This window comes from Bos taurus, chromosome 8 (assembly GCF_002263795.3).
Source record: "Bos taurus isolate L1 Dominette 01449 registration number 42190680 breed Hereford chromosome 8, ARS-UCD2.0, whole genome shotgun sequence".
NCBI classification, from domain to species: Eukaryota; Metazoa; Chordata; class Mammalia; order Artiodactyla; family Bovidae; genus Bos; species Bos taurus.
In genome coordinates this window covers 62534447-62597071 of record NC_037335.1, presented here as the reverse complement: position 1 = coordinate 62597071, position 62625 = coordinate 62534447, and the positions used below count along the sequence as shown (strand labels likewise).

The 62625-nt window shown below is 49.0% G+C and overlaps 1 protein-coding gene across 9 annotated transcripts; it reads right to left on the bottom strand.

The window, feature by feature from the left end:
* Positions 1–3883: 3883 nt before the first annotated feature.
* CCDC180 (coiled-coil domain containing 180) lies at positions 3884–60869 on the bottom strand. 9 transcript variants are annotated; one of them, XM_015472549.3, is made up of 39 exons: positions 60340–60629; positions 60034–60109; positions 59682–59772; positions 58288–58478; positions 55288–55376; positions 52763–52872; positions 51615–51743; positions 51397–51507; positions 51182–51277; positions 49088–49251; positions 47213–47332; positions 42302–42381; positions 39979–40067; positions 38173–38295; positions 36904–37077; positions 35972–36087; positions 34791–34917; positions 33120–33159; positions 32534–32991; positions 30795–31021; positions 27921–28096; positions 26352–26532; positions 25304–25450; positions 24538–24682; positions 24232–24348; positions 22897–22995; positions 21591–21710; positions 19822–19994; positions 19511–19566; positions 19316–19394; positions 17522–17596; positions 14289–14355; positions 13493–13634; positions 10008–10168; positions 9326–9463; positions 8729–8840; positions 6179–6284; positions 5233–5368; positions 3884–4066 (listed from the first exon to the last, which is right to left on the bottom strand). In XM_015472549.3, the coding sequence occupies exons 3-39, from the start codon at positions 59748–59750 to the stop codon at positions 3935–3937; spliced, it is 4875 nt and encodes a 1624-aa protein (XP_015328035.2). In that variant the 5' UTR covers positions 59751–59772; positions 60034–60109; positions 60340–60629; the 3' UTR covers positions 3884–3934. The 9 variants fall into 9 exon arrangements, 8 of the variants coding, with proteins under 8 accessions (XP_015328035.2, XP_024851988.1, XP_015328040.2 ...); XM_024996220.2 differs by lacking the exon at positions 60034–60109 and having other exon boundaries at positions 58288–58446; XM_015472554.3 differs by lacking the exons at positions 19316–19394; positions 19511–19566 and having other exon boundaries at positions 60340–60630.
* Positions 60870–62625: the final 1756 nt, after the last annotated feature.

Below are 62625 nucleotides of genomic sequence, written 5' to 3'. Positions count from 1 at the left end.
GTAGTTGGGACAGCTGGAGTGAGCCCAGGGAGGAGGAGGAGGTCACGGGGAGGAGGGTGGGACTGGATCCTGGAGCCTGTAGACTGTGTTAGCTGTCGGTTCCTCATTGCTCCAAAATTTAACACCTTACAACTACAAATATTTAATATCTAACCCAGTGTGGTCTGGGTATCTGTTCATGGCTTAGCTAGGTTGCTCTGCTTCTGGGTGTCTCACAGGCAGGTGCTGTGGCTTCAGTTCAGCTCAACTTGGGGAGGATTTGCTCCCAAGTTCATCCACAGGCTGCAGGACTGTGTTTGGACTGAGAGTCTGAGTTCCTGTCTGTTGACCTGAGTGCTCCCTTGGTTCTCTCCTTGTGACAGCTACTCAGGGCAGCTCGTAACATGGGTGCCTACTTCCCCAGATCCAAAGATAGAACAGAGAGAGAGAGAGAGAAGTGGGAAGGGAGGCAGTGAGCAGGAAGGAGGGTCGGAGAGGGAACCCAGGAGAGAGCAGGTAAGAGGGAAGGGACAGATTTTTTGTCATTACATTTTGGAAGTGACCTCTCATCATTCTTGCTGTATCTTGTGGGTCAAAAGCCAGTCACTAACCACTTAGCAGTTGCACTGAAGAGGAAAAGTTAAAATTTTACATAACTTCTGCCTCTGTAACTCAGCTTGCTCCTTGCAAAGTCCGGATCACGTAGGTCACGTAGTCTCAGAAAGCGGGGACTTACAATGCTAGAAACTGGAGCTTATCTCACTCACCCTTGTCCTGCTCTTTGCAATCGCCCAGCCCCTGCAAACCCGCAAACCCACTTAATCATGCCTGTCCGTGTATAAAAACTCTGTAACCCCTTTGTTTGGGGCTCAGAGCTTGGAGTGTTAACTCCTCTGGGCCCACCGATGTAATAAACCTGAGTTCTCCAACTCTCCGAGTGTGGTGCTTGGTTTCTCGATTACTGGTTTCTGCAACAGCACAAGGAGTGGAGCTTCTTAGCTGGACATGGAACATGAACTGTGCCCCCTGGAGATGCCCAGGTGGTCGTGTTCAGGAGGCTCACCCCAGGACTGGGAAAAGTGGCCACATTTTGGAAATGACTCGGTGATGAAAAGTGTACCTTCACTCATCATTAGAAAAGTAAAAATAAGACTATGAATTAGATGTCATTCGTCATCTGCTGAGTCAGCCAAAAAAGAAAAAAGAAAAAGATTTTCCCCAAAGCTGCTGTAACTACAATGCTTGGTGTGGACGAGGGAAGCAGGCACTGAGTCATCAGTGGTGGGAGGGACCCCAAGTCTTCTCCTGGAGGGTGATTTGTGCCGGGTCCCCAGATGCCCTCCCCTTTGACTCAGGGAGTCAGCTTCCAGAAGCCAGAGGCAAGGGCTAGAGATGTGCACAGAGTCCATGTGGGTGGATGGATGCCTTGTATCTAAGAGCCTCACAATGGACACCCCACCTTGTCCGGGAGGGGACCTGGTTCCTCTGGCAGTGGGACACTGCAGACAAGACCCCTTAGTGGGCCATGAACTGAGTTAGTGGATTATGTTAGGGTCCAGAAAAAACAAAACTATTGGAGAGCAGTCTCCCCTGTAAGGATGGGTGTTGCTTCCTGACTCGGTCTCAGCTATGGGGGTGTGAGGACACTGACACACGTGAGGCCCACTCCACATGGTGGGTAGAGGCAGAGAGTATGAAAACCAGGGTGTAAGTGGCTACTCAAAGATACGGCGACCGTGTACCCAGCTGAAATCTGAAAACCAATTTATACAACAGAACTCACTTTATGATTCCATTTGGCAAATATCACACACACACACACACATGAAAAATGGTGTAGGAAACAGCTATCTCTGGATGCCAGGGTTTTTATAGTCTTCTTTTTTCTCCTTTGGTCTTTTATTTCCTATAACGAATGTCTTTTCCTTTCGGAATCATAAGGAAAACAATGAAAGGCGGCACACTAGGTAGGGAATAAGAAGTGGAATGGGCATGGCTTTTGCCTTGACCCCTCAGCTTTGTGGCCTCAGGTCCCAAAGGCTGGCCCAGCTAGGCAAGCTGGGATTCACTGGGTGCAGTGGGCTGGAAGAGTGGAGCCTGTGTCCCCATTGGAGAGGTGAGCAAACTGGACTCAGAGGGGCACACAGCGCTGAGGGGTCGGCCCAGGCCTCCCAGTTCTGCACCCCTTCTGCTCCCTGGCTCCACCACTGTTTGCAGGCTCTGTCTGGGCTGTGGTGGGCCCCCAATACCCGCCCTAGTCCTCGTGTCCCCCTCCCAGTACTCCTGCCACAGCAGGCGTACTTCCTCGAGCCTTCTCTGCCAACTGGGACCTCACCAACATGAAAGTGGAGAGTGACTGACCACAGGCTGTCCTGTACCCACACCTACACCCTGTTCTCCATGCACGCTGCCCTGTGGCTGGCAGGAGGGGGTGGTGGTGCAGAGACTCCAAGGCTGGCAGACGGGAGAGGGAGCACCCCTCATTTTTCTGGGTCCTTTCTTACTTACAAAGCACCCAGGTGTATTCACTCCTGGCTGAGTTTCAGGGACAGCCAGAGCCAGGCTGGAACACTGGAGATATATTCTTTTCTCCAAGTTTCAGCTTCTTTATTTACAAAATAGGGGTTACATGGTGACTGCCACCCTGTCCATGGTAGGACTGAATTAGAACATGTACCTGCAGAGCATGCCACAAGCTGGAAGGGGCTGTGCAGACATCATTTGCTACTTTGAGGAGAGAGGGTGCCATGGCAGAGTGGTGCATAGGGGCCTGGCTTCAGGTTTGGAAAACCGGAGGCGGTGATGCTGCACTCACATCCCCTTGGCTTACCTGAGTCTATCTGCAGCTGGGGAGCTTGCTCCAGCCAATATAACCCAAGACTCCCCTGCCTGAGGACTCTTTCTGGTACCACAGGAGATTCCTGTCCTGCAAGCTGGCATGAGGGCAGTGCTAATGCCCGGGCAACTCTCCACCCACATGGACAGAGTCAGGTCAGGTGGGAGGTTGTTTTCCAGGGAGACAGAGCCTAGTCACCCACAGCAGGGGCCACTCCTGAAAGCCCCTTCCAGTGACTTTTCTGCTTTCAGGCTCCTTTTTCCCATGTCCACACTCATGCTTCTTGGAATCATCCCCAAAACAATGTGCCTCAAAGTCCTTGGCTTTGACCTTCTGGACTTGAGTCTCCACAACTGTAAATGCAGGCGATGCTTATCTCATCAAGTCGAGACAAAGCGCGTGGAACCTCAAACTGAAGCACCAACAACATACAAACCATACTGGCACAGCAGGAGCTCAGGAAGTAGAGGAAGGACCATGAGCCGCCTGCCCACAAGGCGCAGACAGCTGCTGACAACTGCCACTGGTCATAGTGAGGCTGCGGGGCAATCAAGGAAGAGAAAGGCGACAAGGAAGATGGTGGGAAGCAAACTTCCAAAGACAGTGATCTGAGTGTCACAGGACTAAAGAGACTGTTAGTCAAGTTAAGGAGGCCTAGAAGACTTCTGCCAAAAGGTTATCATCGGTCATACAAATAACCAGATACCCAGTCAACAGCAGATGAAGTCTTTGTTGTGTCTAGGAATCAGTGCACAGTTGCAATTAAAACTCGCATTTTGTTAAATGTGCAATATACTCTTTCCTGTAAGTTTTAAGTTTCAATTGTTTCATTTTCCAAGATGAAGTGCCCATCATGCCTTGTGGAAGTTATTTCCCCTCAACTATGGGTCTCTATTTAAGTTAGCCATCCCTGTTATCTACCATCCTAGCTGACCAGGTGGAATACCCCCTTTCACCTGTCTTCCTCATTGGAAGTAATCTCCATGTGGGCAGGAACCATGCCATATCCTCATCTGTGAGGCTACAGCACTGGGCAGAGACAGATGGATGGAAGGGTGGGTACAGGGATGAAGGAATTCTACACAAAATAAGCCGTTTATTTAGGGAGGGTTGAGAGTGTCACAAGTACAGGCCCTGGATGATGTTCACGGAGTGTTTCCAGCTGTCCTTCCAGCGCTGAGCCTCTTTCACCTGCAGTGCGGTGTGCTCCTGGACCTTCTTCAGCTCCTCTTCAAATGATGCCAAATATTTCTGGGAGCAAGCAGCAGAAAGAGGCCACATGAGGAAGGACTTCTGGACTGTGCCCCCTAGAGGACACTCAGTGCTCTAGAGGGATGCTGCAACCTGCTGGCGGGTGGCTTGGAACCCATTCCAGGCACTGGCAAGAGTTCCACAAGTCATTTCTCATGTACTATGTCCAATAAAGCTCAGGCAGGCCTTGCTGTTTTCCACATTTTATGGATTGGAAAACTGAGGCTCACAGCCTTGCCTGAGGTTATTTAATTGAGAAGAGACTGAGCAGTGACTAGGCTCCTGGTCCACCTGATTATGGACTCTGCCCTCCTTCCTAACCACCACACTATAGTCTCCTTGAAGCTCAGGGGTCCTGGCTTCCTCGAGAGGCTGAGCCCACTAGGCCTTAAGTCCTCACTGAACTCAGCAGTGGAATTGTGCCCACTGTCTGGGGCTTAGCTTGGTGGCTGGGGAAGGGCCTGCCTAGGCACTAAGGGGTCTCCAAATACCAGGGTCAGCATATCTCTGGGCAGTACAAGGTTCCTCTCTGGGGCACCAGAACCATAGGTCCAGACATCCTTGGAGTTGCAAGGTCCAGCAGGCACCCTCGGGTGCAGCTTCCTCTTTGGGCAGCCCTACGGGACTAATAGGCCTGGGTCCAATCCTGGCTGTCATTCTTGGTGGCATAGAGGGGACACACTTCTTTATGACTCGGTATCTTCTGCAGTAACATTGGGACCATTCTACCTTCCTCGTGGGCTTGCTACAAGGATCCAGTGGAAGCCCTGTGTTGAGAACAGAAGCTGCAGCAGCTGCTCAGTAATTATTCCACCCATCATCACTCACTGCTCCCATGGCCTCCAAGCCTCTGACTACTCTGTCCCCTCACACTGTCTTGACTGTTCACTGGAGAGCCTTCCTTTGCCCTCCAGTCTGGGCTCCTGTGGCTCTGGGGCTCACGCCATGAGACCTGAGCTACTGCTGGAACTGGACAGGAGCTGTGGCCTGTGTCCTGGTGCCTGAGAATGTTGGCTGTCACCAGTGCTGTGCCCTGGGGTACTCTGATGCGTGTCACCTGCTCCATCTGACCAGATGCCAGGGTGCCTGGTGACGACAAGCTCCCCCCTCCTTCCCAAGGCAGCACTCCCCGGGGTGCACCCCCTCCACCTCGTCTCGTCACTCACCAGGTAGACAGCATCTCGGGCTTCCACAGATGCCAGGTGGCCCAGTGTTGTTTTGGTGGTTGTGATACATGGTGTTTTCCGGAGGAGAATCTTGTTTTGGATGGTGACTTCAGTAGGTTTGATTCCTGGCCACTTTCTACAAATAAACATGCATGAAAAGTCCTGAAGGCTTAGCTTCGTCATTTACTGTGCACCCTCCATCTCTGGTGGAAATGGTTAACATTTCTTTAAAAAAAAATTATCATACTTTAATGCATTAAAAGAAAAACTCTTGAGCATTTAAGATTAAGCTTCTTCAAGTTCTTTTCGGCATTTTCATACAGCTTATATCCATGTGTATAGACAGTTGGGTTCTGCATGGGGAAGGGGAATCCCATGCCTCTAGGGCTTTCCCTTTTCTGGATCTCGGTTTCCTTATCACTCGCCCAGCCAGGTGCCAGTCACCAGTTCCTGGCTTGCTTTTCCTACCATGATAAAAAACCACTGCTGACAATTTAGCTGGGTAAATCACTGCCTTACTTCTTTGAGTCACATTCCTGGGGTACAGGGGATAAGCACTTCTATAGCTCTTGTCATACATGACAGACAGCTGTAGTGAATCCCAGTACTGACTGCAATCTGAGAAGGTACCCCACACTAGGACAGGCCTCTCTTTATTTCGGGGTCCCCTCATGGGTCCTTATCACACAAACTAACAGCTGCTGAGCTCTTAGTAGGTGCCACGGGCACTTCAAGCACAATCTCATTGAGCTTTCTCTTGATAATATCATGTAAGGGAGGCTGCCATGCCCATTTCACAGATAAGGAAATTGAGGCTTAGGACACAAAGCCTTTCCAAAGTCATCAGGTCTGTCCGACTTCAGAGCTCGTGCCCCTCACCATTGCACCACACCACCCCCAGCAAACACAGCCATGTGTGGTATTCACCCCTGCTCTCAGCTCTTACCTGCTCCCCCGTTCAATCAGGGGCTTCTCACTCTCTTCCTCCAGGGACAGCCCGGTGAGTTTCCTCCGTATTAGGATTGAAGTTTTCTGTTTGGGGGGCTCCATCTCTGGCAAGCAAGAGATGGGTTACTGATGGGGGCCTCATCCACAGCCTGATATTAAGGGGACCCCTGACCTTACATTTACAGAAATGAAACCCTGCTCCCCTCTTCCACACTTAAAGAGTCTCAGGCAGGAGGGTTAAAGCTGGAATATGTGAGATGTGGTTTGGATGTGCATCCCAGCTCCAAAATCCTACGTATGATGCTCTGACCTTCTCGCAGCTTCTATGAGCTCCTGAATATGCTCTTTGGAGACTTCTTTGGCTTATACTAGCTCAAAGGGGTCCTAAACTAAGAATTTCTCCTGGAATGAACACATTCAAGGTTGTCTCTCTCATGTCTGGCTCACTGACCTGCCGTTTGACATGGAGAGAAAGGGGCTCTGTTCCTGGAGTGAGACCAGCAGGCCAGAGCAGCTCTCTGCACCCTGGTCTGCAGGCATGGCGGGGCCAGGCCACTTGGCTCAGAAGCCCTATTTACAGAGCAGGTGAGGACCCCATGGGCCTGATGCAGGGGGTCTTCCTGGCCCAGGGGTTCCCCTCCAAGGTGCCGAGGCTGCCTCCCTGCTGGCTCCACTGCCTGTTCCTTCTCTAGTCTGAACTCTGGTATCTCTGCAGGCTCCACTTTCCCAAACCAGGCTCACACTTGCCAAAGAGGCCTCCACTACTAGACAGTGGCCAGCACCCCAGCATGCACATACATTTTGACCTAGAAAATCCACTTCTAGGAAGTTGTTGCCCCCAAATAGAGAAATATCGATGCAGATGTTCCTTCCAGTACAATTAGAGGAGTGAAAAGCTAGACATGGCCTGTATGCACCAGTAGGGGATTAACTAATAAAATAAGATGCACAGCAACTGGAAGTGCTCACGGAAATGGTGACTGGCTTGGCCTTGCATCCGCCCAAGGGGAAATTAGGTTACAAAGGAGCACACACCTGTGATCTACCCTCCCATCTCCCCACTGATATACACACAGGCCTGTGACCAAAGGGAAATGACCAGGAGGAGGACAGCCAATGTTACCAGCACCTATTTCTGGGAGGAAGGACCATATTCTTCTCTTTCTTTGTAACTCATATTGCATTTCTTATTTTACTATAAAAATAGTCATTGTCTTTGCAATCCAAACTTAAAAAATAAAAATAATATATTTTAATTACTTAATAGATGAGAGATAAATGGACAATATTTAATATATGATTTGAGTCTTTGCATAGTTATAAAAAGCAATTCACATAGTATAAAAAATTTAAACATCATCTAATGGGGAAAAAGACTTTAGAAATCTCTCACAATGCCACTCACCAGAGGTGGTCATCAACAGTCGGGTACCTGTTTCTCAGGCTCTGCTTTTCTCATTTTGTCCCTCTTTGCCTCTGTTTCTCTCTCACACAGATTCATTTATATACAAGTGAGGGTGCATGTTTATGTCACCTATGTGTTTTTTAAAATAGTATTACAGGTAAGTATAATTGTCACCTTGCTTTTTCCTGTGACAGTATTCCTTCAGGTGTTTCCAGCTGGCACATAGAGACCTACCACACCCACCTGAACAGCTGCATAGAATTCCCTCCTATATCTGGACCATAATTTATCCAATCCTTTATACGTGGATATTAACACTGTTTCCAATTCTTTGCAATTTCAAGCATTGCTGTGAAGAATATGCTTGAAAATGTATCTTTGGAAAAGCATGCAAGTATTTCTGCCAGATAAGTTCCCAGGGTTAGAACAGCTAGGTCAAAGCACACACGTTCAGGACTTTGAAGTCACCGACAGAGGGTTCTCCAAGAGAAGGGGTGGAGGTACACTTTTCCGAGAGGCTCTGCGGTGCTGGGGCTTCCTGCCTCACCAGTGCTGAATTTAAAAGCTTTGCCAGGCTTTTGGTGAGAAATGGTATCTTAACAATGTTTATATTTGCACTTTTCATCATTGGTGAAGTCAAGCATCTTTCAACATTTATTGACCTTTTGAATTGCATGTGTTTGCCCTGTTTACAAACTAGACCTGTTAAGAATTCTTCATACCACAGGAATATCAGGCCATTCTGTGACCTATTAGTTATTAGAAATATTTTTCCAGTTTGTGGTTTGTCCTTCCATCTTTTGACATTTTCCCTTACTTTTGTTTTGGCCACAGGGAGGTACACACCATTCCTTTACAGCTTCTAGCTCTCAAACTTAGGAAAGTTGTCCTTACCCCAAGATTATGAAAATATTTAGTATTAGGATTTCATTTTTTATATGTAATCTGACTCATTGGGGATTTGCTTTTTTAGTTACAAAAATATAATTTTAATTAAAAAAAGAAACAAAAAATTCATCAGTCCCCTCAATAGAGTATCTATTTTCATACTGGTGGAGTTGGGGGAAAGCAGACTCCTCCAGATCCATGACCTATGTCACCAACCCCCTGGGGCCAGGGCACAAAGGCCAGTGGGGCGCATACTTGCAACCTGGACATCGTCAATGGTGACCACCTCATCCAACTGCAGCAGGAACTTCTCGGTGAAGGTGGCCAAGGTGGCTATGAAAAACCGGGCGTACTTCCTTGTGCATTCCTGGAGGAAACACAGGGAGCATGGTGCTATGAGAGGGCCCTGTCTCCAAAGGCAGGCTGAAGATGGGTTTGGAGAGCAGTGCATGAGACAAAACCAGGGCCATGAGTCAACTGTGTCAAAGTTAACAGGCATCTGGTCTTTCTCCAGGAGGCTTCTCCTAAGAGTGACTTGAAGATAGGAAATGATTCTGCAATGGCCAAGGGACACACACAGACAATTTACCAAAGAGGAAAGAAAACTTGACATGGATCTTGGGAGAAAAAATTTCTCATTACTAATTAATTTAGAAAATTTTAAATGCAAGTTAAAACAGCCAATAAAGACCATCTCCACCTATAAAACCTGCCCACTTTCATGCCCTGCTTTGGCCAGGGTGCCAGCATAGGGCTGGGCTAAGTGCTGCCGGTGGGCTGTCAGATGGGGTGACCTCGGGAGGACAGGGCAGCCCTCAGCACCTAGACATGGGAGTAGAAGGCACTACTGACCTCCAGCTTCTCCTTGGTTACCACAATCAAGGCGTCCAAATCTCCCTGCCTCTTCTCTTCCACTTGACATAGAGACTCCATATCTTGGAGCTGTGCAGGGTGTCCGAGATTTGGGTGGAGCTTCTGGGCATTTTCATCCTTCAGACAATCCAGAAATCAGTGGGTTTTTTGACCTGGTCTTGAGGTCAGGACTAAGAAGTCACTGGCCTATGTCCTCTGCCAATTATGGCCATGATGTGTGCGTTGACCTGGGTGTGTGTGAAGGGCTGTGGATATGCAGAGGAGTGGCAGATACACAAGACTGAGGCATGGCTGGAGCCAACTCCAAGGGTTAGCAAGTGAGAGAGCTGAGCATCTTCCCCGGAACAATCAGGGATTCAGTCCAATACAATCAATACCATGAACGTCCCCTGGTTCCAAGGACCAAGTGGACAATCATTGTTGATCTCAAGGTCCACAGCCCCACAGAACCAGCCAACCTACCTGTTATATCCAACAAGGAACATGCTGAATCCTTTCCATAAAGGAGCTGTTGGCTCGGCTCTTACCCCTCCAGGGCCTATTGTCCCTCCCTCACCCCCACCCAATAATCCCAGGCCTGGCCCAACTCCTTCCTGGGACTCAGTTCTGCTGATGCCCCGCCTCTATGTCTGAACTCCCAGGGTGATCCCGGGGGCCCCACCTTCCTTTTCTCCAGCTCTTCCTGGTAATTCAAGAACTGTTCTCTGATCTCTTTGGTGGAAGCACAACATTTTTTCCAATGGTGCTCCTTGAAATTCTCCATCACCAGCCAACACACCTGGGGCAGAAGCTCCTCAAATCTCCTCATCTGGGCCCGTAATTCTGTAGGAATTGGGGGTGGGGGCCAGGGGAGAGGACTGAGCAGAGCCAAGTTGCTGGGGCCATCTCTCCAACAAAGGCTCGATGCAGTTTCCCACAGAGAAAGGCCTGGTCTACAGTGCGGCAATAGCTATTCCATCAAAAGGGGTCCTGTGGGCAAACCGGTATTAAAGATACTGGATTAAGCAAGTTCAAAGGACTTCTCACATTGCAGGACTTGCCAGCACTTTATAAACTGCACTGCACCTTTCAGCAGTTCTATTTCATCCATTCTCTCTTCAAATATTACCTTGACCCAAGTCTCCTCCTCCCCTCTGGACCTCTAAGTAGCTGCATGCCAGACCTACTCTTTCCTTCATCTCTCTTCACCTCTTTCCTTTATTTCTAGTCCTTTGTTTTTCTGTGTTACATTTTTGGTTATTTTCTTTGGCACTAAAGCCATTCATAATTTTAAAATGTCAACGATTTATTTTTCCAATATACATAAGCTTTATTTGGTTCTCTTTATTTGGTTCTCTTTACTTGGTGGACTTCCTTGGTGGCTCAGATGGTAAAGTGTCTGCCTACAATGTGTAAGACCCGGGTTCAATCCCTGGGTCGGGAAGGTCCTCTGGAGAAGGAAATGGCAACCTACTCCAGTATTCTTGCCTGAAAAATCCCATGGATAGAGGAGCCTGGTAGGCTACAGTCCATGGGGTCACAAAGAGTCAGGCACGACTGAGCGACTTCACTTTACTTGGTTCATATTTACTTGCTCATTTTAATAGGCTTTTGCTCCTTACTCATATTTCTAATTTCCTCTTTTATTTAACTAGAAATAATTATTTATTTTATATTCTGTGTCTTGATACATTCAATATGTGAAGTCCTTACTGATCTCATTCTGTTGCCTCATGCTGAAGGTACTTTTTGCTGTGGTGTGTGTGTGTGTGTGTGTGTGTGTGTGTGTGTGTTTTGTTTTACAGTGAGCTCTTATTTGGGGCATTTTATGTGTGGGAATCCCTGGAGGCCTGAATTGAAAGTAGGCTTCTCTGGAGAGGATCTGTAGTATCTCTACTAAAGAAGCATCCGGGCATGACACACTCAAAATCACTTTAAGCTATCATCTAGAAATCTTTCGGATGACCCACAAACACAAAGTTGAATTCAGGTTTATCTAAGTGCAACTTCAGTTTAAACACCACAAAAGAGCTGACTTATAGATTCTCATTAGAGTTTTTCCCCTTTGTCCAGTGCCATGGTTTATAACAAGACACTTTCCTTCTAGTCAGTGGGGGAGGAGGTTTTGGTTTCTGTCTCATTCCCTTGACTCTGCAGATGGAGCCCTGTGGAGTCCCAGTTTTCTGTGGCTTGTGCCCTTTCAGGCTGCACACCTTGGGTGGTCTGGGGCTTGGTCTCTGTTCCCAGCGACCTGGAGGCCATGAAAACAGAGGCTCAAGTGGACCTGAGAGTCAGCCAAGCCCTCAAGGCAATAGCCAGAGTTACTGCTCAGTTTATCTGTGTTCCTATTCTCACTTAATCTTGAGGCCTTAAGTATTTCTTACTTTACAGCTAGCTCATCCATGCATTTAAAGGTTTATCACAAAACAGTTATATCCAGGATTTTTACATGTTTTCAGTGGGAGAGTTGCTCAGGATACTTGACTCCCTGTAGGAAATGGAAGTCTTCATTTCATGTGAACTGTCAGCCTTCCTGGGAGGGACATGATCTGCAGCATTTCCCAAACCCATGTGACCATGGAACCTTTCTTTTGAGGAAGATCACATAGGATGGAACCCCACAGAGTTTAAGTGGGGAAGCTCTGAGCTAGAGAAACCAAATGCTGCCTGTGGTTTCAATTCCAGTCATTCTACAACTACAGGAATGAGAGCCATTGTTGATTTCCCCTGTATACAGCAAGGCTGTGAGAGGTTTAGTCCTCAAAAAAGCCTTGCATGGTGGATGTTATCCTTGTCTCCATTTACAGGCAAGGGGAGGTGACTTGGTCAATGTCATACATCTGGGGAATGGCAGTTCTGGGTCTTGATCTCAGGTCTGGCTACCCCCTAATCCTCTCCCTCTTCTACCCCTGCTGCCCCTCAACCCATAGCAGGCCTGTAATGGGCCCTTAGGTTTCTTGCCTTACAAGTAGAGATAATTAGGACTTAACCACTGCAAAAACACAAGCGGCTGTGGACGTGGAGAATTGGGCAAGGAGATGGGCAGCTATGGGTGTATTTTCACAGCTCCTTTTATGTTGTTATAATCAACATAAATGGCAAGATACATCCTGCCTGCCTGTTTTCATGTCCCTGCTCTCTAGGAGGCTGTGTCTATCAAGTTCATCTCAGCCCACGCACACAGTAGACACGGTGGAAGGATTCTTCAAACGATTAAACACAGAGGCACCGTATGACCCAGCAATTCTACTCCTAGTTATACACCCAAGAGAAATGAAATCATACATCCACACACAACATGCATGTGAATGTTTAGAGCAGCGCCATGCATAACTGCCAAACGCTGGACACAGCCAAATGTCTATCACTGAACAAATAAACAAACTATGGTATATGCACACTATGGAATATGATTCAGCCATAAAAAGGCTACATGACACTAACACTGGATGAACAGAGAGGAGGTCAGTGGCTGCTGAGGGCTGGGAACATGATAGAGGGACAGAGGTTCTGCAATTCACAGTGGCGATGGTTGCACAACTCTGTGAATATATTAGAATCCACTGAATTGCAGAGTATCTTCCCACTAGCTATCTTACTTACATTTGTGTGCGTGTTCAGTTGCTTGGTCATGTCCGATTCTTTGCGACCCTTTAAATTGTAGCCTGAATTGTAGCAGGCTTCTCTGTCCACAGGATTTCCCAGGCAAGAACACTGGAGTGGGTTGTCATTTCTTCCTCCAGGGCATCTCCCTGACCCAGGGACTGAACCCGCATCTCCTGCACTGCAGGCAGATTCTCACATGGTAGTGTATATATGTCAATCCTAATCTCCCAGTTCATCCCACCCTCCCTTTCCTCCCTATTTCGTTGAGTGAATATCTCAATAAAGCTGTAAAAAATTTTCAAAGAATGAAACATTTTTAGTGATACAAATCACTATATTTCTCAAGAAAAATCGACTTTTGGGGGGGAGGGCATTGTTTTTTCCCCAGTTAAATCTGATCAAGGTTTTTACCTAATTCTAAGATGTCAGTTTTTCACAGGGAGGCTCTTCTGCCTCATGTGACCTCCAGGTCAGGAGGGCATCATTCTGGCTGTGAGTGGCCACCCCCTTTCTGTAGCCCCACCTGCCACCTGCCTATGGTGGTCACCTGGCCACACCTACCTATGAGGCAGGAGTTGTAGTAATCGTCTGTCTGGCTGTGGTACTCCAGGATCTTTTTGCAGATGTTCTCCGCGCACTGGTCGAAGGTTTCGTACATGCAGTCGGGCCTGGTGACTGAGCGTTTCTCTTTGCGGTAAAACTCCTACGGGAGAGGGTTGACAGTGTGGGCGCCAGACCCCTCTCCAGGGGGCTCTGGCCCAAGATCCTGGCATCCTCCTCTGTGCTCTCCTCACCCCTTGGTCTTCTCAACTGCTGTCCCCCACACTGGGGTCTCTCCTCCTCCCTGTCTGTCCTTGTCACCACTGTCAGTGTCCTAGGGCTACGCGAGGCACAAGCAAGTCAATGGTAAAAGTCTATGCATCCTTCACGACTAAGATGGGTCTTCACCCATGAGACCAAGAGCTTTCTATGGAGTGCCAAGCTGGGCCACTAACACAGATGACCCAGAGCTCTGCTCCAAAGACTCACACCCAGGGGTGCCATCACATGTCATTCTTGGCTGGGTGCTGGCCACTCAGGGACAGAGACCAGGCTTGTCCCTGGTATTGGGTATGTTAAATATCTGACACACAGGACCCAAGAAAGGTTTGGTGGCTGAATACATGGGTAATGGACGAGCTTTAATTCTAGGATGGAAAACACCACACAAGGTGACAGAAGCTGGGTAGCTATGGTCACGGGGGCTGTAGTCCCCTTTATTCAGTTTCACCCAAAGGTCATTACTGGCAGAAGAGGGGGGAGAGCCCACTGGGGGCATGTGGCCAGCAGATGGCAGAAGGGCAGGCAGGGCCCTCACCTCCGCGACCGCCAGCAGGTGCTCGTTGCTCTCCCAGAGCAGGCTCAGGACGATGCCTTTAAAATCCCTGCAACACACAGGAGGCAGATCCCTGAGAGGGCTTGTTTAATCACACTAAATGGTGTGGACAAGACCATATGGACACAACATTCCGAGTACTCAGCAGCCCAGCCAGAACTGGACTTGGACAACTTGGGATGCCCAAGCATGCTCCCACCTCGTATTTCTACTTGTCTAGTTGAATGCCTCTTGCTTGCGCCAAGCTGTGTTTGGCCCCTTCCAAGTGTCTCTGTTCTCTTTTGTTCCTCATTACTCCTTGGAATTACTCACTCTTGCCCCAGGGCCACTGCTCACACTGATTCCTCTCCAGGGAACACAAATAACTTTCTTCTTGGTTACATTTGCTTTTCCTCTGGCCCTGGCTCAGTGGCAATCCCTGACTGCCTCGTTCTAATGCCCTGAGCAGCTCTCAGCTTTATAGCCTCCCCATTGGGGCTCTGGGGATTGACATGTGTGACTGGCTGATTGATTAACCCCATCTCTCCTACAGTGTGTCTGTTTTCGTTCACCACAGAATCCCCTGTCCAGTGCCTGCACCTGTCAGTGTCTCTGTCTTGGTTGAGAGAAGAAAGAATGATTTCTTATAAATATTAATCAAATGAGCAGGACTGCCTGTAGGACCAAACATCCTCTTTCTGATACATCTGGCCACCAAACTAAAAAAAGGGACTTCTCTGGTGGTCCAGTGGTTAAGACCCTGTTCTTCCACTGCAGGGGGCACAGGTCCAATTCCCTGTTGGGGAACTAAGATCCTGCATGCCTCTTGGCCAAAAAACGTGTGTGTGTGTGTGTGTGTGTGATGTGCTCTTTCATTTACAAATTCACTCATCATAATTAAAGAAAATTAGAAATAAGCTGAAAAGCAAGATGGAAAAATTAATGCTAACATTTACTATATTTCCTTCTGCTGATGTTTAAATTGGTTTGGAATTAGGTTCTTGTGCTTTTTACATTCCGCGCCCTTTAAAGTGTTCCCCCTACATTATGCTATCATTTTAAATGGCTGTGTAACACCACTGGGTATGTATGTACTGTGTTTACAATCCCCTATTTTTGGACTTTAGGTTTCCCCGCCATTTTTAGCTAGGATAAAAAGCATTGCATGGTACATCTTCATGCAAATGTTTCCTTCCTGAGAGATGGTTTCTTTGGGAGAGGGACCCATGGAGCTGCACAAAAGGTATAATTCATGGCTTTCACCACTACTTTTCCCAACCCTTTCTAGGAAGAGAGTTTGCTCTCTGTTGACTTTGACAAAAGTTATCAAAGAACCTGAGAAGAATATCAGGTTCTTCTATATGCGTTCACTATACTTTTCCCAATTTCTGTTGCATGACTCATGCTTCTGGCATGGCTTTATTAAGGATAATGTGGAACTTTATTGGCTTCTTGGGAAAACAAGATCTCCCTAAACTGGCTCCTCTAAGACCTCTCCCTCCCCGCCCACACCGCCCCACCCCGCCATCAACACCTCTGCTCTTTCTTCCCCATTTTGCCACCTCCCACCTTCCCTTCAGTTGCCTGGTTTCCTCTGATATGTCCCCCTCTAAAGCGCTACCTCCTCCATCTCTCTGTTCTTCCTGTCAGACCTCTCCCTTCCCACTCCAGCCCTCAACTCCCTACAGCTGGCTGAACTAACTTTAGGCCCCTGACCCTATCAAGGCTCTCAAGGGACTGAGGCACTCCTGAAAGCAACTGCCTGAGGCTAAAGGGGAAAACAGGCTAGTGAGAAGCATGCTGGACATTTCACCCACTCATATGTGCTCTAGAATTCAAAAACTCTTAAAACTATTTATGTGAGTTCAACAAAAAATTGTCCTTCTTGCGATGGGACATAATTGGAAACACTGATAGATAAAAGAGGCTTTGACTGAAATGTCATATGGACAGCAATGTATAAGATCGGACATGATCAAACATTTTAAAGAAACTAAGGTTGACTTGATGGGGACGATGCTTTTAAGCCCTCTTTGGAAAATCAACCTGGCACCTGGTTTATGGGGTTCCCAACTTCAAAGGTGGGTAAGGAAAACCTTACAGTATGGTGGGGACCTTAAGAAGAGAGGATTTCATCCAAATCTATAGGTACTCTGGGTGAAATCTGACTTGTCTTCCTAGTCTCAAGAGGCTTTTAAGAGTCTAATCTGAGATTCTTTATGAAAAGTTCCAGCAATGCAAACATAAAAGTTTTGGTGATCAGTTACCACTCTTGCTGCATTTATGTAAATAATCAGGCCAAATCTAAAGAGACCAGACTTGTTTCATAAACAAGAATCAAAAAGAAGGGCAACAGAAATTTTACATTTCAATAACTATAGCACTCTCTCGTGATTAGTAAATCCTAACCCTATTTGTTAGCTTTGAGGATTCATGACTTCCCTGGAAACTGGACCAGATCTTGCCATCACGCATATTTTGTCAATTCTTATCAAATCTCAACTCTTCTGCTGTTGTTTAGTCACTGAGTCACGTCTGAGTCTTTTGTGACCTCATTTGAGGACTGTAGCCCACCAGGCATCTCTGTCCACGGGATTTCCCAGGCAAGAATATTGGAGTGGGCTGCCATTCCCTTCTCCAGGCTCAATTCTTCTAGCCTCCTTTATATCTGGCTACAACTCCTCATATTAATATTTCTAATTTTTCTCCCACCCTCCTGACTTTATGTCACTGAGAACTGAACCCTAAATGTCTAGGTCCCTGTTGGGACTTGCAATTGTTCTATAGCTGGCTTTTCCTCCAGGATCCAAAGAAGCACTGCCAGGTGGAACTGGGTGATGGGCAACTGGAATGCCAGGAGCTGCTCCCAAGTGGGCCACTCTGGGGCTTCAGGCCCCATGTCTATAAAGCTCCTTGACTGGCTGCCCTACGACCAAGCTGCAAGAGATGGAGCAGGTGCCCTTTGATAAACAAAAGGTGACTGAACAGAAATAAACAGATTGTTCAAAGGAAAGAAGAATGTCTTCTTGATGAATGCCTAAATTTGGTGAAAATGTCTCTCAATAAATTTATGTGAAATAGGCTGAGACAAACAGACCTTGGCCCTTACCAGTCCCCTCGCAGACCTGCTTTGTCCCTCTCCAGCTTATTTTCCCCTCAGTGGAGTCAGATTTAGCTGCCAAGTGACAAAGATGACAGGTTAAAATGGAGTTAAAGGAAATGGCATTGACACTTACTCTGCTGGAGGAGGCTTGTCACCGAGCACCTGGTACTTTCTATCCAGTCGGTTGGGCTTGGTGTACCGCGTGACGCTGTGGGGCAAAGGTGGGTTAATGCTCTGCAAGCTGGAGACAGACACAAGCAGATCTGAGTCTGTGGGAGCCCTACCCAGACCTGCCTGTGCAGCCCAGCCCTTCAAGCTGCTGCCCCACCCCTTGACAGCTCTGCACGCAGCCTTATAGTAGGGATGGAGCCCTACCCGCTGAAACCCACACAAGGCCGGGGGGAGGGACAGAGGGGCTCCAGCCCCGAAAGTAGAATCCTTGCTTCCCTGTGGTGAGGACCCAAAGAAACACAGGTTGAGAGGTGCAGGTAGGGATGCCAAATTTTCAAATAAAAGCACATATTAAATTTGAATTTCTTAACACATTATAAACCAACTATACTTCAATAACATAAATTTTTAAATAAACTTGAATTTCATATAAGCAATAAGCAATTTTTCACATACAAATCATGTATTATTTGGGACATACTCATATTAAAAAATGTGTTGTTTTTCTGAAATTCAAATGTAACTGGACATCCTGAATTTTCATCTGGCAGCCTGAGCAGCATGTATATTTCACTGGTAACCACTGAGAGATTGATTATACAAATGGACAATGGCTATACCATATATAAATAGAGAACCCTGGCTGATAAGCTGTAACAACCGGCCTAGGACACCAAGCCCTTAGCTACAATAAACAATTCAGGAAGCCGGCCTGCTGGAAGTCAGACTTGGAGGAAGACAATTGTTACTTTTAGTAACAATCCAGGAAGCCAATAATACCCCCTGTAACAATCAACCCCACAGGGCCAGGACCTGCTCAGTACCTGACAGCTCCCTTAGATTCTGTCCCTGCTTCCGATTCAGAACGAACAAGTCAAATACATACCCCTAACCATCACACAGGATGCCCACCGCTCTTGGGCCTCCTCCAGCCTTCCCAGGGCAGCCACCACCAACAGGGCACATCTGAAGCCTTCCCTTTTCTCCACTACACCCCTTTCCCACTCCCTTGCCTGCCTTTGTGTCTCTGCTAAAACGGAAGTGAGAGTGGCTGATTCCCTGGTTGTAGCAAGCTCTGCATAGTCTTTGCTTTTCCCATTTGGTTGGTCTTTATTTCCACACTGCAGATGGCAGGCCTGTTCAAAAAGACTTTCTGGATGTACGCAAAGCAGGAATCTCTTCAGTGTCACTTCTTCAAAACCAATAATTAAACTAGGTCAATAATGGCTCATCAAAGACTCAGAAAGTCAGGTCAGCCCTGTGGCTTCTGTCATCCACCTTCTATAAAATCGGTGTCAGGGGCCATCCAGGGCCCATACTCACTGAGCCATGAGTCTAACGACCCTGACAGGGCATAGTGGGCAGAACACAGGGCCAGGATGCAGAGACCCAGAGCTCCCAAGACTCCGTGATGTCATCCAAGGAATGCCACCTCCAAGGTCATGCCCTCTGACAGACACAGTGTGTATGGGATGTAGCTGTCACTGTGGCTAACCACCCAACGCCCTACAGGTTCTTAGGGTGGAGGGCTGTGAGAGTCAAGCCACTGGGCAGGGATGAGAATAGACCTGTCTAAAGCTGGCTTTGGATTTGGCCCCTTGCAGGGTCCCAACTTGGAAGGTCCCTATTTGGAGAGTCTGTGAGCACAGGAGACACATTCTGAGGACATGGGCTGGCAAAGGGTAGCCTCTGGCCTCCATCTGGGGTCGGGGTTGAGTCTGGGGAGGGGAGACTGCAGGCAGCCTGGCCTCTCTACCTTGCTACCGAGGTGGCACTGGCGATGGACAAGTCCTTCTTCAAGGAGTGCTCTGCTCGGTTCCGGAGTCGCCTCAAGGCTTTGGGTGATGGGTACCCAGGAGAACAACAGAGGATCCAAGGTGAGGAGGGACCAGGTGGCACCCCCAGCTACCCCACTGTCAGCACCTGAATCCACAGGCCTGTCTGCCCCTACCTGTCTGGGAGCGTTCTTTGTCACACTGAAGGGTTGAGGACTTTGAGTCAGGAAACCTGAAGCCAAAGGAAAGGATGTGAGCTTTTCCCCAATGACCAAGAGGATGGCTCAGGCCAGGCACTGGGCACCATCCTGGTTAGCCCACAATGCCACATGAATCTGCCCAATCGTGAGCTCCACTTCAGAGGAGGAAGCTGAGGCTCTGAGGGGAGAAAGAAGCCCCTGCACAAGGTCACAGCTGTTAGGGTGGGCTCACATGGGGACTGGCCCCTGAAGGCTTGGGCCCCACTGTTCACACCCGGGCCACTCACTGCAGGATCCTCTTGACCACCTCCACAGCTGGGTCTTCAATCATGGACTTCCCCATGCGGCTTGGCTGGGCAAAGGACTCAGGGGTGACCATGTCTACCTTAGCCTCTTCTTCATAGACTTCTGAAGATAACAAGATGTCACTATCTACCTCCAGGTCAGTCAAGACGTTGTCCTGCAGGCCAAAGAGCAGGGCCTGAGTGTGGGTGTCAGGGAGGCAGGCAGGCTGGGTTCCCATCCCAGGTGCTGCAGGCTGACCACGTTGAGCCTCTCTCGCCCCTTCTGTGAAGCAGCAGGGATCATATATACCTTAGACGGCCATTCATTCATTCATTCATGTGTGCATGCCGAGACCTTCAGAAGTATTTCTTGAGTGCCTGCTTTCTGCAAGGCTCTCCCTGGGCCTGGGACACAGGGTAAAGGGGCCACATGTGACTCTTATCCTCATGGAGCTTACAGTCTGGTCAGAGAGACAAGACATTTAATATGGACTTCTACAAATAAATGGTCAAGTTGGGGCTAGTGCAATGAAAACAAAGTTACAGCATCTTCCCTGAGGCTGAGAGTCATGAACTGGGCTACTCGCCAATGTGCCCCGGTGGTGTTTTTGAGCAAAGGACAAGTAAACAAATGAGTGCATGGATAAGTGCGTGGCCACCTCCACCTTGAGTTGGAGAAACAGTGAGTGAGGGACCCACCATGAGCCCCACCATGAGCACTTAGTTGAGCTATGCCCTGTTTTATTTTGTGTCTTGGCTGCACTGTAAACCCTGGAGGGAAGGACCCCAGCAGGACTCCTGAGTTCCGTCTCGTGGGGCTCAGTACTGTTGGTGTGATGAAAGCTTAGTGCTGGCAGCACAGCAGGAAGATCCTCCCCACAGAAGGAAGGGCTGGTCCAAAGCATGGCAGTGAGAGGCGGGGCCTGAGGGTGGTCAGAGCACAACTCGAGGGGCATCCACTTATGCTGCCATCGGCTCTATGACAGGTCCTCCTGGAAGCTGGTTGAGACCTCTCATGAAAGCTTGGTGAGAGAGGTTGAGTGTGGGGTGAGGGTGACAGGCTCTGTCCTCTTGGAGCACACAGTCTAGGGGAGACAGCTCCTAAAAGGGGGACCTCACTGAATGGTCTATGGGTTCACGAAGAAGTAGAACATGCCACAGGGGTCAGGAGATGCTGGCCCAAACTAGTGGGTGAGTGAAGGCCTGGGGGCAAGTGAGCTCGTAGAGGGACCAGAGAAATGAAGGGGTCAAGGAAGGCCTGGTGAGGATCTGGATCTTATCCTGAGGACAGGAGAGGGACACGGGCAGACTGGCCTTCTCCAAGAGGCCTGGCTGCAGCTCAGGGAACGGATCATAGGGGGAAGTAAGAGGATCAGGACAGGATCAGGATCTTTTGCACAGATGGGGGGCTTGGACAAGGTAGTGGGGGTGGAATGGGGAGAAGCCGGTGGCTGCTAATAGGAGCGGGTGGGAAGGAAGAGGCTGAGAGGTGAGACTTCCCTGAGAGCTGAGGGCCCTGATGGGGTGGGGAGGTGCTGCCAGGAGGTGATGGATCTCCAAAGGGACCAGTGCCGGGAAGTGGCCCATCTGGGATGTGAACCCAGATCTGACTCCACAGTCTGTGGCCTTTCTAAGGCATCCCTGCAGGCCTGATGTCCAGCAGGGGCCTGGGAGGTCTCTCCCTGGGATCTGCTGAACCCTGTGGGATACCTGTGAGCCCAGCCCCCCAGCTCAGATGCTCTTCACCATGGCTGCCCCATCCCATTCCTTACAGGAAAGGCCAGGTGAGTCATGGATAACATGTCCAGCTTGCAGTTGAGATACTCAATCCTTTGGCTCAGTTTTTCTTTCCAAGTTCGAATAAGGCCAAGGAGGTCTTCTGTGCTCACTACCTAGTGAGAAAATGGAGGGAAAAAGCCACAGGAAGCAGGCTGCAGGTGGGCAGGCTGACTCCATGTGGACTGCGGGAACCGGCTGGCTGGTGAGGACACCTCTTGGATCCAGGGAGGCCCCCCTCTTGCAGGGAGGGCCCTGGAGGAATGAGGAGCCCTGGGCCAGCTCTCTTGGGTGACTCTACTGGGCCGCGGGTCCTTCCTCGATGGGGCATCAGGAGTACTATTCCTGGTTCTATGGGTTTGTTCTGAGCCAATGGTTTAAACTTACTTGACTTCCTTGGTGGCTCAGAGTATAGGTAAAGAATCTGCCTGCAGTGCAGGAGACCCGGGTTTCGTCCCTGGGTCAGGAAGATCCCCTGGGGAAGGGCAGGGCAACCCACTCCAATTTTCTTGCCTGGAGAATTCCATGGACAGAGGAGCCATGGCCTCAGAGGCCATGAGGTTGCAAAAGAGTCGGACACAACTGAGCAACTGAACAACAACAAACAATGATAAAACTTCAACTCAGTTACTGAAACAAAAGAGAAAAGATCTTCTGGCCAGGACACCAGGTTTACAAGTGCCTGGCTGGGCTGGGGAGAAAAGTACTCAGGGTGGCCAGGACACGCTGGCCACAGGGGTGTCACGGGGGACAGAGACATGCACTAGAGGCAGGAGAACAAGCAAGTCAACGAGGTAAACATGCAGAGACCTGCTTTGCTGATCGGGGCCTGGCAGGCACTTAGAACCTCACTTCTCTCAGACTTCATTCCAATTTGGACTTATTACCATTTATATATAGAAAATGGAAGTAACCAGTTTATGCACACTGGTCAAAACAAAGGGAAAATCAAACAAAAGATGGTTGTTCAGAGGGCAGAGTCCTGATTCCGTTACTCATCCAGGGCTGCATTCTAATTATAAGGAGGGAGGCCTTGCGACATCAGAGTGGGAGGGAGGCCAGACTCAAGCCCCCATGCTCACTGGCCTCAACATGCCTGCCAGGGAGGTGCTGGGGGCCAGGGGCAATGGCTGGTTTCTCTTCTCTTCCTTAATTTCATTGAATAAAACAGAGATGAAGTAGGAAGACTCAGAGGCCCTGCTGGTGGTAGAGAAATCTAGACCACAGATGTGAGTTTATTCCAGTTAACAATTCTAGCATGCATCTTTACTATCCACAGCTTAGCATCTACTGAACACTTACTTGTTTATTCCTTTTTAAGCTTCGGCACATTTCTACCTTGCTTTGAAGCTGTTCTAGAGAAGAATTTAATCCCTCTGTCTGCAAATTGGATTTTGCCACCTAGAAAAACCAGAGGTTCAGAGATTTACTTCCAGAATACTTATTTAGATCAAGAAAAAGCTTAGCAAATCATTATCTCAGAGATGGATTAAATATGAGAAAAATGAAATCGGAGGGAAAATACAAAGCTGTATTAGAAACTAGTCCAATGCAAATTTAAAGGATTTTTTTTTCCTGCCAAATAAATAAGTTTCAAAAATAAAACTGGTGATCCCCATTACTGGTTGAGGGTGTTGGGAGGACACACTCAGGCCCTGTTGATGAGGGGGTATCTGTACAAGCTACCTGGAAAGCACAAAGAGCCTGAAAACACTCCTGCTCTAGCCCAGAAATTCTAGCTCTGGGAGGCACCCTATGGACATCATCAGGGCTTCCAGTGAAGGCATGTCTATCACACCACTGCGTGTAATAACGTGAAACCCACTAAGAATTCCTCCAAAAAGGAATGGTTAAATAAAAATGGCAACACATTTGGGAGACAGAAGCCATCAAAGTGATGTTTTTGAAGAAACTTTTCAGCTTAAACAAAGTTTTTACTGCAGCTTAAAAAACTGTAATCAATAGCACCCTTATCCCCACTGCCCTGACCCTCACTCCAGTGCCACCGAGCCCAGCTCATGGGACCCTGCTGAACCAGCCACGGCTCCAGCCTCATTGCACCCCCGCGTTTTCTTCTTTGAGCTCTCTCTCTCTCCTTGGCTCCACCTCCCCCAGGATTTTTTTGATGATGTCTCCAGGACACTGCTCCACACCCTCCTGCCTGGCTGGCTCCTCCTTCTCCATCAAGCCTTGGGAAGCACTACTTCCCCAGTCCAGAGGAAATCCTCTCCTCTATGTCCCCACGCACCTTATGCGGCCCTCTTGTCCTCTGTAGCCCAAATGGCCTGGCACTGCCTGAATTTCCGGTGTCACAGACATGGGTTCACATTTTGGCCCCACAATTTAGGAACATTGTGTTCTTAATGTCTCTCTGCCTCAATTTCTTTGTTTCTAAAACGGGCTAAGAACAGCTCTTGTGAGGACTCATATAATTCATCAAAATAAGCCCACTAAGATGCGTGCTGCATGATAACTCAGTGGATGTTAGAAGCTATTATGGTTTAATCTCTGACTTCCTGGCCGGAGTGCAAGTCCCAGAGGGGCAGAGACCACACTGGTATCCCCAGCATCTGGGACAGTGCCTGGGGTGCAAGTGTGTGATAAACATCCAGCAGATGAAGAACGTATCTGTCCTACCTCGCACTTGAGGTTTACTTGCAAATTTGTCAGCAAGCGCTGGATTTTCTCTATGAAAATAAGGTCCACAGACAGGTTATGGAATTTACTTTCAAACTTGCTGATGAACTCATTAGCCTTAAAGAAAGAGAAAAAAGTAAAGGAATGGGGCTTAATTTGGAACTTTTGGACTGTGGAAGCAGAGGGGGACAGGCCCACCTAATGGGTGGAAAGGGGGCTTGACCGGCCTATTAGGCAGTGAGCAAGGCAACTATGTAACCGGGTGTCACAGGAGTCTGGCTAGAGGTCAGGGTGTGGCCTACTCACCTGGTCCAGGTAATCACTCTCCATCTTTTCCATGTTGATCATGATTAAATTTTCAACAAACTCTATCCGGGCAGCTTCCTTCTCTAGTCGATGACACAGTGAGTCAATTTCTTCAGAAGAGAAGTTGCCTCCCTCTGAAAACAATCTGAAAATAATTTGGGAGAAATAAAAGCCATTGATCAGCCCATTCCACCCATCCCAACTACTGTGGTAGACAAGGCTTTAGATTAAAAGTACAAGATCATGGAAGAAGTTCAAGGACACAAGCAGGGAAACAACCCAAATGTCCATCAAGGGATGAATGATAAATGCATCATACACAATGGAATATTATTGAGCTTTAAGAAGGAATGAAATTCTGACCCACGGATAAGCACTGAAGATGTTATGCTAAGCGAAAAAGTCAAGCACACAGAACAAATGTGCTGTGATTTCACTTCTATGAGGCCCCTAGAGTAGTCAAATTCATAGAGACCGAAAATACTAATAGCATAGTGGTTCCCAGTGGCTGAAGAAAGGCTAAACAGGCAGTTAGTGTTTAGAGCTTCAGTTGTGAGGGTGAAAATGTTCTGGAGATGAATGGTGGTGATGGTTGTACAATAACATGAACATACTTAATGCCACTGAACTACACATACAATGGTTAAAATGGACAGATTTACGTTATGGATATTTTGTCATAATTGAAAAATGAAGAGGCAAACAAGACCACCTCTCAACAGAGAGAGCCCAGAGGCCCACAGGGGGCCCGGATGCTGGCTCCCACCTGCAGTGCTTGATGAACTCAATGTTGGTGTAGCGCAGCTTGCCCATGCTCTCCTCCAGGTACTGGCGGAAGCTGCGCAGGGACACCTGGATGACGTCGACGTAGCTGAGCAGCTCCCGCTGCAGAGTGCTGCTGAGAGTCGCCAGCCTGGGGGACACAGGAGGGCGGGGTGGTGACCTGGGCACGGGAGGGCAGCCTGGGAGATGACTTGAGCACCGTGCCCAGCTGTGCAGTCACCAGAACCATGCCTCTCTTCACTGGGTAGACAAAGAGGCCTTAGAAGGAGGTTCAGAATGCCAGTGTGTGCAGACACAGTGCGGGACTCTCAGTGAGCCGGGTCAGAGGGCACCTCTCTTCAGTCTGGCTCCCGCCACCAAATTGCTAAGAGAATCCCCAGGTCCTCCCCTTAGCACCACCCCCTCTTAACTCCCAGAAATGTGGCTCCTGTGCCCTGGGACTTCCGGAAAGAGCAGCCTGCGGGTTTCCTCTTTACATCCCAGTCTACCCTAACCAGCTGCCTCTTGGGTACCTGACCCTGTACAGACGCCTGTGAAGTTTCCTTACCTGTGACCAGATGGAGGCCTTCCGGGGCCTCACCTCAAACCCCTGAATGGCCTTCCAGGAAACCCTGGTTCTACCCTGAGCACATCCCCACCTGGAGCTGGGCCAGTGCTCCTCTCTGGTGGGAGAATTCTGCCTCCTCCTCACCTCCCTCCATTCCATGCACTAGGGCCTCCTGCAGGAAGCTCGTCCTGATTTCCCTGGGTCTTTCCCACCATGGATATGTCAGGGCCCATCATTTGCATCCCTGCACTCTGACATTTGCACCCTTTTCTCTCTCTGGCTGCTCCCCCACCCCCAGAACCAAGCCCCTGGCCAGATGCGTCACCGTAGCTGGACTCCTACTCTCAGGAAGAGATGAAAATCCTTCTGGAAACCCCGACTCTTCTGCTGTCCACAGCAGATGGGAGGACTGCTTCTCTGAGCACAAGCATCTGGCCAGGGTTCTAGGACTGCCAGGCCATGACTGAGTCCCCAAGACCCTTACTTCTGGCTCTTGGTGGCGTTCAAGAAGATGTGCTCCATGTCAGAAATCTTGCGGCGGAAGTGTTTGCTCTTCAAGTTTTGCTCTTCTTGGAACTGGCAGAACATCATCCTCTCCTTCCTCAGTGTCTCCATCACCCCTGCACAGTGGCTGTTCAGCCGTTCTTGATGAAGCAAGAGCTCAGCTGAAAGAGGACACGGGGTGGGAGGGCTGAGGTCCTCTGGGACCCTGGGTCAGCTCAGGACAGTGTTCTCCTGGATAGTGACATGCCTCTCCCAGGCTAGCTACAGAGAAGGGACTTTTTAGGCCAAGGCCCAGTCCCCCCCTGCCCTCCCTAGGGCTCAGCCTGGGAGTGGACTCAGATCTCAGGGGAAGCAATCTGAGACAGTCCCAGTGTCCTTAATTGGAAAGGAGGCTCTGGTTGGCTGTGAGTGGTAGAAATACCCTGCCTGTAGCAGAAGGGAACAAGGCCTGGGAGCTAGGAGAGCATCTCCCACCCTGGGAGCAGGTGGGATGTTGGGGAGGGCAGGGATTTTGGTGAGAGAGTCTGGGAGCAAAAGGCCAACACAAAGTTTGGCAGTTGGCATCTGACCCTTTATATCAGTGGTTACTCATTTCCAATAAGCCTGGATTATGGCAGACTTTAAGAGCTCCATCATAGGCCTTAAGAGCCAGCAGAGAGCCTTGGGTTACCTCATCTGACCTCCTACTGCGTGGAAGTGGAGGATGTGCTGTGGGCTCAGCTCTGCCAAAAACAAATGGCGGGACTCTGGGGCTTCGCTTCTCTGGCCTCCATTTTCACATTGTACATTGCGCCAGGAGCCAGGGAAGAGGAAGGAAACCAGACTTCAGGGAGCATCTTTGTTTATATTTATATTTAATGCACACATTTCCAAGATGAGGACAACGAGGTCCCAAAAAGTCAAGCAGGTCTCCTAAGGTGACAGGAAGCTCTGAGGATCTATGATGAAGTTTAAAGTATGACCCAAGTGAAAACCTGATGGGCACCATTGAAGCTTTCAAATAAAAGTGCCCTCCCCCCAAATGATGGAGCCTTCTGCCTTAGAAATGGCATGTCTTTTTAAGTATTAAGAATTATAAGCTGAAAATAATGGCTACCACTTTTGGAGACTCTGGCTTATACCAGTTGTTCATGATTCCGCACTGTACCACTTCAAGGAGAGTTAATTACAACCACCAAAATGCCCTCAGGAGGTTAGGAATAGATCAGAGAGGTCACGTAACCTGCTCAGAGTCATAAAGCTAGAGAGGTTGAACCTATTAGCTCCGATTCCTGAGCTACAGGCCTGCCTCTAGGGCATCCGTCATGAAAGTGTGAGTGACAGTTATGGGAATGTATCTGGGACCCTTAAAGCTCAAATAAGACAATACTCTTCATCTCAGCATCTAACACCCTCTTTAAAAAGTCTTAGATGAGGATTCAGGGTACAACCTTCTCCGCCAGCCTGGGAGGTGTGAACCCTCACACACATCTTCCAGTGTGTGATGACAACACGCTAAGCACTGCTTGTTGCACACCAGGGCTGCCTAACAAATGCAGAGCCACAGTACCTGCTCTGACATTGTGGATGTCCTTCTCAACGTGCTGGGCTCTTGGCTGGTGCAGGTGCAGACGCAGCTCCAGTTCTGAATCCAGCTCATCAATCTTGCTGGCCACGATGACCCGAGCATTGAGGGCACATTGGTCAAACCATTTCTCCAAGTGCTCAAAAAAGCCAGTTCGAAGCCTGAGGGAGAGACCAGAGAGGGTCAGCAACTGTGACCAGGGAGTGATCTCTCCAGGTTGATATATAAAGTGCTTCCCTCTTCCACTCCTTCTTTCTTATTTAATTTCCCACTTCATTGTATTTCTTTGTCTGGACGGACCATCATTCATTTAGCCAGATCCCCTGGCTGGTGGTGGACATAGCGTGGTTTCCATTCATTTGTTCTTACCAAGAAGACTGTAACGTGTAACCTCATATATATGTCAAGTGCAGAATAATTTCTATAGGATAAATTCCCTGAAAGGGAATTGTTGAATCAAAACCTGAAATACATTTGTGGATCTGGTAGATATTGCCAAACTGCTTCTGTTGCAAGACAATGAATAAAAGTTCCTATTTCTCCATTTCTCACTATGGACAGTGACTGCAGCAATGAAAATAAAAGATGCCTGCTCCTTGGAAGAAAATCTATGACAAACTCAGACAGTGTATTAAAAAGCAGAGATATCACTGGGCTGACAAAGGTCCGTATAGTCAAAGATTTTTCCAGTAGTCATGTACAGGTGTGAGTTGGACCATAAATAAGGCTGGGTGCTAAAGAATTGATGCTTTCAAATTATGGTGCTGGAAAAGACTCTTAAGAGTCCCTTGGACAGCAAGGAGATCAAACCAGTCAATCCTAAAGGAAATCAACCCTGAATACTCATTGGAAGGACTGGTGCTGAAGCTGAAGCTCCAATACTTTGGCCCCCTGGTGCAAATAGCAACTCATCAAAAAGACCCGATGCTGGGAAAGACTGAAGGTAAAAGAAGGGGAGGAAGAGGCTGAGATGGTTAGATAGCATCACTGACTCACTGGACATGAATTTTAGTAGATTCTGGGAGATAGTGGAGGACAGAGGAGCCTGGCATGCTGCAGTCCATGGGTTAGTAGTCAGACACGATATAGTGACTGAACAACAATTTCTCCATAGCTTCAGATTGTATTGTCAAACTCTTGAATCTGACAATTTTGTCATATTATGACTGAGATTGAGCATATTTTTATGAATTCAAGACTATTAAATTTATTTTCCTGTCTACCATCCACTAATATTTTTGCCCATCATTCTAGTATGTAGTTGCACTTTTTCTTATTAATTTCTGGGAGCACTTTATATATTGGGAACACAAGGTCCTCTGACTGAGATGTGAACTGCAAATATTTTTGCCAGTTGATTATTTCATCCTGTTAGAAATGCAGCATGATTTTCTTGGCCATGTATTGTCAAGATGTTGGTTCTCTCCAAATGTATCTATAGATTCAATACAATAACAATTAAAAACTCAGCAGATGTTTTCTTACAGAAACTGATGAGTTGATTTCAAATTTATACAGAAATACAAAGGGCCAAGGATAGTCAAGACAATTCTGGAGAAATCAAGTCTGGAGGACTTACACAACCAGATAATAAGACTTAGTATTAAGCTATGGTAATCAGTTGGGGTCCTTGCATCAGCAAGATCCTCTGGAGTAGGAAATGGCAACCCACTCCCAGGCAAATATTCTTGCCTCGAAAATTCCATGAACAGAGAAGCCTGATGGGCTACAGTCCATGAGGCAGCAGAGAGTTGGACATGACTGAGTACATGGCACACACACACCATCAGTCAGGGGAGGCCTAGCAGAGCAGTGGAGAGAGAAGAGTCTTCTCAAATGGCCCGGCCTTAACTGGCTATTCATACAGGATAGAAATGAATTTGACTAATACCACACACATAAGCAAAAATCAATTTCAGTTGAATTGTACATCTAACTATGAAAGTTTATAACATTAGATAACACAGGAGAGTATTTTCACGACCTTGGGGCAAGCAAAGATTTCTTAGAAAAGACAGAAATCACACTAACCCTAGTGGAAAAATTGATGTGTAAGACCTTACTAAAAAAGATATCTTTTCACCAAAAGATATCTTTACAAGAGTAAAAAAAGAAAAGCACAGAGAGGGTATGAACATTCACCACATATTTAACTAACAAGAGAACTTCAGTCTAAGGTAGACAACTAACTCACATAAATTAGTTAAGAAAAAAGATAGGTAATCTACAACAAAATAAATCAGCAAAGAATTTGATAAGTCATTTCACAGAAAGATGATTAAATGGCCAGTAAGTATATAACAAGGCGTACAACATTGTTACTCATCAGGAAAATGCTAATTAAAACCACAATGAGGCACTACTACACACACACACCAGAATGGCTAAAATAAAAACCACTGACAACACCAAGTGAGGATATGGAGCAACTGGAATTCTCAAATACTGCTGCAAACTGTTAAACCACTTTTGAAAACTCTTTGGTAGTATCTTTTGGTCATATCTCCTCAAGATGGACACACATATAAGCCAATTTCCCAATAACCCACTCTTAGTTATATATCGAACAGAAATATATATACACATGTTCACCAGGAGAAGCTGGATATAAAAGAATACACTCTATGTGATTCCATTTAAATAAAATTCACAAACAAGCAAAACTAATTCAGAAGTTAGAATGCTTGCTACCCCCTGAAGATAGGTACATCAGTACTGTCTTTCTAGATTTCATATATATGTGTTAGCATATGGTATTTGCTTTCTTTTCCATCTGAAGCTAGTCCAATCTTTCATTATTATATTTCACCTTGTTAATAAAACTTGAAGAGAATGAGAATAAAAGGGATTTTCACTCACTGTTTCTTAATCTCTAAAACTAGTCTGGATGGAATGATCACTTCTTCTAAGACCCTGGCACTGGAAATGTCCTTGAAGAGAGTGGCAGGAAGGTTGGAGTGGGGTGTCTTGCTGTTCTCTTCTTGTTTCAGGGGTAGGAAAACAAAGTAAGTGTTCCCACTGGAGGTTGTGAAGAACTCCATCTCCTCCTGGGAGATCTCCCCTAGACTCTCCTCCTGGGCTTTGACCTAAGCAGAAAACAAGACTTTAAACTTGACATCATTGAACAGACTTGGTAATCCTTACCATAGGTCCTTTGACATCAGAGGTTGTAAACCTGTGGGATGAAACTTGTCTATGGTTATATTTTGCCTATATAATGCTTTTAAAATAGGGAAATGCCACCTAAAAATCTGGATTTCTGATTTCTCTTAAATCAGAAAACCTGGCAATTCTGAGTCTACATTCCCATATGGCATCATTGGCTGGAACGAAATAATGGCTGCATGGTTGCCATACATTGAATGTTGGTGTCTCTCCAGAATTCATATCCCCGTTGTGTTGGTATTTGGAGGCAGACTTTGGGAGGTTATTAGGGCAAGTAGGCAGAGCCCTCCCTCATGAATGGGGGTAGTGCCCTTGAAAACAAAGTATCAGAGAGCTTGCCCCTTCCACCATGTAAGGACACAGAAAAAAAATAGAGCTGTTTATTGCCAAGAAGTAGGCCCTCATCACAGAGAAGGCAATGGCACCCCACTCTGGTACTTTTGCCTGGAAAATCCCATGGACGGAGGAGCCTGGTAGGCTGCAGTCCACGGGGTCATTAGAGTCGGACATGACTGAGCGACTTCACTTCCACTTTTCACTTTCATGCATTGGAGAAGGAAATGGCAACCCACTCCAGCGTTCTTGCCTGGAGAATCCCAGGGATGAGGAAGCCTGGTGGGCTGCCATCTATGGGGTCGCACAGAGTCGGACACGACTGAAGCAACTTAGCAGCAGCAGCAGCAGGCCCTCATCAGACACCGAAGCTGCCAGTGCCTGGATCTTGAATTCCCAGCCTCCAGAACTGTGAGAAATAAATCTCCGGTGTTTATAGGCCACCCAGTCTATGGTATTCCATTACAGCAGCCTGAACAGACTAAGACAGTAGTTTTTACCACGTCACTATTTTATACTTGGTGTCCAGCCATCTTTTCAATTACCTGCCTGTGGTCCCTGTTCAGAGGTCTCATATGCCAATTCTTCCATAGCACTATAGGAAAAGAGTCTTTACAATTTCATGATTATGGAATCCCAAATCACTGTTCTGTGACTCTGAATGTGTTTTGAGGATAGATTTATTCATATGAGAGTCATTTCCCTGCACTCTAAGGAGAGCTGTCTGCCAACTTGGATATGGATCTTTGTTCTTACACAATCAGACAATGGGAAGAGAGAAGGAATGGAGCAGCTAAGTTGGTCTCTACAATAAAGAGGAGCTGGGAGAAGAGAGAGGACCTGGGAGGGACAAGGAAGAGTCAAGGGGGCACTACAGAGGTTGCAAGATGGGATGTGAGGACAGAAAGGTGAAGTTTAAAAAGTATTGCTGGGACATGAGAACGGGATCTCTGTTGACAGCAATGAAAAGTGTACATACATTTGTTACTCTTTAGACATAGCCTAATAGAGACTGTGCCACTGGGGACCCTGTGCTAGGGACACAGAGAGTGAACACAGCACATTTTCCAAACCTAAGAGTGAGCCTTTTGCTGGCCTACCTCATCCACAGACAAGCTCCTCCGCTCCTCCTCCTCTTCCTCCTTCTCCTCCTCCTCTTCCTCCTCCTCCTCTTCCTCCTCCTCCTCCTCCCTCTCCTCCTCCACCTTTTCCTTCTTCTCCTCCTCTTCTTCTTCGTGAACTATCACACTGGCCTGGTTTGGGGGTGATCTCAAGGAGCTGTCTCTTTCAACCTGTATTTCTTCCAGTCCTGAAATAGAGTCCTCCCTGGATTCATCCATCTCTTCACTCAGTACGGACTTCTCCTGTGGGCTCACGGCCACCTCTTGTGTGGTGGAGGACTCGGCCTCTTGATCTTCTTCTTCTTCTATCTCTTCGGCTGGCTTGAGGGAACTCGTTCTCCCACTGTTGCTTTCGTCACCTTTGCGGGCGTTTGCTTTGGACCTTCGTTTTCCTCTCGGTCTTCTCATTCTCTTCTGGAACTGTTTTTCATGTGGCTCTGTTGATGATTAGCCCCAAAGCACAGGAAGAGACAGGTTACCAGTGCAGCCTGATTGGGCCTCCCTAGCCCCCAGATACACAAGCGTGAAGTTGGGGAGACTCAGACTTGAATTGTAAAAATGTTACCTGGTTCCCTCAATTGGAAAATGACTTCTCCCTCCAAGTTCTACAAGGCAAAAACATAGACACTGAATACATAGTGCTGCCTTCCTCCATGTGCCACTTCTGAGGGCGTCTCTTTTCTTTAAGGAAAAGCCCCCTCCTCCCTGCCTTCTACATCTGATGCAGGCCCTGACCACTTATTTCACAGGGGTGAGCAGGGTGTTCCTGATCATCTTTCCTTAATCCCAAGCACATTAGCAAAGTTTTTTATCATACAATGAAAATCGCAGAATAAACCCTCTTTCTGACATGGTTGGTAGTGATCTGGAGCAAAGAACAAGAAAGTAAATAGGGAGAGATGCATCCAAGGGGCAGGAATCTGCTGCACCCGTTGCTGGATGTAAACATACTCAACGATCAGGATGTACGTGACCTGGGAGCCCCCTCTTCACTCTACACATTCCCCGTTTCATTGGCTGTGGCTGAAGTTGTGGAAATAGTGTGTCACTGATAGCAGTGGATTGGAACTCTAGCTCCTCACAAGCTGGATGCCCTTGGACAAGCCCCTTAAACCCTGCAGACCCAGGTCCTTCCTGTGTTACTTTCACCACAGTGGCACCTCCATTTTAACCCAGGGAGCCAGGCTGATCTCAAAGCTCCACCTCTGGACAGCGTGAGTTTCACTTTAACCCAGGTGCCACACAATGCATTTACGAGCAACTGGGACAGGGATCTCTGCTGAGAGGAGGCTTCTCTGAGGACTCGGGAACCCCACATCTGTTGGAAACCCGAGCCCGGTTCAGCGTCCACCACAAGTACCTTCCGCCCTGGCCGTGCAGAACTCTGGGTGCATGTGTGCGGGAAAGAGCCACCTCTGGGAGTCAGACCAGGACACTCCAGGTGTTCCTGCATTTACCAGGAAGCACTCGGTACGTCTGAATTATGTGCAGGACACTGTGCTGAGGGCAATCAAAGCTGGACGAAAGACAGGAGGCCACACCTGCCTCACAGGAAACACCTTCCAGCAGGATGCCCTTCACTCCTGCATCTGACAACAACCAACATACAAGCACATGCAGAGAGGGGAGGAGGCGGGGCAAAGAAGGGGACGGAAGGTCAGATTGGGTGGGTGGGGTCTTGTCACTGGTGGTGGCTGGAGGTCTGTGGGGGTTTGGGGTGTGTAGAGACGGAGGAATCCCAGCAGAGGAGCAGGGTGAGGAAAGGGCAGGGGGCAGTGGCACATAAAGGAAGGGTGAGGAGTTCACTGAAGCGGGGAGTCAGGGCAGGAGTCAGATGCGGGGGCCTCCATGGTCATCCAGGGACTGTGGGCTGGGTTTGGTTGGGGCTGCAGACTGGGTGAGGGCTTTCTGAGCAGGAGAATGGGTAGGTCAGAGCCGGACTTTAGGATGGTTATGTGGCATGGTGAGTTAGATGACTAGTACTCGGAGTCCTATAAAATCAGCCTTTTAATTATAATTCCATTCAAGACCTGAGGCCTAGATTCTGAGCCTTTGACTTCTTTGAGTCTGAGAAAAAGATAGTCTCTTTAGGAGATGCTTTTAGTTTCTCACTCCTTGATATCCTGGCATAGACTCTAACGTCCCCTGGGTTATTGAGGCAAATATGAACTAGAAGTCATCCTCTCCTCTTCGCTTCTTGGTGAGCAGCTGGGATTTTTTTTATCCCTTTCCATACCTGTTCAAAGATTTCACGAACACAGAAGTGTCGGCTGAGGTGGGAGCTGTAGGAGTTGAGTTCCTTCAGTATGATCACTGGGTACTCCATCACTTCCTTTGTCAGGAGGCCATGAAAAGCCTCATACCTGGAAGGAAGGGAGATGAAAGTGCTGTCAGTGGGAGGGGTCAGCTGGGTGTGAGGGACCCCAGCCAAAACCCATGCCTCGGGCCTCATGGAGGTAGGCTAGTACCTGGCCTCGAGTTCTGTGCAGAGCTGCTGTGGAGGTTTCCTTTTATACTAACAGTCCTTGATTTGTTTTGCTATTTTTCTGATCATACAAAGAGTACATACTCTTTGTAGAACATTTAGAAAACACAGACAGAGAGCATTCTTTGCATATGGTAGCATGGGTTCCCACTTTCTGTCTACTGTCCTAACCCCGTCCTAGGACTTTACCTACATCATCCCATCAAACACTCCAAAACCAAGGCCCCAGATTTCATCTGTCCCTGAGGTAAGAAGACCAAGGTTCAGGGGGTTATTTATTTGCCTTAAAATGTACTTCTGAATCTAAGTACTGCAATCAAGTGGCAGTGCAATCCCATTTCTGTGAATAGCCCTTGTAATATTAGTTGTACTAGGGCACAAAGACGCAAGAGAGTTCACAGGGAACTGTCTTTAATATGGAGAAGCTGGCACCAGTCTTAAAAAGCTTATCAATCAGAGAATGGTTAAGTCATTATGAAGCATCCATATTAATCAATGGATGGTCATTTAAAAATGAAACAAAGTTATAAAACGATTCTTATTTTAAAGACACTTTACATGTGTATATATACCAACATTTATAAATGTCTATGTCCACAAAATGGATGAGTTGGGCAGAAATGAGGGGAATTTCCTTTATGTTTGTACTGGTTAATTTTTTTTTCTTTAACAAAGCATGTATGTTTTAAAATTTAAGCAGGGGAGGACTCATGCTCTTGAACTTTAAACTACTTGACCCAGAAACATCCCCCCATAAATTTTTCTGATCAAAATTCTCCTTGAAAGCTTTTGTGTTGACCGAGGGCAGAGCTGCAAAGCACCACAGTGCTCTCTAAAGCTGGAGGCAACCTGAGGCTGGGCTCCTAGGCAGCCAGCCTCTGACTTTGAATATGAATTCTAGCCCATCCTCTTCTAGAGTCTGGTCTGCCTACCTGCATTGCATATTCTTCAGAAAATCCTTGGCCTTTTCCAGGTGTGACTTCAGGTTATTCTCATAGCTTTGCTGCCTCAGTTGGTCCAAGAGCTTGTCAAGATGAGCCTCCTGGGCCTGGCAGCCACACCAGGAACAGAAGGAAGCAGATGTGAGTCACCAGAGCTCCAAGAGAGGGTGTGACATGCAGAGGCCCTGCCCCTGGAGATGAGGTCCAGGTGCCCCAGGCAGGCTTTTCTACATAAGAAGCACGTTCTTACTCTCACTGCTCTGGGCCTATGGGCTCTTCTCCCTGCCTGGAATGTTCTTCTCAATTTTAAATCCCTGATGACCCTACTTAGATGGGACTCCTCAGGGACATGTCCCTTACCCTCACGTCTGGGCCGGCCCCCTTACACCTTCCAGAGACACCTACTCCTCACTCTCCTTCTCAGCGCTGTGCTTGATGTCAGATGCTGAGGGCGTCCCTTCCACCCCTAGACTATGTGAAGGCAGGTGGGTGGGGGCCAGCTCATGTCCTGGGGGTCAGGATGACTGCCAGAGGAAGATGTTCCATGCCCCCCAGTCTGTCTCTCAGGTAAGCCCCATCACAGACCTGTCTGGATCCGGGACTCACTGCACAGTCCAGACCTAATTCCAGCAGAACTTTACTGCCACCCAGCCCCCATGACCAAGGTGAGCCTCAGCTTCTCATCTCAAGTTTTATAGCTTGAGGTTTTACGTTTGAGTCTAAGATACACTGGGGATTTATTTTTACATAAAAATAAAATACGGTGTGAAGTAGGTATTGAATTTCTTTTTCTTTTTTTTTTTTTTTGCATCTGAATGCTAGCTGAATTCATGGGCCCCCAGGCAGAGCCATGGGCAGCTGACAATCTGGGTGTGGCCCTTCGCTCCTCTCCTGTTGGGGTTACCTGGATGCCAGGGCCACACCTGGTTCTCCCGCCTGTGCTTCTGCCGCTGCTGCTCCATCCTCTTCTCGAGCTCCATCTCCTGCATCAACAGCACACTCTGATGTGTCTCCCATAGGTTCACGGCCTCCTGGAAGTAGCTGAAGAGGTCTGAGCTCTGCTGCTCTGTCTGCTTTGCCACGGTCTCGAAGGATTTCTGTGGTGGCAGAACCCAAAGGAGGGGCCTTTAAGTGTCAACCAGCCCCCGGGGTAAGGAGAAGGGCCCATTGGGCGGGGCTCCCTCACCAGCCCGTGGAGGCCCAGATCTCCAGGGACTGGTGTCTGGACACCATCCCTCAAGGTTATCTTCACATCCGGCCTTCCCTTCTCTGGGACAGCATTTCTGGTCTGTCCACGGCCACACCCTCAGACTGGCTGACATGCAGTCCCATCTCTAGACCTGTACCCCTGTCCACTGAAGAGGGAGTTCGGGGCCTGGAAGGAGAAAGGCACCACTCCGGCATCAAGTGGGCCATGCCCATCTTGACCTGGGCATCTCTCCTTCCTTGGAGCTCCCTGCCACAGCCCTTGAGCCAAACACCAGAGCCTACTGTTAAAGTCTCACCTCTCCCTCTTTCCTATGTGTCTCTTATACTCTCAAAGGGTCTGGGGTTGGCAAACTTGGCCCATGAGCTACATGTAGCCCTCTGCCTTTTTTGTTTAACCTTGGGAGCTAAGCACAGATTTTACATTTTTAAATGGCTGGGAAAAAAACAAAACCAAAAACAACCTAAAGAAGATAATCAATCATGTAATAATTAGGTGAAATTCAAACTTCAGGGTCCAGAAAAAAAGTTTTATTGAAACATAGCCATACCCATTTATTTCTGTGTTGCCTGGGGCTGCTTCTATGTGATAAGAGCAGAGTGAGAATTTGAGTCAGAAACCTGACACCCGACAGGGCTTAAAATATTTACCACAGGAAGCATTTGCTGAATCTTGCTCTAGACTCTAGGCATCTGGGACTTGGGCTAATTGCTCCTTGTGATCTCTAGCACCCAGACTTGACAAGGGCCTGGGGGGGCACTCTGCCCGAGAGTGTTTGACTGGAGTCTGGGGGTGGCTGGGGAGCCAGGGGTGAGCCCGGAGTGCCTGGCAGTGCAGGGGAATTGCTCCAGAGGGGCTGGCCATGACAAGGCGGAGGCACTTACCAGGGACAAAGTTGTAAGCCCCTGGACTCCCACTCCTCTCACAGCCCAGCATCCTGGGTGACCACCCTGCTCCCCAGCAGCACAGGTCCCCAGTTACGCACGTCCAAGACCTCCAGCTCCTCCTCCACCTTGCTCTGGAGACATCCCACCATCTGGAAGAAGGATGGGCTCACCAGGCTCTCTGCCTCCTCCTCAGTGAAGGCCTTCCAGTCCAGCAGCTGCTTCTGGAAGGGGGCGAGGCAGAGCCCGGCTTAGGCTGATGGGGGCTTCACCTCAGGACTGGTCCTGCCCCGAGACCAACCTCCCACCCATCTCCATGAACCTTGGCAGAAAGCCCCACAGTGGCCCAGTCAGGCCAGCTTCATCTGCCCACTGTGTCCAGGTGCTGAGTACCGCCCCAGGTCACTGACTCTGCCAGAGGTGTTCTCATTAGCCCCTCTTGGCAGATAAGGAAACTAAAGCTTGGGGAGAAGTGAAGGGACTTGCTGGAGTGCACACACCTGGCAAGTGGTGGGCCTGGGATCTGAACTCTCCTACTTCCGATCCTACAGGCATAAACTGCCATCCTACACACCCTCAGCATTGCTGTAAGCCAGACAGGGCTCCCATTTCCTGTCTGGAGTTATGCCAACTGGAAAGCCAGTTCTCTATATTAATAGACTTGATTTATGCACAAAATCTAGAATAAATCAACCTCCCCCAATTATTATAAAACATGAAATGTGTCTCCAGTTGAACACTTCCAATGCTGCTGCCCAGGAACACCAGGCGCCATCTGTCAGGCTCAAAGTGCTCCTAGGGTCCGTGGTGACCTCAGCACTCACACCCTGCATATGCCCAGCAGAGGGCCGTGAGCAGGGGCACAAGGAACTGACGCTAGGGCCACAGGGCTGTGGAATCCCAGGGGCAGGGGTGAGTGAGGAGGTGAGTGCTGGGGGCGTGGTCTTGGGGAGGCTCTCTAGAGCACAAGGCTTCCCTCCAGGCTTTACTCTTAAGGTCCGATGTCCCTAAAGGGCTGACTAGGAGGCATGTGATGGCCCCTAAGGCCCCAGAGCAAGCAGGCAGAGCCCTGTGGGCTGGGACAGCCCCTGGATCTTTTGCAAACTGGTCTTCTCATCTTCAGATGGGGCCAGCGACACCCACTCTGTAGGACCTTGGAGGATCTGATGAGAGTGGTGCAAGAGAGTGGCACAGCCCCCAGGGACCACAGCACCCGCAGTGCACTGGAAAGCCCTCCGCTCCCCTGAACTCTGTTCAGAGTCCTGATGGCAGAGCCAAAACTTGACAGACACACATGTGAGGCAGCAGGAGCGTCTTGGGGCCTACAGGCAAGACCGTCATGGCCTGGGGACTCCTACAGCCACAGCCAGCATGTTAGACCATATTCAAAATGATTAGGTGTGGGGGATTTTCATCTGAACAGTCTTACAAAGGAGGCGGGGAAGGGGCCTTTTGACATAATATGTCCTCATACCCCAGGAAACCACACCTTGTCATTGAAGGGGGTTGTGGGAGGTCTCACTGTCTCACACTCTAACAGCGGCGGGTGGGTGAAGAACAGAGGCTGGCGGGTAGAGAGTAAAGTTGGCTGTGACAGCAGTGGCAGCACTGTTTATAAAAGGGAACTGGTGGAATAACGTCCATGACATAATCTCCACTGAATAAATAAAGTCAAGTGATACAGAGGGTCAAGTGAAGGGTGAGGTGATCAGAGTGCTAAATTTTGTCTGTGGGGTCAAGGAAGGCTCCCTGGAGGTGGTCAGGTTGGGGGCCACGGAGGGGTAGGTGGGAACAGCTGGGGACGAGGGAGTCCAGGCTGAGGGAACAGCTTCAGAATGCCCAGAAACCAACGCGGAGGGAAAGCGGGGTCTGCAGGGTGGAGGGGCAGGGCTGGGAGGGACACCCACCCTGCACTTCTGCACTTGGGCTAGGCACTCCTGCCAGATCTTCTCGTACTGCAAGCGGATCCGCATCATGCAGTCCATGTGGTAGGCATCTCCATGGGTGGGTAAAAAGAACACATCAGCAGCTCTTCCAGAAGAGGGAAGGTCAGGAGGAGGGCTTTCCCATCTCTCAGGAAGTGGCTTCTCCCCAGCAAAGTGCCTCCAGAGCAGGGATCATTTACATCAGGGGGTGCTGTCTCTCTCACCTCAAAGTCCTCAATACCCCAAGATAGGGACCTCAAACGAGGAACCACATTTTTCTGTTCTGATTCTGACCCCTGACTCAGTTTCAAGGCTGATGAAACTCTTTCAGGGTAGTTGTCCTGAGCGACAGAACAGTAACAAGGTGCAAATTAAGAGCATTTACAGATCATGTCTGGGATGAATCCCTCAAGAAGTGATTGGACCAGAACATTCGGAATGTGACCGACTGATCTTTCTCCTCTTCTTCCTCCCTACTGTTTCTGGTTTATAGTCACCTCAGTGTGACTCTTGGTTTCTAAGATGAGGAACTGAAGTTTAATGCTCCTGTCAGTTCCAGAAACTGAAAGATGACCCAGAGATGGTGTGGTGGCTGTTCCTTGACAAGGGCTGGGGAGGAGGGAGCTTAGCGGGCAGTGAGGACACTGGGGAGGGTGGATGTGCAGTGGAACTGGTGACGAGATGCTGTAAAGCTGGTTGCTGCCATCTCCAGGGCCACCGTCTAGGCCAGCACATCCCCACCCCTCCTAGGAAATCAGTGTGATGAAGACCCCCTCTCCAGGGTTTCTGTGCTTCTGTTTCTGTTCCCTTCTGATCTGCCCCCTACCAACCTTATCACTCCCAGCTTGGAACCTTCCACTGGGTTCCCACTGCCTTCAGGATGAAGTTCAGCCTCTCACACGCGGCCATGTGGCCAGCACAGCCTGGCCCTCTGGCCTCTTCTCTTTTTCCCCAAAGGTCCCAGCTCTGTTTGGCCTCTCAGCCTCCCCACATACTAGTCTTCTGGCTTGGAAAGCTACCCTGACCCCTGGACGTATCTAACTCGTACTCGCCTTGCAGGTTTCAACTGGATGGTCACTTCCTTGGCAAGGTCTTACATAACCCTCAACCAGGCTATGCCCCAAATCTAAATTAAAGTAGCTGGTCACTTGTTCACTCCCTGCTGTAACATCCTGCGTGGTCTGGACTGGAGGCACCCAAGAGAGATCTACTCCACTGGTTACCAGGGCCCAGCCCCTTGCTTACTCCTAGGCGGTGCCCAATGAATGGCAGCCATTGCTATTATTTAGGGTCTCAGGGCTCTTACCTTTGGTGTTATAATACAATTATAATATCTTTAGAATTATAACCCTGAGAGTCCCGGGAGCAGTGGTGGGTACTACTAACCAAAGCAGTCAGGTCAAATCCAGCTGTGACATTTCCTTAGCTGTGTGACCCTGAGCAGGATGCTTCACCTCTCTGTGCTTCTGAATCTTTCTCCATCATAGGGGGCAATGATACCACTGACTTCACTGGGTTATCTCAAAGGAGATGAAAGTATTATGTATATTCTACAGTAAGACTTGGCAAACTCTGCTAGATAGTAAATATTTCCAGCTTTGAGAGCCATACAGTCTCTGCCGCAACCACTCATTTCTGCTGTTACAGAGCAGAAGCAGCCAGAGACAGCATGTAAACAAATGAGCAGAGCTGTGTCCCAGTGAAACTTATTTACTGATGATGGGTTGGAGTTTGAGGACCCTGGTTATAGAGAATTTCTAAATATTACCATTTATTCTTGAGCGCCAAATAAGCCAGGCACTAAACTACAACTGGACCACAGGACTGTATGTGTTTCTTATGTTAACCTCACAAGGTAGGTATCTTTATTACTCCTGAGATCCCTACTTTATGGAAGAGAAATGTGAGACTGAGGGAGGCCATGACTTCCCCTAGGTCACATGGCAGGGACAGCACACCTCACACACGCAGGATCTGGCCTTGGAGTCACCCCTCTAGCTCATGCTGTGGTCAGGGGTCAGAGCGTGGGGCTGCCATGGCTGTGGGCTGGGCAGGGATGTGGGAGGTAGTGGGAGGAGGGGGACTCTTCCAGGTAAGAACTTGGGATCCAATATGGACCCCCAGAGCTTACTCTTCCCTCCACTCCCCCGCCACCCATCTTCCCCAGGAGTGACCTGCCACCTATTTCTGAGTTTGTAATAGACCCTGACATAAACAATTGGCTGACAGACTGAAACGGCTACAAAGCTACTGCTTGAACAGAGCTCTGGAGAGACCTGAGTGGGATCCCACAGACCTCACTCACCGATGTGCTTGTTCAACGAGTCGAGAGAAGAACGCCATTCCGTTAGCTGAGCTTTGCTGTAATTGGGGGGCAGGAGGTCACTGGGGAAGGAAGGTGTGACACGTAAGCCATGCTTGAGTAAAACACTCACTGACCAAGACTGGTAGCATCTTCAAGGAACAATGGTCCAGGGGAGTATCTACACAGATGCTGAAGAAATACATGACTCGTTGGGGATTTTCTGGTGCCAAACATATGTCATGAAAAGGTCTATTAATATCAGTGAGCTTGTTACTTAGAATAAAACTGAATTTTCCTAATGGGGAAAAAAATGGTTTATATCACACAACCCAGGAATCCACTTCAAGGAACCCAATCAAAGACAATATAAAACATATACAAAGTTTATGCATTAAGACAGTTGCTTAACAGTTCTGTTTATAAACACTCAAAAAATAAAAAACAACATTCATATCTAACAATAGGGAATTTCTTAAATAAAATACATGATTCTTTACTGTAGTAACTAAAAAGGATGTGGCGGATTGAAAAATTGTCAATATTGTTAGGTCCTCCCACCGGGAGGTCGAGTTTATTTCCCCATCCCAGGTTCTGGGCTTGGCCATGAGATTTGCTTTGGCCAATGAGACACTAGTAAATATGTCTCAGCATATTTACCAGTCTCAGGAGAGGCTTGAGACTTCTACTTGCCCTCTCTTGTTGCAGGGAGCTCTTTTCCCAGCACCAGCACCACCACCATGCCTACAAGCCTGGATTAGCCTCCTAGAGGGCGAGAGAGCAAGTGGAGAGAGGCCCCAGCTGTCCCACCCAAGGCTCCAGACACATGAGGAAGGCCATCCTGGACCATCTAGCCCCAGCCAAGGGAAACTGCCCAGCCTGCTCACAGAATCATAAGAAGCAAAAAATGATTGTTGGCTGCTTTAAGTCACTAAGTTTCAGGTGGTGTTTAGTGGTGTGGAAAAAATGAATATGACATATTATTTATTGTCCACATTAGGATATTTTGACAGTGAAAGGGGGATGCTAAGAACAATTATGCCAAGATAAGACATGTAGCCCAAGATGGTCTTTGGCAGCCTACTTAGAGTGGGATAGTAAAGAGCAAAAAACGAAGAACATGGCATCTGGTCCCATCTGGTCCCATCACTTCATGGCAAATAGATGGGGAAACAATGGAAACAGTGACAGACTTTATTTTCCTGGGCTCCAAAATCACGGCAGATGGTAACTGCAGCCATGAAATTAAAAGACACTTGCTCCTTGGAAGAAAAGCTATGACAAACCTAGCCAGAGTATTAAAAATCAGAGACATTACTTTGCCAACAAAGGTTCATCTAGTCAAAGATATGGTTTTTCTAGTAGTCATGTATGGATGTGAGAACTGGACCATAAAGAAAGCTGAGCACCGAAGAACTGATGCTTTTGAACTGTGGTGTTGGAAGACTCTTGAAAGTCCCTTGGACTGCAAGGAGATCAAACTAGTCCATCCTAAAGGAATCAGTCCTGAATATTCATTAGAAGGATCGATGCTGAAGTTGAAGCTCCAATACTTTGGCCACCTGATGTGAAGAGCTGACTCATTGGAAAAGACCCTGATGCTGGGCAAGATTGAAGGGAGGAGGAGAAGGGGACGACAGAGGATAAGATGGTTGGATGGCATCACTAACTCGATGGACATGAGTTTGGGTGAACTCCGGGAGGTGGTGATGGACAGGGAGGCCTGGAGTGCTGCAGTCCATAGGGCTGCAAAGAGTTGGACACGACTGAGTGACTGAACTGAATTGAAAGAGCAAAAGGGAAATACAAGAGTGTGCAGGGCATGATCTCAAGTCTAAACATTGTACTAAATGCAATGTGGTGTCCTAGACTGGGTCTTGGAACAGAAAAAGGATATTAATGGAAAAATTGGTGAAATTCAAAAAAGTGTGTTGTATAGTTAATGAAAATGCATCAAAGTTAATTTTAGTGTTGACAAGCATCCAGAGGAAGGGTAAGATGACAACACTAGGGAAACTGGATTAGGAATATATAGGAATTCTGTGTGTTATTCTTTGTAACTTTTCCATAAATCTAACATTAATCCAAAATGAAAATTTCATTTTAAAAAATTATATGCACATGTATTTATTGGGTCCAAGAAAATCCATGGGAATTCTCCTGGGAGAGACCCTGAGAATCTTAATAAAACTCCCAACCCCTCTGCCATCACTACCCACAAGCCTACAGAGGGCCTGGCATGAGCCAGAACAAAGGTTCTTACCGGGTGTCTGGGACTCTGGGGTTTCCAGAGGAAGGCCTGTAGCCATGGGTTGGGATGGGACGTGGGGCCTGTGTGAGGCCCCACGTGAGGCAGTTAGCTCCCTGGACAGCTCCTCAGGCTTGATTAGAAGGCTCCCTAGCTGCTGATAGGCCAAGGAGAAATAAGTGGGGTCTACATGGTGTGCTTTGTGGGACCTGTCCAGACCTGCTTGCACAAACACCACAAACCCAAACCTTCGCTTGACACTCACTGGATTTCTGGGATCAGGGTTTTGCAACTTTACCTTTAAGTTGTATGTGTTTGCAATGCTTCCAGACACTGGAATTATGTCCTGACTTCACCTTTTTATATATCCCCACTGCTGGGTCCTATGTCCTATAAATGTGCTCTTGCTTCTGATACCCTAGAATTGCCCACAACTTCCTCCAAGCCAGGTCCTATCACACATCCAGTTCCACACGCTGCCTGAAGACACTGCCACTATACAGTATGTCCCAGCTGTGGCCAGAAGCATCAAAGGACGCATTTTTCTGCATGTGCTTGGCCCCAACTTTCCACTCTACTTGGGCAGCAGCCAGATCCACATTCACAGCCTGTATGAAGGATGTGCTGGGGCAGAAAAGACATCAGCCTAGAACTCTTTCTGCATTTGGTTTACAAAAGTCTAAGTGCTTAGGGGAGTCGAGAGCATTGGTGAGGAGCAGGCATTTGAGGGACTGGGCAGAGAGCCCTGGGGAGGAAGAGGATGCTATGGACCAGGACTCTCTCTTCACCCAATAGAAAGGGGCTTGGGAAGGGGTGGACAGAGCAGGGTGGTGGGTGCCTGGCAGTGCCAGCAGGTGGGTCCTGCTTCCTGGTGGCACTGCTGGAGCAACTACAAGACCCAGGTCTCTGGAAAGAAATGGCTGCCTGGATGGGAGAACTCAGGGGCTCAGAGCAGTCTCCTCAAGATTCCTGCATCCAGCTGTGTGGAGGCAGTAGCAGTTGCCCAGTAGCATGTGTGATGCTTTTGAACTGTGGCATTGAAGAAGACTCTTGAGAGTCTTGAACTGCAAGGAGATCAAACCAGTCAATCCTAAAGGAAATCAACCCTGAATATTCATTGGAAAGACTGATGCTGAAGTTGAAGCTCCAACACTTTGGCCACCTGATGTGAAGAGCCAGTTCATTGGAAAAGACCCTGATGCTGGGAAAGATTGAGGGCAGGAGGAGAAGGGGACGACAGAGGATGAGATGGTTGAATGGCATCACTGATTCAATGGACATGAGTTTGAGCAAACTCCAGGAGATAATGAAAGACAGGGAAGCCTGATGTGCTGCAGTCCATGGGGTCACAAAGAGTTAGACACAACTGAGTGACTCAACAACAACGTGTGTGGACCAAACACTGATGACCAGACTCCCCAGGCTTGGCTCTGGGTGGGCTTCCTTGGCTTTCTGTTGATGGGCAAGATCCCCAAGAAAGACTAAGTTTTTCCCACCTTTATGAACAGGGACTCAATGTCAGAAATAAGTGAAGTCATGTGTGTGTGTGCTAATTTGCTTCAGTTGTGTCCAACTCTTTGTGACCCCGTGGACTATAGCCTGCCAGCCTCCTCTGTCCATGGGATTCTCCAGGCAAGAATACTGGAGTGTGTTACCACACCTTCTTCCAGGGGATCTTCCTGACCAATGAATCAAACCTGCGTTTCTTATGGCTCCTGCATTGGCAAGAGGGTTCTTTACCACTAGCGTCACCTGGGGAAGCCCAAGTGGAGTCATAGAAAACAACAAAAGCACTTTTCCTTGTGTTGAGATTTTTATCCACCTTGTCAATTTCATGCTTGCATAAAGATGTGGCTGCACCTGGGGCAGGAGATGCCCATCCTGGTAGAGTCTCTCTGGCTCGAGTTGTGTAGAGTCCTAACAGTCATTAACATCCTAGGAGAACTTGGGCCCTGTGGTGAGGTGATAGGAAAAACCTGTATCTCAGAGTGACCAGAATGAAAGGGACCAGTGAGGTGCATGGCTTCCAGCACATGAAATGTCTCTGCCTCGCAGGACCATGCAGGCTCCATCCTGCTGCTGAGGGTAGACACTACAGACTCCCAGGGCTGTGGGATTCCAGGATCTAGAACATTCAGCATGCCCCCATCAAGCAGCTTATCATGGGATCAGAGCTGGTGAACAAGGTCTAAGCAAAGCATCTGTCCACAGCCTCTCACAGGTCCCTTGTCTGATGACAGCAGCCTCCTTATCAACCTCTGGGCCTTCAGCTTCATATCCCTCCATCCACGCTCCAAACTGCAGAGCTGATGGACCCACTCCATTCCTCACTGCCCTCAGGAAAAAGTCCACCCCCTGACCTGGCTCCCCCCCGACTCCCCCACTCTCCTCTGACCTCACCCATCGCCACTGCCTCCTTCCAAGCTCTTTGGCAGAGTCACACTAAACTTCTTTCTGCAGCAAATGTGTCACATTCCCTGTTGCCACTGGGGCTGGGACACCCCAGAACGTAGAACCAGGTGACCAGCCCAGGGCCAGAGAACTGGGAGATGGCCTGGTCTGGAGGATAACACCTCAAGAGAAAAGTCAGCAGTAAGGACTCTGCCTGCCTCCCCCATGGACCCCCAAAGGTGCCCTCCCCAGAGGGCCCTCCCCTCCTGCTGTACCAGATGGTGCACAGATGGTCCAGTCGCTTTTGCTGCAGGCTGCTCTGGTTCTTCATCATGGTCTCAAGCTCTTTCTTCACAGCCGGAGGAGTCTGGATTCTCTCACTGGCCATGAACTCACTGGGTGTCCAGACACATTGGACCATGGACAGAAGAGGAGGGGCAGGGTGGGTGGGAGAGAAGGCATGAGACTCACGGTAAGAACATTCAGCACCCTGACACCACTCCCAACCCCTTCCCCACATCCAGGCCCCAGGGATACAGGAAAGGAGGGAAGAGAGGGAGGGAGGGTGAGGGAGGGAAGAACAGAGGGGTCGGCAGGCACAGCTCAGGTGTGGATCCTGACTGCTGCCTCCAGCTCTGTGACCTTGGACAAGTCGCCCCTTCCCTGAAACTTGGTTTCCTCTTCTGTCAAGGTAATGACAATACCTTCCTCAAGTGGTACTTGTGAGGACCCTACCAGATAATGCGAGCAAAACCATTAGCACCATGCCTCACTCCTGGGAAATGCCCAGTAAATGTCACCTCTTCCCATCACTGTCCATGATGGTTACTGATGTCTGAACCTCCCAGATCCAAGCCCAGGCCTGGACCAGGTACTTTCCATAGAGCATCTTGTTGATCATCACCGAAACCGTCACCAGTCCATCATAGTATCTGCAGACAAAGCCTGCGAATGTTTAAGCCCTTGACCAAGGTCACAAAGAAAATACAGAGGCAGTCAGACCTCGATACACTTCTCCATCCGTCCTAGAGTCAGACTCCGGTGGTCTCCATTTAGAAATGTGGGTGGACAGCGGGCCTCCTGCCACCACACCTACAGCACAGACAGATACTCTCTGGTGACTTTAGACATCTTGGTTCCAAGTGTCCCTTTCTTAGCAAAAGAAAGCCTTCTTTGCTGGCCAAAACCTCCATGGCCTTTGTGTCAGTATTAACAAGAGTGCCACCTGATGGGGGAAGCTTGGAGATGGGCCCTCTCTTCACCCTCCCTCCCAGGAGTGAAACTTGCTCCCACAGGGTGGGAAGTGGCCCAAGCCTGAGGGATGGCCATTCTCCTTGGCCCAGTAACAGTAAAGAGTGGACAGTGGGCAGGTAATCAGGCTAACATTTTCAAACCACTTGTACAGTGGGCTTCAGCTAGTAAAGAATCCACCTGCTGTGCGGGAAACCTGGGTTTGATCTCTGGATTGGGAAGATCCCCTGGAGAAGGGTAAGGCTACCCACTCCAGTATTCTGGCCTGAAGAATTCCATGGACTGTATAGTCAATGGGGTCACAAAGAGTTGGACACGACTGAGCAAATTTCACTTTCCTTTTTGGGCTTCCCTTGTGGCTCAGATGGTAAAGAATCTACCTGTAATGCCGGAGACCCAGGTTTGATCCCCAGGTCGGGAAGACCCCAGAGAAGGCAATGACAACTCACTCCAGTATTCCTGCCTAGAGAATCCCATGGACAGAGGAGCCCAGTGGGCTATATACTCCAAGGAGTCACAAAGAGTCAGACACGATTGAGTGAATAGCACTTTCATTTTCAAGAAGATGCGTATGAGAAAATGTGTATGAAGAAAATAAGATACAAATCTACACACGCAGTATGGGTCTAAAAAAGCCTGGAAGAAAATACCAAAATATCAGCTGTGCTTCTCACTGTGATGAGAAATTAATGGTGACTTTAAATTTTTCCTTATACTTGTATCTATTTTGACTCTAAGGGAAAAAAAAAGCACCTATTACTTTTCCCATCAGAAAAAGCAACCGCATTTTAAAGTAATGACAAAGGAAGGGAGACCGCACTCTGCTCACTGACCCACGCTGGTGGGGGCACAGGGTGGGGTGGGGGGGGAGAGCCTCTGCGGTGTGGGCAGCCACTGACCTGAAATCCTGCACCAGATACTCCTTCTTGAGAGCCTTCCAGGCATCCATCAGGCCCTGCCAGCGGCGGTGGCTATCAAGCTCCTGCTGCAGCCTGGCTTCCATCAGGTTGACGAACAGCTTGGCGAGAGCCCTCCGGTTGCCCAGCAGGGCGTGGTTTATGATCTGCGGTCACAGGTGGGCAGGTTCTAGATGGAGCGGGGGCTCTCCAAGGTCAGAACAAGGCTCAGTAGGAGAGGGGTGGTGGGCAGCTGGAGAGGGGCCGGGTGAGCTGTGGGCTGAGTGCCGAGCAGGGTGGTGGGAGCATCTGAGGAGTACTGGGGAGGGGAGGTCACTGGGCACTCAAGGAAGCTGCCCGGGGCTCAGCAGCTACAGACAGTGACAAGGGTCTATCCTGAAGGCTTAACGGTGAATCCTGGTCAGGTGAGTTTCAACCCAGCTCCAAGGCCATCTCAGACTGTTTAAAAAGGTGATTCTAAATTCATTAGAGTTAAGCACTTCAGTGGGCTCTCAGTGTCTAGCTGTTCTTTTTATAAATTTGCTCCAACAACAGAATGCTCATGTTACCAGGGACCAGTCACACATGGTTGTGACGAGAACCAGTACCCAATGACCAAATAAGGTCAGAGCTAGAACACTCTTTAGCAGTCCTCCCAGCAGTCCTCACGAGGGCATGGCAGTGAAGATGATTCTTCACTGGGTGGTACTCATCTGCCATCCAGCCTCCACAGTCCCTCCAATGAGACTAGCCTCTCCCATGTCCCCAAGGACTGGAACAGCCAAAAATGTTCCATACATGTCCCAGAGCCCTCTGTGCACTGCCCTGGAGCAGGGCTGAGAACTGCTATACACAGCGGGCAGAAATTCCAGCACTGAAATTCCACTGGGAGCTGAGGTTTGATGCCAGCTGTTCCTAGCTGGGGGGCGTTGGCAAGTATTTCCTGAACCTCCATATCTGTAGCCATAATGTGAAGATGATGCTCTTCACAGCACAGGGTACTGCTGGAGTTAAAAGACATAGATGCACACAGAGCAAGGAGAAAGCACCGGTTGTTCCGTGGACGATAAGCCTAGTGAAGTCAAACGCTGAAATGTAACTGGGAGACTGCTAACTCTGACACACCTAGTCGAGCAAGTGGTTAATTCAAAGTGAGGAACTCTTGCATGTCTCAAATGAAAGCCACTGCTGAGCCCTCTCATGTAGCCCTCCCAACAAGCACTATCTTGTGATACTCAGACGCCTGAGTATCACTGTCCTCATTTTACGGACATGGAGTTCCAGGTGCAGCAATTTTGGGAGCATTCATGTCTGGACTGTGGAGGAGGGGGCCTGTGCTTACTCCCTGTCCATGCTTTGTCCAGGACCCCAAGGCACACCCCTGGGCTGGCACCCATCTGTGTTTCTGAACACTGTGCTGCTTCTACTCTGCGTGCTGCCAGGAGGGCCGTTACCTGACAAGCCCAGCTTTCTGCACCAGACCCAGAAACCCACATAAGAAAATGTGCCTCTGAGTAGCCAGAAGAAGTGTCCTGTCATAAATAACATTGATTTTCTTGTTTGTTTTTTTTTTTTAATCCCAAAGGAAGCATTTGGGGGAGGCTGGGGTGTGGACAGTGAAGCAGTGGGAACAGAGCCAGAGGGGCAAGCATGGTTCAGCAACAGGCACTGACAGACAGCAGGAGGACAGAGAAGAACCACTGGAAAGACTGGACATACAGAGCGTCCTGAGGTCACTCATGAGTGCACACACCACCCTGAGTCCACAACAGCTGTGAGACCATGCTTCTGTCACACACTGCACTGCACATGGCAGCTGAGACACAGCCCCGAAGGTGCTCGCAGAATCAGCGTCAGTCAAACTGCTGACACTGCATTAGGTTCACTGGGATGAACATGGCAGGGAAGTACAAAATGTACTGCAGGGATTTCCATTGGAAGTACTTAACAAAGACTCTGGTTCTGAACTCAAGTGGCCAACCTGAGTTACTTGGAAATGTTACATATGAGAAGCCCATCATTGCTGAGACCCAGGCTCTAGGGCATCCTGTGGTCCTGCTCTTGCAGGCTGATCCCGTTCACGTGAAAACCACTCACCATGGCTTCTTTATTGATCAGCCTATACACGTCGGGCTGCATGAGGTAGGAAGTTTTCTCTATGATTTCCACATATTTCTTCAACACGCTTTTTAGCTAGAAATGACAAGGCAGCACAGTGAGTGACTCTCTTCTCCTAGAGGACTGAAAACAGGTGATGCCCCATAAATTGCACAAGCGACAGTCACCCAGAGCCCATCTGGAGGCAAGCTCACTTTATCTACCCGGGAGAACTCAAGTGAGTGCAGTGTCTCATCCAGCTCCTTGATCTCCTGCTTCTGCAGCAGGAACTTCTCGGCCACCTGATCCCTCAGCTCCAACAGGGTCTGTGCAGAGAAGTTTGGGTTGGACTCTCAGAATGGGTGGGACACAGGGAAGGAGGAGCAGGAGCGGACACAAGCGGGGCAGGCCCCACCATGAGGGAGACGCCTACTTGGATGGTGTAGTCTTCGAGGTTGCTGTCGTTTTCCACCTTTTTGAAGAGATTGTTCACATCCTCATCAGACTCAGCCAGCTTTTTTAAAAGAAGTGCTCCTGGTTCCAAGATGAGAGGTTCCATTTCCTAAAAGAGGCCAGGGAGGGCGAGGGCTATGGTATCAACACCTCTGGGACAGGAAGGACTCCTCCCCAACCCTATAGTAGGGAAGCGCCAGCTGTGGTCCCCTCTCAAAAATAGTAACTCGTAACTAGACCTAAAGAGTTAAGGTTTACTCATTGTTCCCAGCCATAGCACAAGGGCAGCACCATTTGGGACACATATCACGTGTGAGCCCTTGTCCTCAGACTCACTTGGTCCTCATCACAGCCTGTGAAGTAGGTGCTGACCTTATGCCTGGCCTGTGGTTGGTGCTCAACAAGTATTCATTAAAGAAGTGGCCAAAGAAATAATTCCAAGAGTACTTCAGATGAGGGAACTGAGGCTCAGTTAGGTTGTGTGACCACAGGCACAGAGCTCATGGTGAGAGCAGAGCTCACGTCCAGTTGGGATTTATTAGAAAAGTGATGAGCAGGCTGGAAGAATGCCTTCTTGGTGCTTTGGGTCTACAGCCATCTCCCAGGATCCAGGGAATTCACACAGAAAGTGGAGAGTGTGATTTAGGGCCTAGAGATATGGACCCAAAAGGGCAAAAAAGGTCTCTTTAGGGAATATTCCAGGGATCAGTCTGGTTACAGACAAGGTCTCTGGAAAGGAATGGGGAGCCAAGTAAGGGCACTGCCTAAGGGCAGGACGTTTGGCCCATTGTTAGCAGGACTGAGCAGGGTGATCCAAGACTTGGCTTAAGCATCAGACCCAGAGTCCAATTCCCACTTGGCCCTTATGTGCCAAATCAGGCAGGACTTTCTGGGCCTTACCTGTAAAATGGGGGTTGTAACAGTACCTGACATATAGGGCTGTGCTCACCATCAGCACTTGCCATGAGCCATCCAAACATGACTCCTGCAATTCTGTCTACACCATTCCGTCTACACTGTGGTGAGCCACTGAGGACCTGGGGGGAGGGGCAGTGGGTGCTGTACAGAGCCCACCCTCCCGTTGGAGGCGCCCAGGAACAGAAGGGGAGTGAGAGGGAAAATTCTCACCATCCCAATCTGAGCGATCTCCTCCTTAAAGCTCGCCAGGGCACTCTCGTAGCCCCTCCTCTTGGAATCTCCTTGCTTTTGAAAGGTGGTGCTGCTGATCCTCTCAGGAACTAGAGAACAACAGAGGTGATGAGGTTGCCCTCAGAGCGTCAAGGTGAGGTCAGAGCACCCAGGGGAAGACGGCAAGTGCCTGGGTTCAGGAGATGCCCATCCCCAAAGCAGGCCAGCAGTATCAGAGTCTTAAGGAGAAAGAAGGTGATCCTTAAGTGCTATAGGGAATTAAGTCTTGCACATACAACTGAATGCTGGAAAAATGTTCCAAATGGTATGTATAGAATAGGGCCATCTAGGTTTTAATTAAAAGTTTTATAGAAGAAAATACATACACAGATAAGAATTACTGACACTTAACAGCACTTACCACTCGCTAGGTCTTATTCTAAGTCAATTACTCCTCGGGATGAAGCCGAGAGGCAGGTTCTATTTCCCTGTGCCCTGCTGTCCCCTGAATACCTGTGGGACCCTGGACACTATGTGGTCTCTTGGGCAGTGGACACTCTTGGGAAGAGAATGCGTGCTACTGTGAAGGTGGACTTTTCACTTTCTGCTTTATCTCTTTCCTTTGTTTTTCTATATTGAGCAAGTACTACTTTTTTAATCACAAGGAAAAAGAGCTTCCATATCGGGATAAAGTCAAACTAGGGTAATGTGGTATGAAGGAAAAGAAAGAAAGAAAGTGAAGTCACTCAGTCATTTCTGACTCTTTGTAACCGCATGCACTGTAGCCCACTAGGCTCCTCTGTCCATGGAATATTCCAGGTAAGAGTACTGGAGTGGATTGCCATTTCCTTCTCCAGGGGATCTTCCTGACCCAGGGATCAAACCTGGGTCCCCTGCATTGCAGGCAGACGCTTTACCATCTGAGCCACCAGGGAAGTACAATGTGTGTGTGAAGGTGTGAAGGAAGGCAATGTCAACTGAAAGATCCTTCCCTGAAATCACAGAAAATTGAGCTACAGTACACCCTTTACCAACTGGTCTCATCAGTCAGTGCTCCCTGTGCAGGCGGCCCCCTTCCTCCCCCAGCTCCCTGCACTGAGGAGAAGGTCCAGGGGAAAGGGTGACAAGGGTTCAAGGGACAAGGGTTCAGGGGACAAGGCTGAGGAGAGGAGGTTCAGGGGAAAGACCCAGAGGACAAGGCTGAGGGGAAGAGGTTCAGGGGACAAGGCTGAGGAGAGGAGGTTCAGGGGAAAGACCCAGAGGACAAGGCTGAGGGGAAGAGGTTCAGGGGACAAGGCTGAGGGGAGGAGGTTCAGGGGAAAGACCCAGAGGACAAGGCTGAGGGGAAGAGGTTCAGGGGACAAGGCTGAGGAGAGGAGGTTTAGGGGAAAGACCCAGAGGACAAGGCTGAGGGGAAGAGGTTCAGGGGACAGGCTGAGGAGAGGAGGTTCAGGGGAAAGACCCAGAGGACAAGGCTGAGGGGAAGAGGTTCAGGGGACAAGGCTGAGGAGAGGAGGCTCAGGGGAAAGACCCAGAGGACAAGGCTGAGAGGAAGAGGTTCAGGGGACAAGGCTGAGGGGAGGAGGTTCAGGGGACAATGCTGAGGAGAGGAGGTTCAGGGGAAAGACCCAGAGGACAAGGCTGAGGGGAAGAGGTTCAGGGGACAAGGCTGAGGAGAGGAGGCTCAGGGGAAAGACCCAGAGGACAAGGCTGAGGGGAAGAGGTTCAGGGGACAAGGCTGAGGGGAGGAGGTTCAGGGGACAATGCTGAGGAGAGGAGGTTCAGGGGAAAGACCCAGAGGACAAGGCTGAGGGGAAGAGGTTCAGGGGACAAGGCTGAGGAGAGGAGGCTCAGGGGAAAGACCCAGAGGACAAGGCTGAGGGGAAGAGGTTCAGGGGACAAGGCTGAGGGGAGGAGGTTCAGGGGACAATGCTGAGGAGAGGAGGTTCAGGGGAAAGACCCAGAGGACAAGGCTGAGGGGAGGAGGTTCAGGGGAAAGACCCAGAGGACAAGGCTGAGGAGAGGAGGTTCAGGGGACAAGGCTGAGGGGAGGAGGTTCAGGGGACAATGCTGAGGAGAGGAGGTTCAGGGGAAAGACCCAGAGGACAAGGCTGAGGGGAAGAGGTTCAGGGGACAAGGCTGAGGGGAGGAGGTTCAGGGGACAATGCTGAGGAGAGGAGGTTCAGGGGAAAGACCCAGAGGACAAGGCTGAGGGGAAGAGGTTCAGGGGACAAGGCTGAGGGGAGGAGGTTCAGGGGAAAGACCCAGAGGACAAGGCTGAGGGGAAGAGGTTCAGGGGACAAGGCTGAGGCGAAGAGGTTCAGAAACAAGGCTGAGGGGAGGAAGTTCAGGGGACAGGCTGAGGGGAGGAGGTGCGGGGAAAGATCCAGAGGAGAGGGTCCAGAGGGATGGCCTCCTATGAGGCTGAGCAGAGGAACAGTGGGACCTGCAGGTGCTTCTACATTAGAGCTCCCAGGAGCTCCCCACGGAGCACTCTCTGCCCTCACAGCTGAACACAGGCTCACCAATGGTGTCCGTGAGGCCCCGGACTTCTCTGGCGTCGATGGCGTTCTCACTCTCTTGAGCTTTTTCCTTTTTGGCTATTTGCTTTTCCCTGAGACACAAGCAGAGGAAAACACTGACCCCCACAGGCCCCTTACCACCCGCTTCAGGGTAGCTCTCAGTGTCCACAGAGACCCTGGGAATTGGCAATATCCTGGGGTTATTATTGGTGTAAAAACACCCAATTCCAGAATGCCCCGAGGACGTGCCCCCAGCAAACACTGCCAGGGTATCTGCTGCCAGCAGACACACCACAGTCCTCAGATGAGAAGAGGGGCCTGCCTCAGGGAGCTTGCTCCATTCTGGCTGCACACCGAGTGTGGGTGGTGGGCATGAGCCATCTTCCACATGTGGAAACTGAGGGCCACTGAGGGGTTGGTCAGCCTGGGAATGCTGGACCGAGGCTCAGCGTTCAGCAGGCCCTCATCTGCTTCTTCAGCAACCCATTAGATGAGGCACCTGGGGTGACCCCATTGTCCAGGGTGGGGGATGCAGGAGGGAAGTCCCTGGACAAACTGGCCCTGGGATTCCCAGATCCCTGCCTGTGATGCCCAGGTCCATGATCCACAGAGTTTGGGTGAGGGAGCAGAAAGCTGGGACCCCAGAACAAACTGTCTCAGCAGGGAGGACCAGGATGGGTGAGCACAACCTCAGCTTTGGAATGAAAATCCTGGAATGTGCTGTCCACAGGATAAGTGCCCCAGAAATGCAGTTCTCAGCAACACCTGCTGTGAACCACTTTTCAGACATTGTCTGATGCAGTCCTCATGTACACCTACCACCAAGGGAGACTGCAGGGCGGCAGCTGATGGGGCCCAGGCTGACCCTCCAGAGGCAAATCTCTCAACTTTGTCAACCAAATGCCTCTGGACCAAGGCAGCTGCACTGTAGCCAGGGTACCCCGACTATGGGAGCTGCTTATGGCTCTGGCTTCTCGGTCACTTAATCCGTCAACCTGGGGACCTGGTTTATGCTAGTGGTGATCTACCCGTACCCCGAGTTCCTCTTCTACTCACCCAGATGTCCTGTCCTGGGTGAATGAATGCACAAGTTGACTGGTTTAGCTAGCTGAATTTTCAAGAAGGGGACAAGGCCCTCAGAGAGGTGCTGATGCTGAGTTAGTGACCTCAGTCACTTTGAGGGTAGCAGGGCCTGGTTGGTTATAAACACATCTCTCTTCCTGGGCAGGGACTTGTGCTCTGGATTCACATCCACAGCAGAGTGGACCTAGTCGGCACCAGGAAGCTGGCACAATGTCAGCACCCTCCATGAGAAGTACCTTTCCCCAAATACTGTCCTGTGGGTGCAAAGAGCTCCTAACTGATGTCATATCCAGTTATGGGGATGATGGGTGGTTCAAGCCTAAACTAGGGGAAAAGGGGACCTTCGGGAAGCACAGGGAGACTTCAGAAGACCCTGGGCCTAATAGAGAAGAGGTCAGCGGAGAGGAGCCTGTCCTTTAAAGGATCCAGAGTTATAATCAGGCTGCAAGACTGTCACCCTGGGAGATGGGGGGATCATGGTCAGGTCCCAGTTGTCTGTGCCTCTGGATCCTTGCATTGGGCATCAGGGACATGGGCTGGAGAGTGCTGACCTCCTGTCTGTGCCTGGGCGGCTAATGGGTCTGCCCAACAGTTCAGGGTGCTGAGTCTCAGAAGCTGTAGGGGAACTTTGCCTGGAGAGACTCGAAGGGCAGGGCAGGGGAGAGACCTTCACCCAGCAGTGGGTCAATCCCTGCTCCAACAAGGTTAAAGGGAACACAAAGGCAGATAGAGCTGGACTGACTCCCTGTCCCAAAGTCCCACACCTGAGAAGCATTTATGGTTGGTGCAGAGATGAAAGAACCTAGGGGCAGCTCAGCTCCTGCTACATTCTCCAAAGTGCCCCCCACCGAGGAAAATGCAACCCCTCCTTTTCCTTTCTTCCTACTTGAGGAGTGTGAGCTCAGGGAGCTGAAATGGCATGTTTGGGAATCTCAAGTTCAGCTCCCTGCTTCCACCCCACTGGCTCCCATCTCAGGGAATGGCTGTCCATCCAAGGACTCAGGCCAGAGACCTAGGACTCTCAGGAACCCTCTTCTCCCATCCAATCTGTCACCTGGTGCCCTGGGTTCTACCTCCAAAATAAACCCAAAGTGCCCTGCTGACCCTCTCACAGCCCTACAGAGCTGACATGGACTACCTTGGCCTCCTCCCTGGCCTCTCTGCCTCTGCTTGCAGCCCCCCACATTCTGCACACCACTGCTTGAAAATCTTTAAAAAAAAACAACCCTGAGGGAAAGGGTAGGGAGAGAGGTGGGAAAGGGGTTCAAGAATGAGGGGACACATGTAAACCTGTGGTTGATTCATGTTGATATATGAATAAACTATCACAATATTGTAATTATGTTCCAATTAAAATAAATTAATTAAAAAAGAATAAAAGAAACCCTGTACCCATTAAAAAAAAATGCAAATCACTGCTCACTAGTCACTCCAGTGAAGTTCGAAATACTGACTGTGGCCAGCAAGCCTCTCCTGGCCTCATCTCCCACTCCTCTCCCCAGGCCCGCTGATTTCTTCTGGAGAAGATCAAACTGGTACTGCCTCAGAGCCTCGCCCTGTGCTTCCCTGCCCTCATCCTCTGGTTTCAGTGGAAGTTTCCTGACTCCTGTCCCCCACCACCCTGACCTCGATGTCAGAACCTTTCCATCTTCGGGGAGACCTGCTTATTTATTTACTGTTGAGTTCAAATTCCAGGAGTTTGGGATCTGCATACCTGGTGCCTGTCAAAGGGAGAGGGAGGGAGAGAAGGAAAAGCAAACAGCCCTGCAAAGTAGACATTATTATTATTTCCATCTCTCAGAGGAGGTACCTGGGATTTCATTCCCATCTGGTACTCGTCTTGTGGGAGCTCTTCTTGAGTTTTTGAAAATCCTGACCACCCCTGGTGTGTGGGGTTGTGGCCTGGAAAGCAGGACCTACCTGTAAAGAACAGGGTTTTCTGTGGTCCAGTCATTGGGTAGGCTGCGCATCCACTTCCGCTGCCGAGGAGACATCATCTCGCCTTCACAGACATCCACCTTCTTCACCAAGGGCTTCCTGCTGTCCTTTGGGATCATGGAACGCTCCACAGCTCGCTTCCTAGAGGATGCCAGGGAGCGGACCAGCTGCACCTGAATCCATGCAAGAACCCGGTGAAGGCAGCTGGAACTGTAGACTCCCTAGCACCCAGGCTGCCTGCGCTACCTTAGAAGCTCAAGTGCGAGCCTGCCAGCAAGAAGGCACTTTGAGGGAGGCCCTCAACCCCAGGGGATACCCATGAAGGAGGGCTCTCTACTCCCCATGTTGGTCATTCAGACATTTTTGGGAGGGCATCTTTTAAGAAATTTTAATGAGAACCAAGACGTGCATTCCATCATTTTTTATAATCACAAAGAACTGAAAAAATGGAACTGTCCAACAATAGGGGATTGGTTAAGTAAACCCAGTATCTCCATTCAATGCAATGTTAGGAATTTATTAAAAATGAGACTTACAAAGGATTTTTTATGACATGAGGAAATGCTTATGATATGATATACAACAAAACCTAGTAATTAAGAGCATAAAAGAAAATTATGATGAAAATTATATATTGTGATTTCAAAATTTTAAACCCATGGAGAAACAATGAGGAGAAAATATGCCAAAGGTTAAGAATGGTTGCTTCCAGGGAGCAGGATCATGTGAGTAATTTCTACAGTCTCTTTATACTAATATAATTTCCAAGCCCTCCACAAAGAGCATTACTTAGGACTCAAAGTAGGAATAAAAATCCCCTTTAAACAAGCAGTACAGAACTTCAAAAGAAGGGTTTGAGTATGTTTTTCTTTTAAGATGTCATCTGTGCAGTTTTTTAGACATGACAAGGCAATGCCAACTGCTTATATAATTATCAAGAGGGCATTACTTTAATAAATTACAGGAAGTCCTATATCAAAAACTAGGCAGCCACTAAACATTGTGAAGTACATGACTTTGCACTGACACAGAAAGCTCTCTGAGATATTGCAAACAGGGAAAAAGGAGGTTTTAATGCACTGCTATAGAATCACACCCACTTTTTAAACAGAAAAATCAGAGATGCTTTCATGCATAGAAAAAAGATTCAGGACACCCAAAGGTTAATTTTGGCTATTTCTGAGTAATTTAAATTTTAATATAGATTTTGCAATTTTCAGGAACAGACATTCTAATTTTGTATTCCTACATTTTAGGAAACAGTAAGAATTATTTTTCATCAACACAATTTCAAAGCCCTTATAAGGGAGGGAAGCTTCCGGGAAGCTGAGGGAAGCAGGGGACCAGGAAAAGGGGAAATAAAAGGACAGGCCTACCTCAGCCTCGAAGATCTGCTGGTAGACCTTCCCGCTGGGAATCTGGGTCACCTTCCACACGGAAGACATCTTGGCGTCGAGCTGGACACCCCTGCAGGGAAGCCGTTGTCTACGGGTTGGTCTCAGACCAGGCGGATACTGAAAAGCCTCTCCACCCGCCTCCAAGGAAAAGTCCTCCCTGGAGGACAAGTGTCTCCAGGCAGACAGGCTGGGCGAGCCCACCGGGAATGAGGCACCCCAGCTCTAGCAGAAAGCATCAGAGCCCCTCTCAGGCCTCGGAGTTTATACTTTAAAAGAAGAATCGGAGGTGGGGGCGGGCGGAGGGGTGCGAAGAAGCAAAAAGGAAACAAACCTCAGGCACGAACCTAACTGGAACTCACGAAGGCTGGTCTCCCAGCCACGCGCCAGGTGCAAATTCGAGATTGATTCTGAGGGCAAAGTATGACGGTTACTGTTTTGTACTTGACTCTTTCAAACTCTTCCGGGAAAAGTCAACGTACCCAAAAGGTGTCAGCGCAGATCTCACCCTGGCCTTGAACTCCTGACTGGCGCTGAAAGCTGTTCGAGGACCTCCCCCGCCGCACCCACCTCCCCCAAATGGACACTCGGGTAGGAGGAGGAGGAGGAGGGAGCTGTCTGATTCTGGCCAGTTCCGTACCTACTGATTGCTGGGAAGCACAACCCCCTCCTCTCACGCCTGCTCCCCAAGCCCACCAAGGAGCGGCTGCGGTCTCAGGACAGGCCCTCTAAGCCCCACGAAGTGGAGCGAGGCCCTGTGTTCAGGGGCCCGGCTGCGGCCACACCTGCAGAAAGTACCACTCAAGCCAGCCAGGGCGAGTCCAACCTCAACTGCAACAAAACACATTTGGTCTCCAAGGCAACACAGAGGGGCGGGAGCTCCGCTGGCCCCGCCCTCACTTCCTTTCCAGGGAGGGGACTTGGTTGCCCTTAGGGACCTGAGCCCCCACATGGAGTAGTGAAATTCCGGCCAGTTTATCTGGCAGAGGGATACCTCAGGGCTGGCAAGAGCATCCAGAGCAGCATACTGAATGTTCTGAAAACTAATAGGAGACAGGAGACGCAGCTCTGAGCCGCTGTGGTCAAGAAAAACCTCCCTATCTTCTTTGTCTTGGTTAAAACCAATCTCTGCTGGAAAGTAGCATAGAGTGGTGCTTGGCTACAAATAAGAACTGGAAAGCATCTCTAAAAGAGACCATCTCTTTCTCATAAGGGCTTAGAATCCAGGCCTCAAGAGTTGAATGGAATTATAATGAAAAGGCTAATTTATAAGACCCTCGGAGAAGGCAATGGCACCCCACTCCAGTACTCTTGCCTGGAAAATCCCATGGATGGAGGGGCCTTGGTGGGCTGCAGTCCATGGGGTCACTAGGAGTCGGACACGACTGAGCGACTTCACTTTCACTTTTCACTTTCATGCATTGGAGAAGGAAATGGCAACCCACTCCAGTGTTCTTGCCTGGAGAATCCCAGGGATGGGGGAGCCTGGTGGGCTGCCGTCTATGGGGTCGCACAGAGTCGGACACGACTGAAGCGACTTAGCAGCAGCAGAGGACCCTGAGTTCCATTCACCCAACTCACCATGCCACGTAACTCTCCTTAAATACAGATCTCACCTATTCACTCTTCCTCTCAAAAGGCCCTCACTGCGGCCCCCACCAAACCCAGCCACAGTCCCTAGATGACCATGGAGGCCCCCGCATCTGGCTCCCACCCTGAGTCTCCTACTTCAGCAAACTCCTCACCCTTCCTCACCCTGCTCCTCTGCTGGGATCCCTCTGTCTTTACACACCCCAACCCCCCACATACTTTCAGCCACTAACAGTGACAACATCCCATCCACCCAATCTGACCTCCTCTCCCCTTCTTCACCTCACCCCCTCTCCTCTGAATGTGCTCATACATTCAGTTCAGTTCAGTCGCTCAGTCGTGACTGAGTTTTGCAACCCCATGGACAGCAGCATGCCAGGCCTCCCTGTCCATCACCAACTCCCAGAGATTACTCAAACTCATGTCCAGGGAGTAGGTGATGCCACCCAACCATCTTATCCTCTGTCATCCCCTTCTCCTCCTGCCTTTAATCTTTCCCAGCATCAGGGTCTTTTCAAATGAGTCAGTTCTTCGCATAAAGTGGCCGAAGTATTGGAATCTCACCTTCAGCATCAGTCCTTCCAATGAATATTCAGGACTGATTTCCTTTAGGATGGACTGGTTTAATCTCCTTGCAGTCCAAGGACTTCTCAAGAGTCTTATCCAACACCACAGTTCAAAAGCGTCAATTCTTCAGTGCTCAGCTTTCTTTATAGTCCAACTCTCACATCCATACATGACTACTGGAAAAACCATAGCTTTGACTAGACAGAACTTTGTTGGCAAAGTAATGTCTCTGCTTTTTAATATGCTGTCTAGGTTGGTCATAACTCTTCTTCCAAGGAGTAAGCGTCTTTTAATTTCATGGCTGCAGTAACCATCTGCAGTGATTTTGGAGTCTAAGAAAATAGTCTGTCACTGTTTCCACTGTTTCCCTATCTATTTGCCATGAAGTGATGGGGCCAGATGCCATGATGTTAGTTTTCTGAATGTTGAGTTTTAAGCCAACATTTTCACTCTCTTTCACTTTCATCAAGAGACTCTTTAGTTCTTCTTCGCTTTCTGCCATAAGGGTGGTGTCATATGCATATCTGAGATTATTGATTTTCTCCCAGCAATCTTGATTCAAGCTTGTGCTTAATCCAGCCCAGCGCTTCTCATGATGTACTCTGCATATAAGTTAAATAAGCAGGGTGACAATATCCAGCCTTGATGTACTCCTCTCCCTATTTGGAAACAGTCTGTTGTTTCATGTCCAGTTCTAACTGTTGCTTCCTGACCTGCGTACAGATTTCTCAAGAAGCAGGTCAGGTGGTCTGGTATTCCCATCTCTTTC

Bases quoted from the DNA above. Each gene is read 5' to 3' on its own strand.
- CCDC180 (XM_015472549.3), bottom strand. From the start codon at position 59,750: ATGTCTTCCGTGTGGAAGGTGACCCAGATTCCCAGCGGGAAGGTCTAC. The intron at 26,533-27,920 runs GTACTGTGGCTC...GTCCTCTTTCAG, and splicing joins CATCCACAATGTCAGAGCAG to CTGAGCTCTTGCTTCATCAA. The intron at 21,711-22,896 runs GTAAGTGTTCAG...TTTTCTCACTAG, and splicing joins GCTTAAAAAGGAATAAACAA to GTAGTGAGCACAGAAGACCT.